At 47.2% G+C, this 72,089-nt stretch overlaps 1 protein-coding gene across 2 annotated transcripts; it reads left to right on the top strand.

The window, feature by feature from the left end:
• Window positions 1-29,582: 29,582 nt before the first annotated feature.
• LOC138488753 (zinc finger BED domain-containing protein 4-like) lies at window positions 29,583-51,876 on the top strand. Of its 2 annotated transcripts, none has more exons than XM_069616027.1 (2): window positions 29,583-30,406; window positions 49,186-51,876. In XM_069616027.1, the coding sequence occupies exons 1-2, from the start codon at window positions 29,939-29,941 to the stop codon at window positions 51,010-51,012; spliced, it is 2,295 nt and encodes a 764-aa protein (XP_069472128.1). In that variant the 5' UTR covers window positions 29,583-29,938; the 3' UTR covers window positions 51,013-51,876. The 2 variants fall into 2 exon arrangements, with proteins under 2 accessions (XP_069472128.1, XP_069472129.1); XM_069616028.1 differs by lacking the exon at window positions 29,583-30,406 and adding an exon at window positions 31,150-31,217.
• Window positions 51,877-72,089: the final 20,213 nt, after the last annotated feature.

The following is a 72,089-nucleotide window of genomic DNA, read 5'->3' as shown; positions in this document are numbered from 1 at the left end:
GACATCATCAAAGTATATGGCTTGGCAGGCTTAGCTAAGCACACCTCTAACCCACGGGATTGGTCAGTGGTGCTAGTCTCCGCCTCGCTCTCAAATGGTTGGATGGCAGATTTATGATGTGAGGTACAATGTTCAAACACCTCCCACAGTTATTTTAGCTAAAATCCGATCTTGCACAAACAGTACATTTATACAGTTGAAATCTCTTAGAAAATTACATACACAGGTTACATATTTTGTGAAGAGCATAGCACTCCAACTCTGCAATCCGTGAGACATTGTTTCACCCTTTTAATACTTTTGGGTAATTTTGAGTATGAACGATTCGGCCTAAAATTCCATATCCCATATTCCCAAGGGGTCAGTGAATTCTATCATGTCTTAAACATGTCTTAAATGAAAGCCCATCAAATCACCTTAAAACTGCAAAATGTTTACATTTTTAAAAAGTCTTGCTGCAGAGATAAAAGTCTTTACATTTGTATTCATAAATAGTCTTTGGGAGCAAATGGCAGTCCTTTGTCTGTCACTGGACCATTTTTTTCTTTCTTCAGCTGCCAACAACTGTCATTTCCTCCAGATCAAGGTGGGAGTTTCCAGCTTGATTGAAGGTTTATTGCCCCTTCCCCACTTCACACTCCCTTGTCGTGGAAATTCCATTGTCAGTGGTTTCAGCCTAGACTAGATTCTGTCCAACCTAATAATTATCACTGGGGTGTTAGTATCTGCTGAGAGAGGCCCTCCTGTTGCTAGCATCCCCCTCAAGCAGAAACATTTTTTTCTTTTGGAACTTGCAAAATCCAGCCAATATAGTTTAACAGTTTTACTTTCTTATATTTGGTGCTGAATTAGGCACTTAGCACTTTGGCACATGACACTTTTCCTGCCTATAGTACTGGTTGCTATAACATTTCCACCTAGTTTAATGGAATTAACCTCTTAATGGTTGTGCATTTTTTTCCATCAACACGGCTTTAGGAACTTATTATCTTTTAACTTCTCTTTTTATTAATAAGTTCGATACATTTTGCACTATTATCATGATTTAATGTGTTTAATGCTGATATTTTTGCGGATGTATACATATGTGTTTTTATAATGTTTTGAATAACTATTAAAATATGAAGTGAATTTTGAACATCTGACTGAACCTCTCTTCAATTTTGACCTCCTACCTGTGATATGAGCACGTAAATGATTTTAGTGCTTCTCCATGTGACCTCCTTTTGTAGTTTTTCCTGAATTAAACAAGCCAGTTGAATAAAATAACCCATGTGGATATTTTTCCCCAGCAACAAACCCCTTCACATTGCTAGATAATGGCAGGCTTTCATTCAAAAGTTTACTTTTTGAGACAGGCATTTTTCTCCTTGAGTTTTGCAAAGCCCATTTTACATGTGTGGTGAAAAGCTGGCATTTATTTTTAAATTCGGTTTTTGCATCTCCATCAGGATCCCACACTGTCTTGCAGCTATAGTTATTTCTTGTATGCAGGAGTTTTGTTTGAAGCACAGGTGCCTTGAAATTGACATGGCTCAGATAACTGGAGTTTCTTTTGAACTACTGATCTTTGATACTTTGCGAAGAAAATGAACGCGTTTTCCCATGTGGGTAAGGGTGCAGTTCCTTGTTGATTTTTCTCAAGAGTTCGTTTGACAAGGCCTGTCATTCAGAAATCATTCCTGGTTTTGCTGAAGCACAATGAGATATACTGGGCATGGCAAGGCCATATTAATCACAGAGGTTTAAGGACGAACAGATGGAAATAGCATCATAGCAGCATTTTTTTAAAGGTGAAAAAGTTTCCTTTTTAATGGGGATTTTGGGCTTGCAGCAAGGCAACGCTGCTTTTTCACTTTATTCCATTTGTATGTGTCAGAACACACTGGCACGCTCCCTCAGTGTGTCCCCTTGTTCCATCCTGCGCAATGTATGCTTGGCAAGATGGTGCAGCCATCTTTTTTGTGGTTGCAAAACACAATTTTGAGGCCATGGTGCTCACGGGAGCCAGCGCAACCATTTTGCTGTTTCTACGGCAATGCAGTTTGGTTTTGGTGAAATTCTGTTCAGTGGGTCAATGTAGCCCACACCTACACATTCAGCCACACCACCATCAGTGCTGACCTGGACCAAAAATAACAACATACCTAAATTGAGAAAACACGGATGCAGAACTCAGTAATTTGCACTTCAAAACAGCAGACTTTTCCTCATTTTCGTTTTGATGAGTAGTACACAATATAGTTGAGCGCTGTTCCATATGGCTTCATTTCCTTCTCTTTTTCGCATCCACGTTTTTGTGACAAAAGACATTTTAACACATGCAAAGCACCAGAAAATAGCAAACAACTATAGGACCGTTATACAGGACAGTGCCTTGTTAGATTTCTCTCCAGTGCTGTTTGTGGGATATATGAGGATCTATGTGGCAAAAGACAATGAAACCTCCCTATTTGCATATTTATTGATGTCAAAACTAGTGACATCACAGAAAAGGACAATAAAATACGAAATTGCCATGCACGGTTCAAAATTAAGGTTGGATGAGCAGGAGTTAAAACCAGTTCCTTGGTGTCAGGCATCACCCAGGAGGAGGTAGCTACTGCTGGGGAACCCAGCATAGAGTGAATTTAACTTCTACAGGAGATGCACGTTTTAACTTTTTGTCCATTATGTATGATTCATTATGTGTAGATGTGTCTGAATTCTTTTTTTATTAGCTGGACAAATCCTTAAATGTCACCACTTCCCTCCGTGGGGGCGCCCCTTCCCATGAAGCTAGGGAGGTTGCCCACTACCCGATAGTACCCTTGGGGGTGGTTCTCAGCAGGAGGATCTCATGGGGAGGGAACGCCATGTGGGAACAGGGGCGACTATACAAGGAGAACGCGGTATATATCACTCCAATCTCCCTCAACTACCCCACCCTTGCCTTGTGATCCCATGTACATGTGTCATATAACCAAAATCATAAATAGTGGGACGGGTAAGAATCTAGTCGACCCAAGGGAGAAGTATAGTACAAATACTTAGATGCGGAAGAGTCTAGTCCACCCAAGGGAGGAATATAGGACAGGTACTGAGATGAGTAGGCAATGCGGAAGCATGAAAAGTACTCCTGGAAAATTCTAGTGGTTCCCAAATTCCTATTGGTCAAATCACATTCAAAACAGAAGAGGGAAAAACAGGGGAGAGAGCAGCCCTCTTGAGTGGAACTGCGAGCACCTGGAACACTCGACCCATCCCCGAATCAAAGGACTTGCAGACCAGTTTACTGAGCGGGCAGAGGTGTCCTTGAATGGTCCAGTGTGGAAGGCAGGCAGGTGAAGTCGCGCATGCTGTTGGCCACCAAACACTTCAGAGTGGCCGCAGCATCCGAAAAGGCAAGGGAAGCCAGGAGTAACTCGAAAGGGAACACAGACCAGCCCAAGACCAACCGAAGAGCATCGACAAGCCCCAGACAGGTACCCGGGTTGCTGGGATGGTTGGTGGGGCTATACAAAGCAACGAAGCTCAGGTTTGGGACCCACACCCTCAAGCAGGAAAGTTAACCTGTCATCTTCATGGTCACAGTACCTGGCAGGTTAGTGAACCAGGTATGCCATACTACCGGCAGAGAATCTGGGAGCCAGGTCTATGTTGGGGAGAAGTGTACACATCATAGAAAGAGGACAGGGGAATGGAGTCATTCCCCGGAGTATTGTAAATGGTGCCAAAGCTGTAAAGAGGCCAGGGGAAGGGAGACATTCCCCCTGGTGGTGTGAACTGTGAAAGTAAAAGCCAAGTGAGTGTGAGAACAAAGCCAAGGAAGGCCGGGGGAAGGGAGTCATTCCCCTGGCATTATCGAAACGCGGAGAGCAAGATACCTGAGAAGGGAGGCATTCTCTAGGAACCCAATCGTGAAGAAAACAACTATGGGCAATAAGGAATGTTGATGTTTGAACTGAGAACTTTACTGCTTTTTAGCATTACAACCTGGAACTTCATTTTGTGCATTGGAAATGGATTCAGACCTGGGGAAAGGGAATCATTCCCTCAGGTAAAGATCCCACCTAACAACTGGAAACTGTGATCCGATGTCCACAAGAAGGGAGCCATGCTTCTGGACCAAGAAGATCCACTACCTCTTTAGTTTAGTTATAAGTATAAGGGACAGAAGTAGGTTTTTGACACAGGACGGTGGACTCTTGATTTGCACAGACATCCTGACCAAATCCTTAGATTTTTAGTTGAGGTAGGGAAACCTCTCTTAGAGTAGGGAGAAGTAAGTAGGTTTTCTCTTTATTTCTGGTGTAATTAATGTATATGCCAACAACCATGCCACCTGTGTTTCAGTTTCCTCCTTCTGCACCCTTACATATGGGGTCAGTGTGGGATCTGACCTAGTTGATACAAACTGGGGGACCCTAAGTTTCACCAAATGAAGTGACTGAGTCTGAAAACCATCTGTGGCCACTACAGAGAGAGTCTATTGAGTTTGCTCTCTCCAGTAGATGTGACATAACCATAGAGCCTGGAGAGAGACAACTCATTCCCACTGATCTATTCTTGGCAGCACCCAAGGGCACGTACATCTGATTAGTTTCCAAACATGTCAAGGGTTCAGCTAGAGCTGGTGACTGTATAAGGTGAGGCCAACTAACCCCATCTTGCCCCTTTGTCTGGGTACTTGAGACCCTCTCCTCAGCCTTTGCTACCCGCTCCATAGCCTCTTCCCCTCCCTCGCCACCACGTCGCCCAACTCCCACCCCCCTCCCTGTGATTGGCCTTTGTAGATCAGGAAGTACTGTATCTGAGTGGGTGTTCCCTGCACCTCGACTAATTTAGCTCTGTGTCGAAGGTGCAGCTACAGCTGATGACTGTACAAGGTGAGGCCCAGCAACCCCCATTTTGCCCCTTGGACACTTTTTCTGGGTACTTGAGACCCTCTCATCTGCCTTTGCTGCCCGCTCCATAGCCCCTTCCCCTTTCTCACCACTCCACCCAACTCCTGCCCTCCCTCCGCTCCCTCCCTGTGATTGGCCTTTGTAGACCATGAAACTCTTGTTAACTGGAAGAGCTAGGGTAGCCTTACTCGGGCAACAACCGGCTAAAGGCCACAAGGCAAACGGTAGCTCCCAACTAAGCGTCTTCAACCCGTGTTTGCCTGAGATGCCAGACGCAGACTACCTTCAGCGACTGATAAGGCAAGTGTGGTGGAGTACAGCCGTTACTGTACTCCAGTAAAACCCCATCACTCCTATTACCTAATTATCGTATACCTACATGCAACTAGCCTATTTACATAACTAGTATTCATTGCACTTAAAATTTGAATTGACCCAGTCTCACAGCTGGCCCAAAACCGAATGTGATTTCAACCACATTGCCAAAGTTGAAAAAGTGTGATTCGCTTTACATGGCCAAATTTAGTTCATGCTGGTTTTACCATTACCGTTTGCACTACGAAAGCTAAGCCCATGTGTTTTTCCATTGCACTGCCAAAGTTAAACCTAGGGGTTTTTCCATTAATGTGCCAAATTTGAACCGGAGTTTTTCCATTGCTTTCACAAAGTTAAATCTATGAGTTCTTGAATTACTGTGTCAAAGTTAACACTGGGTGTCTTTCCATTGCTAACCCAAAGCTGATCTAGCTGTTATCCATTGCACTACCAAAGTTGAATTTGAGCACTTTTTAACTACTGCACCAAAGTTGAATTTGGGTGTTCTTAAATCGCTGCGCCAAAGTTGAATCTTGTTGTCTTCCATTGCACTACGAAAGTTGAATCGGAGTGTTTTTCAACTGCTGAGCCAAAGTTGAATCTAGTTTTTTTCCATTGCACTGCCAAAGTTGAATCTGGGAGTTTTCAATTGATGTGCCAAAGTTGAATCTGGCTGTATTCCATTGCACTACCAATGTTGAATCTAGGTGATATCCATTATTACTGTACCAAATTTAAATATAGCTGGTTTCCACTGCTGTGCCCAAAAGGATTTTCCACTGGACTGCCCAAGTTAAACCCACTTCATTGTACTGCCAATGCTAATCACAACTCCTTGCACCTACCATGCCGACCCAGGACACACCCCACACCATTCCTCGCCCCATCCCCCCTCCATCTTCTCCCCTCCCCCTGGAAAACCCCCTGTGCACCCGGCATTTCTCACATAATAAGGCACCTACGGCAGCTCACTGGCGCACCACTCTCCAGAACTCCATCAGTACACACCAGCCCCTGGCTCAAACAACACACCCACCCATCCAAAATCACATGTGACCCTTTGCCCTCACTTCCCACACTCCTACATGAATAAGGCAGCCCGGGCAGCTCCCTGGTGAGCCACCCTACCAAACCCCAGTTTTCCACTCTAGTCTACTTCTCACACCATAGCCCACCAACCCCTGCCAAACCCACCCTCTGCCCCACCCGCAGCTATCCTGCACCGCCCAGTGACTTCCTCCTCTCTTCCCTCCACCCCACCCACTCGGACACCAAATTCCTGCTTCCCCTCCCTCAGCGCAGCACAAACCACCCTGGCCAACACAGTTCTGTCATCAAACCCTCCTACTCTCTCGCACACTCCTGTGCTCCTAAAATGCCCCACAAACCGTACTCACCGTAGACCACCACCAACACATTCCACTCTCCAGTTCATCCACTGCACCCCCTCCTTATTTTTCCCAGCCTTCCCCACCCACTCCCAACCCAGTCTCAGCCATTTTCACCTCCCCCCCCAAATCACCTTCCCAGACCATCCTCTCTACCATCCACCCTCCGTCCGAACCTCCCATCGGGCACTCCCACTACCTCAATACAACCCGCCCCTCCCAAATCTCACCTTACAGCACATTTCTCTCAAAATATCTTGCATACTCATTTACGCCAGAACAGTCACCAAAAGTAAATACAACATCGTTGACCTTGTAACCACTGAAAACCCAGACATCGTATTCATCACTGAAACCTGGTTCAACAGTGACTTTAATCCCAATTCACACAAGTGCTTCATCCTTCCCTCTCGGCTACTCCCTGCTTCTTCATAACAGGCCCAACAGAGTGGGGGGATCTAGCCATCCTCCACAAATAACACCTTTCAGTAACATCCACAGAGAATCTACCTTTTACCACTGAATGCAAATTTATTCTTGCAAAGCTCCACCTCAGCCCTTCCTTTTCTCATAGTTTTATTCTCATATATAGGCCACCTGGCTATGACCGGAACTGCTCAGACTCCCTTTGCGACTCCCTCTCAACCACACTGATCCAGCATCCCTCACTCCCTTTGCTAGGAGATTTCAACATTTGGTTTAATGTTCCTACCAGCCCCATGACCCGCTCCCTCACTGACAATTTGGAAGCACTCGGCCTAACACAACTGATTTCCCATCCTGGCCCACACTGCAGGGCACACCCTTGAAGCACTTTTCTGCACAGCAGACCTAGTCTCGTCACTCCTGCCTCGCCCCTGCATCTGGACTGACCACCACGCTATACTGTTCTCGCTTCAGCACCATTCTCCCATCCCACCTCTTCCAGCAAACATCTCAACTAACTCCACCACCCTCCATCTCTGGAATAAAATCATCATCAACCCAGACCTAGCCAATTCCCTTCCAAACAAACTCAAAAGGAATGACACCCATCCAGTGACCTCTTCGACCAATGGCTCTCCGAAGCTATGACGCCTCTCACACCAATCCGTTGCCCTTTGTAAAGAGTAAGACCACACCCAAATTGGTACACCCCTCCCCTCAAAGCTCTCAAAACCCTCAACCATAGTCTAGAGCGAACCTGGAGGACCAATCCGACTCCACAAAACAGAATGACCTTCGCAAGACTGAACAGGACATACATGGGCATAGGAAATGGGGGGACAGTGGGGATAAATCCCCCCCACAATTTTAGTAGGCAGGGGGGAATACTACATGATTTACCCTGCCCACAATCTGGAGCAAGGGGAAATAGGGGCTCTTTAATTTTTCATTTGCGGCACAGGGCATATATTTTTAGAAATGTGCCTTTCTTATTCCAAAGGCTTGAAATATATACAGACACTGCTCATCTTCCGATGAACTGCTCAGTAAGGTAATTGTATTGGAAGAATAGAAGATGGGTGGATGCACCGCTGTCACAACCCCTTCCACCTTTATACAAGAGGCTGCACGGCAAATCCCAAACATCAATGATAATCTGCAGAGCATCTTTTCAAAGACAGTGACAAGATTTGAGTGTTGAGTCCACAAAGTAACATTTACCTTGTAAAGTTCAGAGTAAAACAATTATTAATATACAAATACAATGTATGTAACTGTGTCATTTATTAAAGCCTTTGTAATAAAATATTAGTATGCAAAATGTCACCTCCTAATAAACAGGGTTTAGCAGAGAATTCAACCATTAAGGTGTCCTTCTCCCACTAGGAGAAATATAGAATCATTATTTGCTTGTGGGATAGTATAGTCAGACCTGTTATAGTCGGATCTGTAAGGTAAGGTGGGGTGGGTGAATGCGTGTAGAACCAGGAGTAACTGGAGTCTGTGCATGTGTGCTTTCTGGGTGTGCTTCGTTTTATACACTGCATGCTTATTGTTTCGGGATGGGCAGAGTCCAGTGTTTGTGCTGTTGGATGTTGGAGGCTGTTGGGGATTGTGAGTCGGTTTGAGTGATGTGTGGTTTTGGGTGTTTAGCGGGGTGGTTTGCTAGCCATCTGGCTGTGGGTGGCAAGTGTGTGGTGACGGGGTGGTAGAGAAGAGAACATGGTTGATAGGATGTTGGGTAGACTCTGGATATTGTGCAGCTATGCTATTGTTTTCTTTTTGTAGGGCATTCACCTTTGCATTGGCGTGCGGCTAGAATTGGATTGATGGGACATGACTATTAGGAAGGAAATATATTAGTATGGTAGAAATTATTGAGTAAGGGACTATTAGCTGTCACTCGGGTGGGTCATTATCTAGAAGGGCTGGGTGCTGTCCTTGAGTTATTGGGTTTCCTCGGTCCTCTTGAACCGTTATGCAAACTTGTGTGCATGTGTCCTGAAGCATCAGTGAGAGAATTGAGGAGTGTTTGGTTGTAGAGATACTTGGGGTTCTGTACCTCAGGGCGAGAGTTTCAATGCCTTTGTGGATGTGGTTTGGGTATTTTATGGGGTTGAAGGAGCCTGCCCATGGTTTGGACATTATATGGGGTGATCATTGTATAGTTGTTATTGATCTGTTTTTATCTCAGAGAGTTGAATAACCAGATTTTAAGCCATTTCCAGAAGATTAGGTGGTCTTCCATCGTCCCCATCAAGTTCCATAGTTTGGCTATGAGAATGGAGAAAGTGTCTCCGAATTTACTTACTTCACAATGTCGTGTTTCTATTTGGAGGTCGGTGCTACAACCTAAGGTTCTTCTGGTTTGGTATTGGGTGATTTTGGCTTGGGAGAATTTGGCTCCTTGTCTGTGTAGCGATCTATTGGCAAAACAGAGGGATTTGAAATGGATTTTTTCTTAAATGGTAGCCAATGTAGAGTGTAGAGGAGGTCCCAGATACGGCCTGCAATCCAGCCCCCCATTTTGAGGTGCCAGGAACATACTCGCCAAGATATGTGACGTATGAGGAACAAATAAACCAACAGAGAGCGGCACTAGGACTCTGCCCAGTGCCCATCAGAAGAGCAATACCTGTTGAAGTACCCATAACAAGACAACCATGGGCAGCACGGTACCCACTGAGACAATCGTACCAGCAGTTAACACGAAATGAAGACTACTTGCAAGCTGTCCCCAAAGAGACCCAAAGAGCCTTAATGGAAGGCGAGTGGTGATGACCCAAGGAACCGGACAGACTCACAGATGAACGAAACGACAACCAAATGATGACACTCAAAGACGAAAAGTAATGAATTGAGATGTAATGGACTTAGAAGAAGAGGCGATGTCGAAATATAAGGAAATGTATCTGTAAAACAGAATGGACGTATTCAACCAGCTAACGCCTGTAAAAAGGCTTGGAACGCAAGAAGCTAAGAAAACAGTGCAGCTTGCTATGCTTAGTAGAAGAATAGAGCGGCAAGCGCCAACTATATATCTACCTCAAAAGCACATTATACAAGTGTGACTCCATTTTACAAAAGCAGAATTAAACCTAGGCTGCATGGGGCCAACCAGGCCGAGATTCATATTCCAGCTAAAGCCAGAAGGAAAGAGCGGAATCGAAACTGAGCACAAAGCAGCTCATGCCTGGGAATTCGAGGTCAACCCGAGGAAGGGAGGAGAGCTGCAACTTCGAAGAAACGAAACTTCAGAGCATACACCCTGCCCCGTGAAGGTCGAGATAAGGAGGCCCAGGCAGGTGGCAAAGCAAAAGGAAGAATCAAATACACGAAAAGAAGGAAAATGAAGCAGATTCACAGTGAACTGACATGTGAACAGCCAGGCGCGAAGAGGTACCAACATCTGATGTCATCCAGAACCCGAGGATGCCATAACTTTTCCTGATAAGAAGCTACAGTTTCGAGGCCATCCTCAGCCAACTAATTGACACACAGCCCTAAAGTACTGATTGATGGAAGGGAGGCAGGGTGAATCTTGGGGGCACACCGCATCTTTGTGTCCATTCTGCATGCTGCTAATTAAAGTGGAGATTTATGTCTAGGGGTGTAACTTACCCAATCACAATGGACCAAATAATCTAGGGTCCTATAGCTAGTAGAACCAATGAGACTTCGTACTTGTAGCGACGTCTATCACGAGTGATGTAGAGGGATGGGCGTAGACGCCCACCCCATAAGAGTTATCAAATCCTCACGCTCTATTACCCTATACAGATATAGCAACTATACTTAAGTTACCTTTTCCGACAAACAGAATTGCATGACAAACTGAGTTTTACACGTCAAATGATGACGAATTTTGCCTATAAGAAATGCTGTTTGAATGGAGAATTGGGGAGTTGAAGCAAGACAGTCGATCACATCACTGTTGATTTCCATTTTTTTCCCCGTTTTTTGTACTCGTCATTAAACCGACTTCCCTTTGCCAAACTACTGAGTTGTCCTTATTGATTGGTGTTGGAGAAAACTCCACCCCATCCCCCTCAAGGTGCAGCTATCTCCTCTTAAAAGTACTTGAGTGCGCGCTCTGATCCCATGGGCCCGTCAGAGGTCGCTCCGCCCTCCTGTACACTTGGTAGCAGAGGATGGTTTTGACCATCGACTATTGAACATTGATAAGACACCTATTGACCGTCGACACGAAGTAACTCTAGGTCTTCGGCAATATCACAAGTCCTTCGCCATTTTGGCCGAGTAGACTGTAAAGCTTCCCATGGACAATGAAAGCTTAAACTTGCCCTACAAAACTGCAGTGGGTTTGAAGGCACCCGTTTTAAAAACAGAAACCCTTCTATTCCTACGGACAGTGGATCAGACGAAAGACCAAAAAAAGGCGCTAACGGAGGCAGTGATCCCGAGGATCCAGAGAGGAACCATGCGAGCAGTGAATGAAACAAAAAATATAATGCTTTGGCAAATGTTTTTACAGGCATTAGAACAAGTAAGGGAAAGGTAACAGAGGGAGGCGGAAAAACAAAATAGTCAGAAATAGAAATAGAAATATATATATATGGATAATGACTCTAGAATAACTGAATAAAATAGTGAATACCAGGGTGGACACCCGAGGAGAGAGAGGATACCGGGGTAGACACCCAAGAAGAGAGAGGATATGCCTTGTTCCTGCGCTTTAATATAGCAGTCAGTGAACTCGTAGTCCCGCATAATAGGGAAAGAATAGGCTACTACGCCGATTAAAGACGTTGTAAAGGGAGTTTGTTTAAACTCCATGTTGGGGTATTGATTAGAAGGCAGAGATATCTGTGTCCAGCTGGTGTCTGTCTAGTCTGTTTGATGTTTGTCATACATGTTATATTAATGTGTCACACGTAAGGAAATTTGTCTCCTTGATGTTTGAAATTGATTAGGGGTTTTTACACGATTCTATAGTTGAGAGGGAATCGGGAATCGCACCTGAATTGATGTTCTTGAGTAAATTGATGATATAATATTTTGGCGGGAAAAGACTGGATTGGAGCTTGCAGTATTTGGTGCTCGCTCATATTGTTGGGAGTGGTGAAATTGCATGAAAGTATTGTTAGTAACAGAATTCAAGCATGGAAGATATTACTCCTCTAGCACACTTATGTAAGCAACTGCCTAAACATGCACCCAAGCTTAAGAAATACATTACCGAGTGGGTTAAGGGTACCGCCCACAAGATGTTTATGCCGTGGCCACAGAACGGGTCCTTATCTAAAGCCGTTTTACAACATATGACGACTTACTTGCATGCCACATATACAGGCAAGAAATTAGAAAAATGTCTCGCTGTTCTAGAACTTTGGAAAATGTTTGAACAGTCGAAGGATGAAGAGCCACCTGCTGACTGGATATTAAACGTATGCATGGAGGGGGGTGAGACGCCTAACATTCCACAAACCCCGCCTGAGCCAGAAACCGAGCGAAGTAAGTCAGAGGGACTCTACCCATTAAGAGAGCTTAAGGCAGCCACGGGTATAGCAACCCCGTATAAGAGTCACCTACGTACAGTAGTGATGACAATAAAGGGAAGGATCAGGAAATTAATTTCACCTACGCAGTCCCGAGGAACAAGGAGAGACGCGACGATGAGATGAAGGATCAGGCACAGATTAGTGCACCTCTCGATAAAGAGAGAGAGGGGATGAAATGGAAAGGAAGTGAAGACAGAACTGATGAGATAGTGTTCGCGAAAGACGAATGGATGGGAGGACAGATATTGTTGAAACTCGATGGAAAAGGAAGTGATGATGTGAGACTGAGAGAGAAGTCTGATGAGACACAGAGAAGGGAGAAGGAGAAGGAAATAAGGGACGAGAGAATCAAAAGGAAAGCTGTATCGCGAAGAGCAAGGAAAGCCGCTCAGTCGCAAACAGAGCACAGCCTATGATCAGTATAGGCAGAACCTGCAAAGGTTGGAAGAAGAGCAAAGAGTACGTGAAAAAAAGTGTAAAGAGACGAGAAGATGAGTAAGTTAGAAGGGCAAATGAACGTAGAAATGAAAGGAGAAGAGGCCAGGAAGTGTAAAGAATTTGATGATGATATTGAAGATAAGCATAGACAGAGGGCGTGCAATCTCGAATATCTGGAGCGGGAATTTAAAAAACCCAATCCTGTTGTAGAATGGGAAGACATTGAAGAATTCTACCCTGCATACGATTCAGTACCAGGTACGAGTGGGGCAAATATTGAAGATGACTTCGACACCAGAAGCATCGGGGAAAAGATCGATGAAATGGGGTTGGAACCAATATCCCAAAGGGAAAGGGAAGACGAGCGCTTGGAAAGCACTCAGCTATATGACAGTGAGGATGTCACCCGAAGAAGTGGGAGCAGGAGACTGTCCCTGGTCAGGCTAGAAATTAGTAAGAACGATGATGGCGCGAGGAGTTGCGCAAATTGGGAACAATCAATGTCCGACTCCAGAGAGGAGACGGAGTGCGAGGCAAATGAAGAAGGGAGACGGCGTGAAAAGCGGCTCCCAAGGGACAAAGGGGTACGATGGTCAGATGCTAGCGAGTCCGCACCAAGGACATCAGAGTCTACCGCACAGTCTGACCGACACGAAGGAACATCCCAGGGTCAGCGGGTGGTGTCAGCATCTGCCTATGCAGACAGGCTGAGGACATTGCCAGGCAGACGGCGATGCGGGAATATTACCCCAGCGATAGACAGGAGATCTATGGGGAAAGAGAAGGAATACTGCCTAATTTTTTAAGAGTGTTTTAATATAGGCCAATTTCAGAGATAGGTGCATTAATAGTCAGGTGTAAAGGGCTATTGTTTTATGGGCAAGTAGCTGTTTGTAGATATCCGTTGGGCATGGGTTGCTGGGGGATCCGGTCCATTTGGTTTATTTCAGTAGGTGGCTGAAGGTTTCCTCCCTACTTGGTTTGAATTGGGTGAATGTTGCGCAAGTTATTGGGGATCTGGTTTCTGGGAGGGTGTCGTTAGTGGTCCTACTGGATGCCTCTATGGCTTGCTGGAGTGAGCATATTTTTACTCTAAATTGGTCCGCGATACTGTCACATAACATTTGCAAGGGTACTGTGTTAGAACTGCATGAGGTTGGGTTTTATATATCCTTGATAATTCTGTACATTTTTATTTGGGGGGTTTGTTGCCAGTTGGATTCTTGCGGCGTCATGTGCTATCTTGGTTTTGAAGACTAACGATCTGAATAGATAAATTTGTATTTGGTAGTTATTTTTGTCCAGTTCCTTAGTTTTTCTTTATGTCTTTTCTAGTTTACATGTTATTTTCTTGAGTTCTCAGAGTTCCTCTGTTAACCATCTGGCCACTACCTTTTTTTCGGTGTGGTGTTGATCATTTTTAAGGGTACCAATTGGTCTAATCCATCTGTAATCCAGGTGGGATGGTTCTTTGAACAGTGTCTGGAGTTGTTTCGTGTAGTTAGGAGGAATCGGATTAGGTGGTTTCTAGTAGTTGGGTTAGAGTTTCTAGATCAAGCCTTTCCAGTTCCTTTTGTTTGTCATTGGTTGTTTTATGTTTTTGGGTATTGTACGGGTTATAGTTCTAACAGTGAATGGGATTGTATGATGCTCCCTCCAGATGAATGGTGCCAGTGGGGAGGTAGTGTAGAGTCCATAACTGAAGAATATTGCATCAAGGGTGGGTCCAGCTCTATGGGTGGCCCGTCCACCATTTCTTTGAGACAGAGAATTTCCAAGAGTGTGCTGATCAAGTTTGTTTTTATTTCATTTTCTCTTTCAAACCAAACCTAGAAATCTCCCAGAATGATAATGTTGTCATAATTTATGACTAGGCTGGCAATGGCCTTTTAGTGAATTTTGCGGAAAAGTTAGGATTGTAGGTCGGCATTCTCTAGATAAGAAGGAAGAGTAGGTTGGATTGTACGCCAAGTTTCAGGTTGACTAATAGTGATTCACAGTTTCCTATGTCTGTTAAAGCTAAATATGTGGAGCTGATTTGGTTTTTGTGTGCCACAGCAATTCCTCCTCCTCATCTGCCTTCTCCGTTAGATTGTATTAGTTCATCGTTGCTGAGTATGGCTTCATGAGTGATTACTTCACAGTTGTCTGATAGCCATGTTTCTGTGAGGAAGAGGGCGTTAATGCCGCGTTCACTAACAAGGTCAAACATTTCCGTTTGGTGTTTTTCCATAGTTAGTACGTTGAGTAGGCTGCAGTGCGCCATGTGTGCTTTGAATGACACATTGTTGGATGCTTTTCCAGGCGGTCCAGTGGGGGTGCGGTGTGTGCGTTGCTTGGCTACCAGTTTGGTGGGGTTGGTTGTTTCTTGATGTTTGTCTAGATCTTCTGTGCCTTTATTGAGGAGTTCCACGGGCTATGACACATAAACTGAAAAATCACAACAGAGTGAGAAATGACGCTGTCATGACTTGCACCTCCCACCTGAGCCTTGTTCCAAAGGTGCAGGGGATGACCCTAATTTTAGGGCATCTAAATTCCCTGAAACTCACTCTTATTTGTGCAAATACGCAAGGGGGGGAATCTGAATGAGTGCATCTAGGTTGCGCTCATTCAGATGACCCTTGTGAATATGGCTTCTCCTTTTTTGGCTCAAGCGAGGAGGAGATGCGCTAGCACATCTCACTTACGCCAAAGATATTTTGAGAATCTGACCCATTGAAGTTTTCTAATGACCCACCCATGGCATCACGCCACATATACGCCAATACTGCATAGGTGGTAAGGATCTCCAGGTGAGCCTGAGGGTCGGCTAAGTGCTAGTAGGTTGTGGTAAACGGCTTAGGAAATAGGTGTGAATGAAGAGAAGGTTGGTAGGGGGGCATGGCAAGGATTGGAGTTAGGAGAGTGCAGAATGTGGAGGGGCGATCAGAGCTAGGTTTGCAGTGATGGTGCAATGTCTTTCAAGCGCAATGTTATGAAAGTGGTTGGACAGTTCATCACACAGAGCTTGTGTGTTATGGGACATGGGGGGGTAAGACAACTAGGGGAAATTAATTCCCCTAGAATTTTATGTAGTTCCCTCCATGGATTGTTGGATTTGGAGATTCTGTTTCCATAGTGTTTTATTTGGCTTTCTTGATTTCTGACAGGTATGCCCTCAGGGGCGTAGGAGGCAGATCAAATCTGGGGGGACAGGGGACACCTTTCGGACTTTGCTACAGACACAAGTTAACATATCCCAATCCAAACCACCAGAGGGCCGAGTGCCAATCCTTAAACCCCTTTAAATATATGTTATTTGTTCTTAGATTTGATAGTTTTCAAAACACAGTCACACTTGCAATACGTTGCAGATTTCTCCTCAAAAGCACAATACTTAAAGCTCATTATAAATACATTTCCAGCTAAACAGTGTTAGAAATAAAGTATTTGTGGACTATTAAAACTAAGTTTCAAACATTTGAGATCTTACAGCAGGGATTTTAACTAAACAAAGTACTATTCATTTTGTTGAAGCTCTCAGTGTAATTGTTGTAAGGGGGCTTTGATATTTTTTAATTGTTTGCATCTTTGCATCCTTTAGAATCCATAGCAAATTATTTTGCTATTGCTTGTATTTATACCACATCCATGACATCTTTATGTATATTGCAGAGCAATATGATTCAGATTTTTTGCAGTGGTCCCTACTAGGAGGACGTTACAGTAATCTAATTTGGCTCCAATGGTGGCTCTGCCGGTTTTGCTTTGAAAGGAAAGGTTTTACTTCGTTGATGAGTTTAGTGGTATGGGCAGAAGCAGAGGCAATAGCGCTGACCTGTTGCGTCGTGTATAGAGTGGAATCTAAGTGGACACCCAGTGTCTTAACTGATGAGGAGACCGGGATGAGAGAATTGTCTATGGTGAAATTGCAGTATTTTTGAATCCAGTTTGGCTAGTGTATCTTTGGGACCGATAATAATGATCTTGGTTTTGTCTCCATTTAAACATAGTCCATTTGTCGCCAGCCAGGCATGGATGGTGCTATAGATTAAATGGAGGGCTGCAGCATCTTGATCGTAGGAACCTGAGAGAGGCAGGAGTACCCAAGTATCATCGGCATAGTTTGTGTAAGCTATGCCGAAGGAGTCCAGTTTCTCAAAAAGGGGTTTGGTAAACAGATTATATAGGGTGGGGGATGTGCAAGAGCCCTGCGGAACTCCACAGTGCATAGTAGTGGATGCTGCATTTGCCTTGCTGGAGAAAACTTTCATGGCTCTTCCATTTAGGAAGGATGTGATCCATGAGGAGGCCTCATTGGAAAATTGTGCTGCGTGGATGAGATTTGATGGAAGGATCTTGTGGTCCACAAGATCAAAAGCAGCCAAGAGGTCGAGAAGTAGGAGGAGGGCAGGCTTGCCTTTGTCCACGATAGTAGTTATTTGATTTTTAAGATCAAGGAGGACGGGTTTGGTGCCATGTCCTTTGCGGAACCCTGATGGCCTCTTGCCGAGGATGGCATTGGTTTCAAGAAATTGTTGAATTTGATTGTGGGCCGCTTTGTCCAAAATTTTTAAGAGGAGTGGGACTGTGCTGATGGGTAGGTAGTTATTAGGCGATGAGCGGTCTAAAGAAGGTTCCTTTAATAGAGGGCGTACCCATGCTTCTTTAAGGCTGGCAGGGACGGTCATGGAAGTAAACGAGCCATTGATGAATGCCATGAGGAAAGGAGCAAGAGAGTTGGCGCATTCTTTTACAATATTAGGTGGGCAGATGTCTACTTTGCACATGGAAGATTTAAGGTGCTTTAGGAGGTCAAGGACATTTTGTTCCATGACATCATGGAAGGAGGAGAGCTGGTAAGTGAGGTATGTGGTGAGACGGGAGGGTCTGGTCGTGTTTGGGCAGGTCTTTAGATTGCACTTGCATTTTGTTTTGGAGCAATTCTATTTTATTGAGCAGGGCATCTTGTATAGCGGAGCACCAAGGTTCGTCTTTAACAATCTCATCAGGGCTGGTCGAGGGGGTAATGAGTTCTCTAAAAATGGAGAACAATTCCTTAGGTTGAGAGTTGGCCTTGGAGATTCGTGAGTTGAAGGAGAGAGACTTGGCATGAGTGACTGCTTTTTTATATTGTGTAGATATCCGTTTGAAGCTATCTTTGGTGGAATCACTCGGTTGGTTTGCCAAGTAGTTAGAGTGTTACGCTTGATGGGGTGTAGGGCAGATAGTTCATCCGTGAACCAGGCATTAACGTGCAATGATTTTTTCTCCTTTTTATTTTCTAAAGGTGCTATGGCCTCAATTGCATTGGTTAGCGTGTAGCATAAATGTTAGCAAGTGTGGCTGGGTCACTAGAAAAAGGGGGCTTGAGTTCAGGGATATCTAGGAATGGAAGGAGGTTGTCCTTAGTTCGTTTTTTAGAGCTTCTCACTTGGGCTGGTGGGGCACAGGTAAGAGCTTTAATAGGTTGGGCTGAGGGGATGGTGAATTGAATGCAGTTGTGGTTCGTCCATGGGAGGACAGAGGTGGAGCTGATAGAAGTGTGGCAGTTGTGGTCAGCCACATAAACGACCTTTGCAGTGCTTTGGGCTGGTGACAGTTTGGTGGAATCCCATATTGTTGAGCTCTTTTGCCGTTTTATGTTTGGGATCATTGTGGCCTAGGTTGAGGTCCCCCAAGTAGAATTGTTTTGGTTTATTTTTTTAGGTGGTCTCTTAATAGATGGAGGAGGTGTCCTTGGAACTCAGGGGCAGGGCCCGGGGCCGATAGATTTATTTATTTGCATTTTTAAAGATAGTGTGTATGATTATAGTACAGCTAGGCTATAGTGACAATTTGGCGTAGATCAGGTCAGCATTGCCTTCCCATGGGAGGATGCATTGTCTGATGGAGAGCGAGTCCTTAGTTATGAGGGCTACTCCTCCTCCTCCTCTCAGCAGTTGTCTGTCCCGACAGAGGATTGAGTAATCTGGAGGGAGGGTTAGGGAGACGGCAGGACCGGAAGCTTCATGGAGCCATGTCTCAGTAATGGCGAGTAGGTCTAGGTCGTGGATGGTAAGGAGGTTGTGGATTTCAAGAGCATGGGCAGGGAGAGAGCGTACATTAATGAGTGCACATTTTAGGTGGGGTGGGTTATTTGTTTTGTCATGGTTTGTGGACTGAAGGGTGGCATTCTCCAAAGCTGAGTGTACGCTGGTTGGCCTGGTGGTTTGATGCTTATGTGTGTGTACATGAGTGGCGAGGGTGATGGTCTAGGGTGCTTAACTACTCTGTATGATCACCAGAAGTATAACGTCTAATGTGTACATTTCACTGCTGTGTAATTTTTCATGTGCACAACCAAATAAAAAACTGTTGTTAAAAATAAAAAGATAAGCTCCATCCGTGATCTTGGTACATATAAATGCACCACTCTGATGGACATCTGCCACAGGCACGGCTATCCATCCACTCACAGTAGAATGCAGCTACGACAAATGTTCGGGCTAACTGGACACTTAATGTTTTTAAGCCTACTTACATCAGACTATGCCTCAGCACCCCTGACATCAGTATGCAGCCAAGACCTATGTCAAATTCAGGCATGTTAGACACATAGCGAGACTCTAGCACTAACGCTATCTCCTGACCCCTCAGAACCCATCCACATGCCTGATCATTGTGGGTTGCATCTACAAGAGCTTGGTCAGCCCTGCTAAGCCTTATTGTGGCCACTACTCTGATCAAAAACACTCTGGACTTCAGTCCACCAAGGGCGTTCCCACTACCAGCGCTTTCAAAATGGTAAAAGGCGCTATATAAAAGACAAGTACAATACAAATCATAGCTCGCTTGGAAAAATGGGCTAGATGTAACGGCCAGGGAGGTAGACCCAGAATATAGGGGAGATATTCAAATTCTGCTCCAGAACAACATCAAACATGCTCATCATATAAAATCCAAGGGGAAGATTGCTCAGGGAATCCTAGAGAGTGCACTATTCCCCAAACTCCTGGAAGTACCGGAGTTAGATTCCACAGAGCGAGGGGCTAAAGGCTTTTGGTAAGATGACCCAGACCCAATCCCAGAGCTACCCAAATGGAGTGTTGAAGAGGGGGAAACTGAGATAACCCCAGATATAGTTTAATTTAATTTATTATTAATGTGTTACAGCTTATTATAAGCTTTTCACATGACATAAGAAATTACATTCAGCAAAAGAAAAACAATTGATCATACAAATAAATACTAGCATATTAAATGAATAAAGAAAAGAAAATAATAACATAAGGAGCAAGATAAGCAGAATAAACAAAAAAAAGGAGAAGAAGAAAAAAGAATTGAGCATAAAAAGAGAAATGAGTTACATTCAGAGTTCAAAGTTAAAAGAATGTACGGATGTGTTCGTAATCCACCAGTGGATGAATATTAATTCTTTTACATATTAAAGACTACAAGTCCAAATAGTAATTGCTGGTGGGAAAATTATAGAGTTTTTTCCTAATAAAAACTTTCTCATAGTAAAACAGAAGGAGAGCATCCATGAGTTGACAGTTCGCTATATGTTTATGCCCAATAATTTCTCGACAGTCGTCCAAACATTATACATGGCAATGTATAATTTCATTCCGTTTCCCTTTGCGTTAACGGCTCTTTGCCAGAATTCATTACTGCCAACATGTTCCATGTTATGGACAAAATCTGTGTAAAATGATGTGTAGACCTTTATCATAGCGACACATCTGGTAAGAACATGTTTGCCCGTTTCTGATTTCATTCTGTCCTTACACAACCTGCAGAAACGTTCAGGTAAGGGGAGATTATTCTTAATCCCACTTATGGCCAGTACAGGCAACTGATCGATCCTTAACAAAAGGATAAATCGTCGTAGCCGTGGCGAAGGGTATAGATTCAGATATGGCAATGGCTTCTTGAGAGTGTAGTTCATGAATTGCACAAATTTATAGCGCTTTAAGTTTTCCAAGTGTGCAAAATTGCTGATCCAATCGTGCAATTCAGATTTCTTGGCTAACGCTCTCAACACAGGAGTGGAGACCTCTTGTTGTTTTTGGGTCCAGCCGATCTCTTCAAGATATTTGACGATGTTCTTTTTCATAAAAGGATATGAGGATGCTTTGTTAATTTCACAATGAATCGCCACTAACAATAAATTGGCTGTGTCCGGTGTTGCTTTTAGGTATAATTCGGCTCTCTTCCTGAGTACAAAAGACTTCCAGGAAGTAAGGCCGAGCTCTAATCTAAGGATGGCCATTGGGATACAGCCCGGGAGACCGAGTATTTTTTTCCAAAATTTTCCTTCAAGGATTTGAAGCCAGTCCAGTTCTATCAATTGCAATGCCTCCAGGCCATAGATTATCATTGGTGTTAAGACCTGTAGGTATAGTTGGCGTGCTGCCCAGATGGTATAGCCACAGTGAGTTGTAGAAAAACGATGAATAAGTGCTGTTGCTTGAGCAGCTCTTGTAGTTCTAATTTGTTTACAAATGGTGTAATGCCCGTTGTGCTCAACCTCGACACCCAGATATCTATAATATGGGGTATATTTGATTGCCGTCCCGTATATGTTTAGACCGGTTCTTGCTATCTTCTTGGAACTGAACATTACCATCTGTGTTTTATTTAGATTGATAGCCAACCCATTGGCTTGAGTATAGGACCATAGTGCCTCAGCTGATCTACGAATGCCGCTGATAGTGTGGTCCAAGATGACTAAATCGTCAGCATATGCTAGCACTACACAATGGGTGGATCCAATCTTGGGGGGGCAGTTGTTTTCCAATGATAGTGCTTTAGGTATATCATGGACAAACAGGTTATATAGTATTGGTGCCGTAACACATCCTTGTTTCACGCCACAGTTTTGGTTGACCTTGCTGGTCATATTCCCTTTTGCGTCCAGCTTCAGGGAAACTGTGGTATTGTAGTGCAATAACTTGAGGTAATGTAGTATTTCTTTAGGACATCCCAGTTTTTCGAGTTTGGCCCAAAGTAGTTCCCTGGGGACTAAATCAAAGGCGGACTTGAAATCTATGAACAAGGCATATAGAGGTGGGTTACCTGATGTTCTGGCCTTGTTACAGAGAATATCCATTACTACCAGGTTATGTGTAGTGGAATATCCGCTTCTAAATCCACATTGGAAACAATCAAGGATCTTTTCTCTGTCTGCCCATATTTGGAGTTCCTGAAGAAGATATGCTGCAAATAGCTTGCCCGTGCAGTCCAGCATTGAAAGTAGACGGTAGTTTCCAGGGTCTGAGCGGTCACCTCTCTTATATACAGGGATCAGGATTGCCGTCTGCCAGGATTCGGGGATTTGGCCTTCCTTCAGAATCTTTTCAAAGAGGATCTTGAGTACCTCTGCCCAATATTCAGGGTTGCTCTTTAATACTACATTTGCTAAGCCGTTGGGTCCCGGAGCTCTTGAGGATTTGAGCTTTTTTATCCTGATAATCAGAGATTCGACTGACACTTTGAAAGGGATCAGAGGTGGATCCTGGGGCATCCTCTCCTGTGGATTTACCTGGTCCGTGCCGTTCCGGGTTTTCAGGAATTCCTCCCATTGGCTGATGCCAATTGAATTGGTTAAGGGGATGCTGGTGTCACCCCGAGCCGTGCTCAGTAGTCCCCATATAGTTCGGGAGTTACCCGTGCATAACGTTTGGACTGTTGTTTGCCATTTGAGCAGTTTTATTGCATAGCGTTTCTGCTTTAGCCATGTTCTGTAGGCATTTTTTAGCTTCTTGCTAAGAGTCAGATAGTTGTTCAATGTAGTGGAAGCTTTACGTAATTTCCTCAGGTCAGCTCTTAGAGTTCGTTTGGCATCTCTGATTTCAATATCAAATATATTAGTGGTCTTGGTCTCGGGGGCCCGCATATTTGTTTTAATCGCTGCATAGGTGTTTGAGAATGCTGCGATCCATTCTTCGATCTCCTTGCTGGTCATGGCCAAGAGTTCTGTATGACACAGATTTGGATAGTTGATTGTATGGTCTATGGCTCGTTTAATATTGATGTCAGACCATCGTATCTTGGAGAGAGCATGATTCGTCTTCAACTCACCAATAGGTTTATACGATGTAAATTGTGTGATATATTTGAAAGAGAGTGTGAGAGTAGCATGGTCGCTCCAATCATTATCCTTGATCTTCATATCTGTGACCCAGGTGGTCATGGTAGGACTTACGTATATATAGTCCAATGTACTACTGGATATGAAGTTTCTCCATGTTGATTTTCCCGGATAGTCACTGATGGTTCTGCCGTTAGATTCCCCAGAGCATTCTCCAAAGCTGAGTGTACGCTGGTTGGCCTGGTGGTTTGATGCTTATGTGTGTGTACATGAGTGGCGAGGGTGATGGTCTAGGGTGCTTAACTACTCTGTATGATCACCAGAAGTATAACGTCTAATGTGTACATTTCACTGCTGTGTAATTTTTCATGTGCACAACCAAATAAAAAACTGTTGTTAAAAATAAAAAGATAAGCTCCATCCGTGATCTTGGTACATATAAATGCACCACTCTGATGGACATCTGCCACAGGCACGGCTATCCATCCACTCACAGTAGAATGCAGCTACGACAAATGTTCGGGCTAACTGGACACTTAATGTTTTTAAGCCTACTTACATCAGACTATGCCTCAGCACCCCTGACATCAGTATGCAGCCAAGACCTATGTCAAATTCAGGCATGTTAGACACATAGCGAGACTCTAGCACTAACGCTATCTCCTGACCCCTCAGAACCCATCCACATGCCTGATCATTGTGGGTTGCATCTACAAGAGCTTGGTCAGCCCTGCTAAGCCTTATTGTGGCCACTACTCTGATCAAAAACACTCTGGACTTCAGTCCACCAAGGGCGTTCCCACTACCAGCGCTTTCAAAATGGTAAAAGGCGCTATATAAAAGACAAGTACAATACAAATCATAGCTCGCTTGGAAAAATGGGCTAGATGTAACGGCCAGGGAGGTAGACCCAGAATATAGGGGAGATATTCAAATTCTGCTCCAGAACAACATCAAACATGCTCATCATATAAAATCCAAGGGGAAGATTGCTCAGGGAATCCTAGAGAGTGCACTATTCCCCAAACTCCTGGAAGTACCGGAGTTAGATTCCACAGAGCGAGGGGCTAAAGGCTTTTGGTAAGCTGACCCAGACCCAATCCCAGAGCTACCCAAATGGAGTGTTGAAGAGGGGGAAACTGAGATAACCCCAGATATAGGGCCTCATCACGAGTTTGGCAATAACCCTTAAATGCGGCGGGAACGCTATTACTGCCACATTTAAGGGTCCGCCAAATCATGGCTTGGCTGATTTCCCCCCAGCTCTGAGCTGGGGGGAAATCTGCCGAAAATTTGCCGATTTCCGGCGCTATTACCGCCAGCTGGAAATCCGCCGGTAGTAATAGTGCGAAAATTCCCCATTGGGCCGAATGGGGAATGAGGAATTCCCGAATGGGCCCAATGGGGAATGGGCACTAACCGTTCCGCCATACCCGTGATCCGGCACAAATAGCGCCGGGGGGGTTGGCGGTAGGGCTATTATTGCTGGCGGTAATACCGCTGGCGTTACCGCCCAACTTGTGATGAGGCCCAGTGTTCGCACAAGGCAATGATCCCATATTGGCTGAAGCTTTCCTCAGTCATCCTTGAAGAGGAAGGCACAAAGAAAGATGGTCCATTTTATTTCTTAAAACAAGGATTGTTATACAGAGGAGACTCCACCAATGAGGGAACCCCTCAATCCCAAATAGTAGTCACCAGAAGCCACTGCAGGGTTGTGTTAGAAATGGCCCACGCTCACCTCACCTCACAGACATTAAAATCATTGTCATGACACATTCCATGTGCCAAAAGACGGCTCCTCATAACACCCCTCCAGCACCTTTACAACAACCTCTCCCAATTATAAACGTCCCCTTCTCCCGAATAGGGATGGACATTGTGGGACCTTTAACACCATCAAAATTCAGGAACAAGTATATCCTAGTTACACTAGACTAAGCTACACATTATTCGGAGTCCTTTCAAATGTGAAGTAACAACTCACAAAACAAATTCTAAAACACCTTATTCCCTTTTTATCACGGGTTGGCTTCCCCAGGAAGATACTGACGGACCAGGGAACATCCTTCATGAGCAGAATTATGGCAGAGATCAAATGGATCCTTCAAAAGACCATGAGGATCAAAGTCTACCATCCTCAGATAGACAACCTGTTTGAGTGCTTTAATAAAATGCTCAAACGTGTTCTCAAGAAGTTAGTGGAAGCTGATGGGAAGAATTGGGATACGACGGTCCCTTGGGCCTTATTTGCCACCAGAAAGTCTCCCTGTGCTTCCCTTGGATTTTCACAGTTTAAACTCATTTATGGGCGCAATCCCAGAGATGTCCTAGACATACGAAGGGAAACCTGGAAGGAGGCTATCTTACCACTTTCCCAAACCTCACAGCGGTTTAAGGAACATATGACTGTGGTGAGGGATATAGTCCACGCTCACCTAGCTAAGGTCCAAGAACACCAGAAGGCCCAATACGACAATAGAACTGTCACACGATCTTTCTCTGTTGGACATAAGGTACTAGTGCTACTGCCCACTTCTGAACAGAAAATGCTGTCTCATTGGGACGGGCCTTATGAAATATTGGAAAAGACTGGCCCCTGTAACTATCTCGTCTCCCAATCCGATAGAAAGTTTAAGACTCAGATATACCTTATTAACTTCTTAAAAGAGCAGAAGGACCCCCCCAGTGGAATCCTCCTCTGTGGTAATGGCCTGTCTCTTATCAGAGACAGAAGAGTTCAATTTGGTACCAGTTGACCTCCTGCCATCCCAACAACAAGACATCCAAGATCTTTTAGATCAATTCCCCTATGTCTTTAGCTGTAAACCCGAGAGAGTGAAGGGGATTTTTCATCGGAAAGGTACTCCTCCAAGGAAAGTAATTAACCTTAAACCTTAGCAGATCCCCTTAGTCTGAAAAGAAATAGTCCTCCAAGAGGTGGAGAAAATGCTGGATGTGAATATCATCGAACCATCCCAGAGTCTGTGGGCCTCGCCAATAGGTCGTAGTGGCAAATCGTGGAGGTTTTGCATAGACTCAATGCTGTGTCACTGATTGACAATTACCTGATTCCTTGGATTGACAATCTCATTGATCGACTGGGCACAGTCGTCTTCCTCTCCACGATTGATCTTAGCAAGGGCTATTGGCAGGTACCGTTAAATCTGTAGGACAAAGAAAAACGGCATTCTCCACCCCTAGAGAACTATTTCAGTTTAAGCTCCTTCCATTCGGGCTGCATGGTGCTTCCGTCACTTTAAAGAGGTTAATGGACCAGATCTTGCGCCACTAGTCCAGTTTTTGCTGCGCTTATCTCGATTACATTGTCATTTATTGAAAAATCTGTGAAGAACACATGTACCATCTATACCAAGTTACCAGAGCCCTAAGATGAGCTGGCCTAACCACGAACCCCAGGAAATGCCACTTGGCCCAATTGGAATAAGTACTTGGGTTTCTTTGTGGGAAACAGACTTTCTTCGGGGGAAACATGATTGTCTTTTTTGCCACCATGCAATCCAGGGTCACATAAAAGGTTCCAGATTCAATACAGGAATTACCTCCAAATCTGATATTCGTAGGGCTAGTATCCCAGGCCACCAAAAATAGCCGCAAACTTCATGTATCAAGTCTGATTTTCATTTTATCAACTGCTCAATAGCCAAAATGTCCAAAGCAACTTTTGGTAAGCGTCTGGTGCATGAGGAACTCAAAATATAGTGCCAACCGCTAAACTGCGGTTCCAACAATCATGTTTTTCCTGAAGAAAGTTTGTGCAGTTTTAGCCAAGAACTGAAACATGTCGGGATATAGATGTTTTGAACTGTAACACCTGGAGAGTGTACTGGGTGTCAAAGGCATTTGTGTTTTCAATTGTTAAATGTGGTTAAGTGTATGTTACGTTAGTGAATAGGTTCATTTTATATCCACCATGTGGGTTTTATTTTGGGTCATGTTCATTTAGAACATTTTTATGAGTTTTTTATCTATTGTAAACTTATTAAAATTTCTAGAATTGTGTATGAGCTGTGTAGCTTGTCTATTCTTTCAGGATTATAAGGTACAGGAGGGTATACATCACCTTATCAATATAGATCAGTTAATCTGCTGTGAAATTCAATTGTTGTCACCTTCTCCTTTGTATATGAATATTTATGGTCTGCCTCTGATTGTGTAAGGTAATATCCAAGGGGGTATTTAGCCTTTAGTAAGACTGGTAAAGGAATTACTGCCACGTTTTTCCTGCACTGCCAAACTTGTAATGAGGTACAAAGTCAGGACGTTTCAACCTTCCGACAGGTTTTATGTCAGATGCAGGTAATTTCCCAGGAAATCAGGACAGTTCTGAGAAATACAGGATGGTTTGCCAGCCTCGGTTGAATTAGGCTAATTTAGAGGTTGGACGGATGAGTGCTACTGAAGAAGACCATCTGATGTCAGTTACTAAAGATATGGGCCGAACAGAGCTAACGAAAAGGTGAGTGTAGTGTGGATGGGAACAATTAAGCAGGGAGTCAGATAGGGGGCTAATATATAGGGTGTTGGATGAGGGGGTGATGAAGCAGGGGTTTTGGATGGGGCTAATGGCTCAGAGGTTTCGATAAGGGCTAATGAAGACGGTGATCAGATAGGGCTAGTTTAGATAGGAGCTAAGAAAGAGGGGGATTTGTTTGGGTGGTAATGAGGTAGTGGGTCGCCTGGGGGTGTGACCACCCACAGAGGCCATTTTCTGGCCTCAAGCATCAGTGGGTGGTGCCAGGTCTGCTTTATCAGTACCATCCTATGGGTCTTCCTGCGACTCCTCCATGGAAGGGTGGGCTGGCGGAGGAGATCTGTTTTTAGAAAGAGCTCACGCCACAGGAACTTAAGAGGGGGAATTTTAGGTGTTAGAACTATAGAAATGTTTAAGTGGTTTCTTTTTTTTTATTATTAAAGAGGGGTCCCTTCGGCTGGAGCCCTATAAATCCTCCTTGGTGTCGAATGAAGATGTATGGTAAGAACTAAGGGCGTAGCCCATCTCCTGTTTAATATAGATTTTATTTTGCTGGGGCAGCACCCCTCATCCAGCTGGCCTGGGGGCTGGTGATTCCCATGCGGACCCCCCTGGCCTGGGAAAGGGATGTGCACACCCTTGCCCTAGCTTGGAAATCGGTGCTACAATACACTTTAAGGAGGCGCTCTGAAAGCTCTCACACACTCGTGCAGCGGCTGTGGATGTACTCTTCCCAGGCAAAGATACAGGGCACCCAATAGGGATAGGAGGCCATCGAGTGGAAAATCCAGTGACAGGCCAACTACACCTGGAGGGGTCAAGATAAAGGCTTCCTCCATTCCCACAGGAGCAGTGAGAAATAATGAAGAATAGAGTAAAATCAGTAGCCAGTAAACGAACAGCTACACACTCTGCAAAAACTGGTAAGATTAAGAGAAGTCATCAAGGGATACCATGGCCAGACAACACCGGAGATTCTGTTGAAGAGATTTGCAGAGGGCTTCAGCGTCCCTTATAGGGGACCGGTGGAAGAAATGGGGCAAATCTCAAAGTCAGCAAGGGGAGGTCAGCTATGGGAGAGAGGGCCATGCTGGCTAAGGCAGACATCAAACGTGCATTCAGGCTCCTGCCGGTACATCCATATACCTAACAGAGGGGTTTTCACTAGCAGGACAATAGAACTATGATAGGTGCTTGCCAAAGTTCAGTTCTGGAATGTGTGGAGCGATGGGTAAGGAGGCTGACAAGATGGTACCATTTTGGCTATAGACTTATTCAGAGAAAAGAACCTGTTTCTCCCTATTCCTAGAGGGGTTTTCCCTACCTCAACACAGAATAACTTGGGTGATTGTCAGGGTCTAAATCTAAGAAACCAATATACTGTCCTCGTCCAAACCAACTAATATATCTCTAGCACTAACAAATAAACCAAGAGTGTAACCACTTCTATTCCCATCCTCCCTGACCCCAGTTCTCCTCCACATAGCTGCCAAGTTCCTCCACATAATGCTCAACCCCTTAAACCAGACCTGGCTTTGCACGCTTCAATCCCAGTTATAAATAGAAAATCTAAACTGTACGGTACAATATGATAATTCAGGACTGCACGGAGGTGTCACGTAGCAAACGGGACAGTTTGCATCCAAGGCTCCACTCACCTTGTGCTCATGTTATATTGGACACTAGTTGCGTGCAGCACAAAACAATAATTACAAAATATGTGCAAGACGATTTCTGGCAAAGAAGAAAGACCAGTAGTCTAACAGGTACACACGAGAACCATGGTGGGACATATGGGGCAGGTGCAGTATGAGAGCGGTCACTGGGAGAGGATTGCTATGGGCACATTAAAAGAACCCTCCGGGGCAAAAATGTAACCGACAGAAGCAGATAGGGAGCACTTGGATGGGTTAATTGCACGATACTGAGAGTACAGACAGGGCCTTCCTTTGGCCGTGTTGGGACTAATCCCCTCCCTGGGGGTGGAGGGCGAGGTTGGGCGGGAGAAGGAGGGGGATCCGTTAATCTGTAACGGCTTCTGCAGGGGGAGGGGTGGAGGAGGAATCAGTAACGTGTAATCCGGGGAGGAACCGAGAGGGGAGGGAGATAGCGAGCGCGCGGCCTCTGCAGCCTGGGGATCGTGTCCTGTCCCGGTTTTCTGAAGAGAAAGAGAGAAGCCCGGGGATAGGTCGGGCTGAGTCCCGGTGAGACAGGCGATAGGGGGGGCCCTACCCGAAAGGTGGACCTTTAAGGGCCCTGCTCGAAGAGGCCTTTCGGAACGGAAGGGGATACAGGGTCCTGCCTAGACAGTGGGGCCGGGGCAGGGACCGGAGACGAAAGCGAGATACCAACAGAGGACCGCACGAAAATACAGCGGCCAAGGCCGGTGTTTCGGCGCCCTCCCGGCGTGAATGGAAGAGAAGCGCGGGGCAGTATGGCGCCTGCCTGGTGGAAGCGAGGCCAGGAACAGGTCGGAGACTTGCCAGGGATTGGGTGAGCCCCGTAGACCGCGTCCAGCCAACTCGAGAGGTAGCAGGTACCCCCCTCCCGGTGCTACTTCCGTAGCGCAGGAGCTGCAGGTTATGGAGACGGCAAGGAGGCCGCGAACTGGACCCCACAGCGCTCAGTCTCACGGTGCTGCGGCGCCTCCCCAGGGTACATCCTCTACGCAAGTCTCGGGGCCTAACGCGGCTTCGCCCGGTACTTCCGATAACCGGGGTTCGGCCTCCGCCTTCCAGCGCTGGAAATTCCGCAGCGCCTTCAGCTTCTGGGAGGAAAAGGGCAAGAACATCACGGTACAGTGCGATCTATGCAGGCCCAAGGTCAAGCTGCTGTCCACGGCGCGCAGTTCCACCAGCAACCTGAAGAAACACCTCCAAGTGAGTAAGGGGATCGGGCACATTTTGGGGGTTGAGAAACGATACAAACCGGAGAAGCTGCAGCAATAACCTAAACCAGGGCAAGGGGGCGCATGGAGTACGTGAGAGCGTGTATGGGGCATACCAGTGAGAGGGACTGGAGCCTTCAGTGGGAGAACTGCTCGCAGGCAGTACTGAAGGAGCCGCAGAATGTGATTTTTCGCAATCATGGGAGGGGCAAGAACTGGTGGGAGGAAGGCCCGAGTAAAAGGGGGCGCAGAGACTAATGGGGATTTGGGAACAGGTAAAGTCCCGGGGAAAAGGTTGCGCGTGAAAGAATGAAGACGAAACGCCACAGATCTGCTAAAAAAAAAAGGGAGGACAGGGACTGTGTAATAACGAGCACAGAAATTAATGGGCGGGGATTTTGGAGGATAGGGGCGGGGCTACAAAGAACGAGACTTGAAAGACAAAAAACGCCACAGATATGCAAAAAGGGGAAAACAGGAACTGCACAGAAATTAAGGGGCGGGGATTTGGGGGGAAAGGGCGGGGCTACAAAGAACGAGAACTGACAGGCTAAAAACTCCACAGATCTGCAAAAAGGGAGGACACGAACTGCACAGAAATCAAGGGGCGGGGCTACAAAGAACGAGAACTGACAAAAACAATAGTTTTTGCTTTCGAATGTTGTAAAAGCAGTTAACTGTTCTCGGGGGCCGGGGGCGGGGGGCGGGTGTAGTTGTTTTAAAGGGCACGAGGTAAGACTGCAGGAGTTCCGAATAGCTGAAAGAACGCGAGAATTGGCGGATGGATGAACGAGAATTTGAAGGTGAACGTGACAGGAGAGAGAGAGAGAGAGAGAGGATGAATGGACCGGTGAAAGAATTGGTGGTCGTGTTTAAATATTACATGTGTGGGTACGGTTGGACAGAAGAATGGGAGTATGAGGATGGATGGATGTTTGGATTTACGATAGTGTTAAAATGGGTGAGGGCGAACGAGTGTTAGGATGAAAGTCTACCCCTAGAATGCTTGCCCTTTACCCAATAGTAAAATATTGAACAGAACGATTGAAAAAACATAATTATGGTAAATGTTTGATTTTTGTTTAATACAATAGCAGGATTTTTGTTCCCTTTTCACGCCCACAGCTGCTCCTTCTACCAAGCAAGGCTGTGCTCGGGGATGTACTGCACAGTATAAGGCATATATGGACAGGGCACACCATCAAGAATTGCCAACTACTTGACGGATGGGTTGTTTGGGTACAGGGTTAGACCCCCCCCACCACCTTTTGGCCCTTTGTAGTAAAACATGCACATTCCAAAATATGCAATCGTAACCCTACAGAGGGTAGCAGAGCACATTCATTTTGCTATGTCACGTCTGGAAATTACAACTTTTTAAAATTAATTGCCATCCTGGTTGAAGGGGTGGACATTTTCTGTTTGTTTAGAGTGAGTGAGTGGTGCATCCTCTCAACTTGTGGGGGCCTACCGGTGGACAGTGGAATACTAGCGCCAAGATACCCTCGGGTCTATGTTGCACTTAAGTAAGTTTACTTAACATAACCTTCCTGTGGGGCATCAGGTTTCAATCCATTTAGAGCTGTATTTTTGAGAATAGGTTCCAGGAAATAGGGAACATAGGAAATCCCATGCCGAGATCAGGATTTTTCTCACGTCGTACAGTGTGCGGAAATAAAGGTAATGGGGTAGAAGGCGCGGAGTGAGTCCCACATGAAGGACAAAAGGAGAGGGGGAGAAAAAACTACTCCAATTTGGAGGAAACGTTTAGGAGAGAGGGGCCCACTAAAACCACTTTGTACCACTGCAGTCCAGAAGGAAAATGCAAAAACTGGTCACTAAGTACCCTTCTTGTCATTGCACTGTGCCTGTACTAATTGCACCACCCACTGTGCCTGTTTAAAAACATAAGCTGAGGAATGCTTTGGGTTTATGGCCGATCCTTTTTCAGAATAGGGGATGTGTATTTGAACACCCACAAGGCTCAGTGCTTTAAGCCCACTACGGTGGTAATGTGTGCAGTATAAAACACCAGTAACATAATATGACATAACAAGTCACCCTGCTACCCCTGGATCCATGGTGGCACACAGGGAGTATGTTAATCTTTGAGTAGTGTGTATCATTGTTATGTTTTTAAGTGTTTTACAGTTTACAAGAAACGTATACACTTAAGTAAATTAGAACAAATAAAAATGAAATAATACAACCAAATATACACAGTTTCATCGACTTGGTTAAAATATGTAATGTAGTTAACCAAATGTCTTTGAAATGAATGTAGTCATTAGGCCTGCGATTAATCCCATATTTCCCTCCAAGCTGCTTCCCCGTAGGCCATTGTGCTCTTCAAACCCGGGAGAATTTGAGTGTTGCCAAAGATAAGCATTCGCCTTACCCATTGGTTTTTGGTCAAGACCAGGGCTGTTGAATGTAAGAAGCCCCCCAAATGACTAATTCTCTGGACCAGAAAGAAGGGGCATGCTAATACCAGATAGAACAATGATTTGAGTGAGACTAAGCCGCACATCAGGCACCCACGCATATCTATGGGTATACCCAGCTTCGCCCGTGCATGCATCTCCCCTTCACTTGCGAAAATAATGTTTTGGGTATAAAAAAAACAACCGTTTGTGGAATTCGAATGTTCCCATTATTTCCCTCTTCCTAGCGTGCAGTATTTGTGCATGCAGATTTGTTTTATTTTAGTCCCAAATGGTAATTGTGAATATAGGTAGAATCGAGCAAAGATGCAATATACTTGACACAGTCCCCTACCGCTACAGGAAGAGGTCCTAGGAAAATTAAGAACAGGGAACACACACCCTGCAGGTTTTTGGTACAGTTTGGGTACATTTTGAGGGTGTGCCGGGCAGCCAAGATGTGATCAATGAATCAACACTACTGCTGGTAAGTGTAAGGATATTGCATGAGGACCACCAACTACATGTAGGACTGCCTGCTCATTTGCCTTTTTAGTATGGCATCTGGTATGTCGCACACAGGCTGATGGTTTTGTCAGGACATGGTTAGGGTGAAATGGGGACATGGGATGTGGACAACAACAACCTTTCCTGACATGGCAAAATGAGCCACTAGCCACTTCCAGGATTACTAGGGTGTCCTTTTAAAGGTGAGAGTGGAGAAACAGACACTATGGGGGCACATGCATGAAGTGTGACCGCTATGGCCAAAGGCTGGGTTTGAAGACTGGTGGCATGGTGATGGCTGAGAGGCCCAGGCTGGGTGCTGTATTATCCATCGCAGCACATGAAGCCGACATCTGCACTCTTTTATAGAGGACTTTTACATCAGAATCAAAGTGTAAGCACAGATATGAATATGTAAATTGTCACGTCGGAATGTCTGTTTTTAAAATCATGATTGTGAAGGCTGAGAATCATGTGATTATCTAAAGCTTGTTAGCCAAGCCCAGGTTTCTCTCACAAATGTTCATCAATCACAGACATGTTAGTCCCTATTTCAGCTTGTCAACGTTATGCACTAGATTTGCTTGTAGAGCATTGACATTTGCGAAGGGGGGATGGGAAATAGCCCTTTCTGCCAGTGCCTACACTTGGGTAAAACATTTAGTTTAGTGCTGCAGAGAGTTCTGTGGTGAGCCGGTTTTCATAGGGTTCATTCCTACTGACCAGCATATTGGATATTTTACTGACAATTTTTCCCCACATTCAGATATGAGCTTGTGTGGTGAACCAATTTTTGTGAGACATCGTAAAGTGGTTGGATATTCTTTACAGATTAAAGGCATTTGGATCTGCCCGGCTTTTTCTTTCAGATTAGCGCTCCCTTTTTCAAGACAGTAAAACCTAGAATAACAGATGAGCAAGTATCCGGTACAGGGATATATTCCACCTACAGGTTTAGTGTGACAGCTGATAGACGGCGAGCGAGAAGCTTGAGCTGGCTATGATGTTGCTTGGAACCCAATGGTGAAATGCACACCATAGTTTAAAGCTTCCAATCTATAATATATCGCCCCAGCCCCCTTTTCCAGCCCTTGTGCTGCTCCCATGGACCGGCTTGCAGGGGGTATAGAGTGGAGATAGGAGGGACTGTATACAACATAACACATCTAAAAATGGCTGTAAAATCGCAGCAATTTGATTACTGTCACTTTACCACTAGTTTCCTGGCCTGCAAAATTACGAGTTTGGGGGGAAGGAAATACCTCTAGTACTTGTCAGTTTTCCTCCACTTCACCTCCCAAAAAATCGAGTATTTACAGTGGGCAGAGTTACTCCTAGTGTTTAAGCCTACGAATCCCTTATGGAGTCTTGTGGAATGGGGATCAACCCTGCCAATTGCCGCAGGTTGATTTACTCTGATTGTGAGTGGCAGAAATGATAATCATGTTTGGCTGAATTTCCACAGGATATACTACCAAACTCGTAACAATGCCTCAAGTTCCGTCTCTCCCACAGAACCCTACAAAGGAAGCAAAATGCTGTGTCCACCTGCTATGGCACCATAGCGATTGATTATGACTAAGGCTTCCAGTTTTCCGTTTTTACTAATTTTTACGCATAGATATGGAAATCAATCAGTTTTCTGTCTATTGATACAAGTGGAAAAAACGGAAAAACAGGTCTTTCTGCCTGGTTTTCTTTGATGTCACTCATACATCGCAGGCCAATCACGTTGCAGATTTAGTTGTATAAAAAATAGCATTAACGTTCTTTAAATTGCCCACAGCATATATCTTATGGCAGCAGCAGTTACAGGAGAAACCATTTGTTATGGAAAACATGGAGCTAGCATTTATTTCCTATATGGCTGCATGTGTGCTTTAATGCATTTTTTATTAGAATGAAAGCAGAAAAATACTGGCTGTGGATTATCTTTTCCTATGACAAAAATAAATGTGTATAAATACAGACGGAAATGGCAGAAAAATATACCAAATACTGGAAGCCTTAATTATGACTTTCATAATCGTCAGATGTGACACACAGAAGGAAGAAACAGCTTTTGGAAATGGAGATAGTTGCTAATGGCTTCCCCTACAAACCATAGAGGACAGCTCGGTTTTAACTCTTCACTGTTTGATCCTGTACATGTCTCACACCAGTAGCCCCCCCCCCCCTTTGATTTTGTGCATGTACTTCAAACGGGGATGGGTGGCAACATGAAGCATTAAAAAACGCCCCTTTCACAACTGATTTGAAGAAAAAAAAACTTTGGCTGAAGCAGAAACTTAAACGCACACTTCCTTGCCATGCTTCGGAGCACTGAATTTGTATGCTTAAACACTTTTTTCTTTCCAGAAGAAAAGGGAATTGCCCCACCTCTCCCCAGACCTCTCCCCAGACTTCTTTCCAGCCACTGTGTAGGGATTTCCCTACACAGTTAACACCCGAAGACCATTCGGGTGTTAACTGTGTAGGGAAATCCAATTCGTGTTAAGGGATGGGGCGATCAAATGAATGAATGAGTGTAGGTTTTGCTAGCAGACAGCAACTGCGAGGTTTGGGTGCAGGGCTGAAACGTAGGATTATGCGGTGTAGCCGTGATTTAATTTCTAGGAGATTGCAGTTGAGTAACACAGCATTTCTGACGGGAAGTGAGGACAGTAGGTTTTGTGATTCCAGCTACCTCTGATGCTGTCCTCTGGATTAGTTAATATTTTTTTGGGATTTATTATTGTGATTTGATAAAAGGGCGTGAGAGGCAACATGTGCAAAATGCTTCATAGTACTATGGGCCTCATTACGAGTCCGGCGGTAACCGTGCAGGAAATTCCGGCAGCTTACCGCTGGACTGATATTACCATTCAACCTCAGATTGCCGGAATCACCGGGGCATTATAACCCCGGTGACCCGGTTATTCCGGAGGCGGAAATCAGTAAATCCCCATTCCCATGGAGGGGGATGGGGACCATGGAAACACTGGCTCCGTCTATGACAGAGCCAGTGTGTTTCCATGTCCGCCTGCAGGCGGGCGGTGTTAAATCCGCCAGGTCAGGCCTGGCGGGAGTGACACCTCCCGACTGCAGGACTCTTAATCAGCCAGTCCGGAAAGAAAGGTGGTGGGGGATTTACCACAACCATTCTTTCCGGACCGGCAGGGTCGTATAACTTGAAATATAGTAGCCTCGAAGATAACGGTCAATAGTCGGGCTCCCAAATTACGAGTAAGTTTAAGTGTGTGGAATAAAATCTTGGCAGAGTGGCAAAAGGCTGAATGAAGGCTTTCATTTGATATTCGAAGGTTTGAATGTGCTATTGGAATTGTATTTTGAGTAGAGAAATGACTGCACTCCATCCATCCTAAGGGGAGGATAATCAAGTGTATATATGTTTGACATCGAAACAATGACGATAAATATTATCTAAAGCTACTGAACAGAGTTGCATAGCTGATAACCCACATAAAGATTTTTAGCTTTTAAGAAGCGTGAGATTCTACCTCGAGACTACGGACAAGTAAGTCCTGTGTACCATTTATAGAGGATATGCACACAGTGCTCTAAATATTATTAGCACATGAGGATAGTTATTGACCTCCTCTAAGCCAATCAGAACCTTCGGAGTGCAACTACTGATATTGCCTGCATTCTGAATATTTTGCTTTCAAAAGCAAACATTGAAACAATAATGCAATTCACAGGCAATATTTTTTTTCAACAACGCACTTTCTCTAGAGGGACTTTTTCTTTCGCTGCAACATTCTTTTTAACACCAAAGAGAAAGCTAAAAACATAGGAAAATTATTTCAGTTTCTTATAGAACTGTTTTCTTTTACATGGCACTTAATGCATGCTCATGTTAAACACGCTCCCGTTGAACCCAGTTTCCAATAAAACCTTATGTTAAGTACCAGAAAATTAAAAACACTAAACTAACTCGGTTTGCCTATTTACTTTACTCAATATTAAAGTAACTTTTTACTTCACCAGTAAAACTCCAAAACATGTATTGCTATTACCACCATGTGCTTATATACCTTGTGAGGGATAATTATTGCTTGGGACGATGACCCTTCTCCAGCTTATGGCCCTTTGTGAAGGGCACCATAACCTGGTGGTGTGTCATTATTCTACGATAACGACCCCTCCTTCGATCGATAAGGCTATATTTTGTAGATGGAATATAGCCACCTGGTCGAATGTATTGTAGTGGCTCCACAAGAATATAGCAAGACTTTATGAAATGTTTTTTGCTCATCATTGCAAACTAATAAAGTCTGATATAAATATTCAACTGTCAGAAATAGTGGTACTTTGGAGTTGCAAATAGAGAGCGGTGGCCTCATAAGACTAGAGATACAAATATGGAAATAATGTTTCGATTCTGGCATTCCTACGGTAAAAGTATTTTTTCATCAAGTTTAAAAACGCGATGTGCCAGTGCACCAACAATACCAATTCGATTTTAGCAGCAGTTTAAACGTCGACCGAAATGTCACAATCTTTCGAAAAGAGTACTGTGCTCAAGGCTTCCTCGTCTTTCCTGAGTAGCGTGCGCCTCCCAGTGGTCTGAGTGTGCAAGAAAAGGAACTTCAAGTAGGCAGCACGATTCTCGGTACTATTGTGAGATGTTCTGCTACACTTTTGCTTTAAAAACAGGTGCAGTATATTATTTCATGCGACAATTTTTCTTAAGAAATGTCACTGTTAAATAACATTTAACCAGGCCAAGCCTTGCTGTCACTACAGGGTACAGTGTAAATGTTACAGGGTACTGTTGCATGGCAGGCTAAAAACGATGGTCTGGAGGGTTGCCCTTGTTGTGTGCCGGTGCTCCGGAGGACCCCCGCACGTGGGGCTGGCACCGGTCCAGGAGGCCGCACGGCCTGGGGCACGGCATCAGTCGGCGCGCGGACAAAAGACACCCACACGCTGTGCTGGGTTTGCCCGGAACTGCCTCCCACTGCCGGGGCGGGGCTTTTATTAAACGGCCCTACGTCACCGCGCTGCGGGACGTAGGGCGAATATAACATTCCTCCTTTATTTCAAATAAACTTAACATCAACACAATCAGCATACTCAACTTCAACCTCCTGACATAGTTCTCTCTTCACACTGTAACAGCTCCCCCTTGTGTGGGATGCCTGGCGACGGTGTCCTGCTCAGCATACATAGTCATTCAGCCTCGCGGGCGGCCTCGTGTTGGTTCTCAGACCATACCGCTTCCCCTGGGGGCTGTCCCCGCTCGGCTCGTGAATCTGCTCACCTTCACTGCATATGTCCCCACTGCCGGGCAGGCTCTCTGGTTGCCAGCTGCGGTCCCATGTGGCTTCATCCTCTGGGTCTTGCGCCAGCTCTTCGCTGTCTTGTTGTAAGTTGTCTTCGTCTTGAGGCCCCTCGCAATCCGACCAGAGAGTGCAGGGCACGGGCTTGAACCAGGAGGCATTCCTTGTCACTTTCCGATGTCCTCGGGTCACAGTTATCATGGTCCCGCGCCAGTGGCTGACAGTCCGTGGCAGTTCCTCGTACCTGGTGTCTAGCTTGGACTTCGTGGGGTTTTGCAACATGATGACTTGGTCACCCACTCGATGGTCGGACGGCCTTGCTCTTCTTTTGGCACTCATGTGAGCATTGGCACGTGTTCTCCTCATTTCCATGCGTGCATTATCAACATCATCGGGGGTCCTGCTTGGGTGATGGGGAATCGACGATTTGATGATGGTTCCAAACATGAGGTCAGCAGGTGGTATGCCTGTGGTGCTGTGTGGGGTGACCCAATAGTTCCGCAGGAACCGGTATAGGTCGATCTTCCACCGGCTGGCGTTTGCCCTTGATACTCTGAGCACCTTATTGATGGTCCTCATAAACCGCTCGACGTCCCCATTGGCTTGTGGCCACCTCGGCATGATGTGGTGGTATTTGATGCCAAGTTCCTGTAGATATTGCTTGAACTCTTCCCCTGTGAACGGGGGTCCATTGTCACTCTTGATGGTCGTGGGCAGACCATGAGTGGCAAACATCTTTTCTATCACCGGGATGACCACTTCCGCGGCGGTGGACTCCAGTATCTCGACCTCTGGATAGCGTGAGTGATCATCGATTGCCACCAGTAGATGTAGACCCTCTCTGATTTTGCAAAAATCAATACTGATCGCTTCCCATCGTGCCCGGCTGCGCTCGGCCGACAGAATCGGTTCTGGATCTGGGGGCCCACTCGTTATTTGGCAGGGCAAACATGTGTTCACTAAGCCTTCGACTCGATCGTCGATGTGAGGGAACCACACCCTGTGTCTGACCCGGGCCTTTGTTCTTGCGAGACCTTGGTGTCCTTCATGCGCTCGGGCTACTATCCTGTCTTGCAAACTTGGGGGTATGATGATGCGATCTCCCCTTAGCAGGAGCCCTCCTTCGGTGATTGAGAGGTCTTGTTGAACCGTGAACATGCCGGATAGGAGCTCCCCAGCCCCCTCGGTTCTGTTGCGGGTGTGCGTCATGAATTCCTTCCAGTTGCCTGACATGATGGCATCTTTTACCAGGTCGCAACAGGGGTCATTCTGGGTTTCTGTTGCAATGTCCTCAATGTTTACCGCTTTGGGCCTCATGGTGCGAACCACTTGACAAATGTGTTCCTCCGTTTCTTCGGCGATCAGAACTTCCTGCTGAGTGGCTGGTCATGGGTGTCTCGAAAGGAAGTCCGCCGGGTTGCCACTGCCCGGCTGATAGATGAGTTCGAAATCATATTGCTGGAGGTGTAGCAGCCACTTGGTGATTCTGGCTGGTGGGTGCGCCGATGACCCGATGAAGATTGGTAGTAGGGGCTTGTGGTCAGTGATTGCCGTGAACTTGCGCCCATACAGGTAGATGTGGAAGTGTCGACACCCCCATAGTACGGCAATGGCCTCCTTCTCTATGTGGGAGTACCTTTGTTCCGTTGCTGTGAGTGCCCTGGATGCATATGCGATCGGTCTTTTTTCGCCCTCTTTTGTGACCTGCATCAGGATTGCTCCAAGTCCTACTGGGCTGGCATCCACAAATAGTTCTGTCGGGAGGTCCCTGTCGTAGTAGGCCATCTTGGTATCAGTCGACAGGGAGTCTTTAATGCTCTCAAAGGCTTCCTGGCATTCCTGCCCCCAGTCCCACTTGGTGCTGACCTTTGTTAGTTCCCGTAGCGGTTCAGATAGGGTTGCTAGGTTTCGAATGAATCTGCCACAGTAGGTGGCCATTCCCAGAAAACTGCGTACTTCGGTGGGGGTCGCTGGGGGACTAGCAGCTTGGATGTCCGCCACTTTTTGGGGATCAGGTGAGATGCCGGTGCGGTCAAACTTGTACCCGAAGAAGGTTATTTCCGATTTTAGGAACTCGCACTTCTCTCGATGGATTGTGAGTCCGGCTTCTTCCAGCCTGCCCAGGAGTGTCTTGAGTCTCGTGATGTGTTCCTTGGTGTCAGGTGCATGTATTAGGATATCATCGCTCACGTTCAATACCCCTGGTATGCCTCTGATGACCTCCTGGATGGTCTGTTGAAAGACTTCCGCGGCCGATGAGTTGCCGAAGCTCAGGCGCTTGTACCTCCTCAGACCTAGGTGGGTTGAGAAAGTGGTAATGTAGCGTGACTCTCTGTGGAGCTTGAGTTGGTGGTACCCCGCCTTAAGGTCTACCTTTGAGAACACACATGACCCAGTGAGGTTGGTGATGATTTCATCGATTGTTGGTGTTATGTGTCGTTCCCTTTTTATGGCCGCATTGGGCAGGCGCATGTCAATACAGATCCTGACTTTTCCGGGCTGTTTGGGCTTCCTGGTGACCACCATCGGGGAGACCCACGGCGTTGGTCCCGTGACCTCTTCAATGATGCCGGCAGCTTCCAGTGACCTTAACTCTTTCTCTACCTGTTCCCTCATGTGGAACGGTGTCCTCCGGTGTCTCACCGCACATGGTTGCACTGATTGATCAATGTGTAGTTTGATAGTCTTTCCCTTGAGACAGCCTATCCCCTTCTGTAGCTTGGGGTGTTGCCTGAGAAAGTTCTCGACTTCGGCTGCGTTGTCAATGTGGCAGATGAATTTGACCACGCCCAAGTCTTCAGCCGCATCTCCGCTCAGTAGGCTTTCGATTCCCGCCTTCAAGACATATATCTTTGACCACACCTTTTGTTCGCCATGTTCAAAAGTGGTGCGGAACCTCCCGATGACTGGCAGGGGTCTCCGGCTGCCGTAGGCAAACAGCCGAGTGTCTGTGGATTTGAGCTCAGGTGGTGGTGTAAGGGTTTGGAACACACTGGTTGGCATGACGTTTACCGAGGCTCCCGTATCAATGGTCATCTGTACGTACTGGCCTTGGATGGTGACTGTGCATTTTCGTCGCCTGGCGGTTCTTTGCGGTGGTGCTGGCCCCTGGTTCAGTGTAGATACCAGATATACCTTTCGGCCCTTTCCTTCGCTCTCCGTGCCTGCCGTTTGCCGTAGGGCCGAGAGATCATCCCCTTCCTCTTCCGTCGAGGAGTTGACTACTGCAACCCTCCTTGCGCTGGCTTGCTTCTTTTTTTTCGGTGACCTCTTTTCCTGAGAGCCTTGTGGGGGCTGCAGTGGCGTGTTCGCTGATCTACACACTTTCGCGTAGTGATCCTTCCTGCCGCACGCTCCGCACGTGGTGCCTTGCGCCGGGCAGTTTCGCCTTCTGTGTCTTTGACCACCACACCACCCACATTCTGTGGGTCCTGGTACTCGAGGTTGCCACCTGTTCTGGGTGTGGCTGCCGCCACTTTCACCTCTCGTAAATTGTCTGTCGGAGATCTGGGCGACCATCGCTGTGGAGAGGGACGGCTGAAGTTTCTGTAGTGTTGCTTCCATGTTGGCGGCCCTGGAGTGGGCAAGCTCCCTCTGTCGACCCAGTTCCAGAATGCGTTGTAGAGGGATGCCTTTCTCGCTGAGTACGAGTCGCCTCAGCTTCTCCGAATGTACGCCATTTATGATTTGTCTTCTGATCTCCCTCTCAGTGTTCGTGAACTCACACGACATGGCCAGTTTCCTCAGCCTCGTGTGGTAGGCGTCTAGAGTCTCATCAGTGGCCTGGATGGTCGTGCAAAAAATGAAAGTGTCATAGTCTGGATTTAGTTGCGGGAGAAAATGTGCCGTTAAAGCGTCCTTTGCACTCAGGTATGCGTCTTGGCCATCATTCAGGGAGTTGAAGATGCGTAGCACCTCGTCGCCCACACTGAGGAGTAGATGAGCTTTCATCTTTCTGGATGACGTGATGTCCTTGCATTCCATGGCCATCTCGAACTTTTGTAGCCATAACTGCCATCTGGGTCGACTGGACGATGGGTCGGTGAATGGGTCGAAGGGTTGGACCAGCGTTGATGAACTGCCCTGCGTGCGGGGTGGTGGCGACGCCATCGACAGGTTTGCCGCGATCCTGGACGGCGTGGAGGGTCCAGGAGTTGATGACCCAGTCGCCATGGTGTCACGTACCCTCGGTTTGTTGTTTGTGCTGTCGAGCTGGTCTGATGTTGTCCTGCCTTATGGGTTCGTCTGCACTTTGCATTGAGGAATGTTCTTTCGTGGTGAACGTGCCCCCTGGCACTTGTGCGCCGACCGATGGGCGCCTTGTAGCATGTGCGCCATGCGGGAGAAATAGCGAAGAAGAGAAAAAAATTCCCGACCCCCTTAGGATAGGGTGTGAGAGAGACATTTTTTTTTTTTTTGGGGTGGGGGTCACGTGGTCTCGGTGGCCCCCATCGGGTGTCCAAAAATTTGTACGGGACGTCCGTGGGGCACCCGCGTGTGAATTGTTCTTGAGCGCGTGGTTGCTCGCTCACTTCCTCGTCGCCATTGTTGTGTGGCGGTGCTCCGGAGGACCCCGCACGTGGGGCTGGCACCGGTCCAGGAGGCCGCGCGGCCTGGGGCGCGGCATCAGTCGGAGCGCGGACAAAAGACACCCACACGCTGTGCTGGGGTTGCCCGGAACTGCCTCCCACTGCCGGGGGCGGGGCTTTTATTAAACGGCCCTACGTCACCGCGCTGCGGGACGTAGGGCGGATATAACAGCCCTCAGCTATGCCGCGGTTAAGATTAATTCTAAACCTTTAAGCCATCAATTTGTCGGTCTTGCTGTAGTCGTTTCACACTGCTATCATGAACTTTGCAGTAACAATCGAAATTCAACGTGTTTAGGCAATTGAACTATCTATCCAGCCATATAATAAATATATATATATATATATATATATATATATATATATATATATATATATATATATTCAGGACACTGCCCTGGCGTCCTGTTTTGTTTTGTTGTGTGTTTTGCCTACCCCTTTTTTTAACCATTTATTAAACTTGTGTGTTCATTTGACTCGAGTTTCTTTGTTTCTTTTTTTCTTTTCTGGGACTCTTAGACCTCACGCTTGGAGTGCGGTTTCTTTCCTCCATGTCTTAACGATATATATATATATATATATATATATATATATATATATATATATATTCAAAAAACACATGCTGTAGTGAAGTTGTAACACTGCAAAAAAAAACACATAGCATGTATACAAAAGAATCCCAAGCACACACGACCTGCTACTGTCAAAACATATTCTTTATTTTACATAGGTACAGTGCATCATAACAAAAATGAACTTGGTAACATGTTCATCTAAATGGCGACCAAATGGTAAAGACACACTCACCCATGAGGGTGGACAAGCCATGCGTTCCGCCTGAATGCTCAGGCTTCCTCAAGCTAGTAAAATCCAATCGTGCCGAATGCACTAACAAGTGTTAAAAGGCATGGCTAGAGCAGTCTGTTCCTCCCCCTCATCACGTGCACAGCGGTCATGTGATCGCAACTAGGAGAGCAATAGTATCGAGAAAAGAGCCTCCATATTGGAAATGCTCTAGGTAGCAATGCTAACATGCAATTCAAAGTAAAATACTTTATTTAGACATTAATATGTCTGTTGATTAACCTTTACGTGATGGAGCCAAGAGGTTTAAACCGCTCCGACATTTCATTTAGCCCCACCTACAAATATGACTATACCTCCACCAGAGTGGATTTATTTAAATTTACTAGAAAACTGAAGTTAATAAAATTTCACGCTACTAAGATTAAATATGGAGAAAGAAAATCTAAGGAAAAGAATGAAGAAATCTCTCTGTTAACTGAGAAAGATCTAACTAGCCTCATTTGCCTCGCGAATATAGAGGAGATTGGCGAAACCATTGTGGATGACAACACTGGAATAGACAGCATTATGTTGAAAGAGCAGTTTGGAATATCCACAACAACTATAAAGGCATTTTTTTGGAGACCAAATGTCAATATCACACCATGTTAAAAAACGAGTGATTTGGAACCTATTGATAAGGATGAGTATTTTTTTCTTAAAACATCACATCCTATTACTCCTCATTTATTTCAGTCCTAAAATTCAAAAAAGTTTAATTGATCCCCCTGGTCATCCGATAGTATTGTCTATGGGCAGCCTATTAGAAAATGCATCTAAATATCTAGATCACTTCTTTCAACCTTTTGTATCGAGTCTCAGTTCGTATATTCGAGATACTTCTGATTTATTAATTAAATTAGACAAATCAATTGGGAACTGAATTTGTGGTCGACTGCCAATAAATAAGTGCAATCCTGTAATGGCACCGGTCGGGGGCACCAAATCAACTTCTGGGAGCAGGCAGAGGCTGAAGGCGATTGGGGTGGGATGCCAGAACACATAAGGGCTCTGGTCACCAATCTCAGCCACTGTGGGTTTAGTAAAGTGGGGAGGGTGGGAAGGAGGAGGTGGAAAGCAATGTCTTGAGGAGCTTACGGAATTTGAGGCGATCCGGCTCAAGAAGAGGAAGGAGGATGCTGTTCCATAGCCATTTCCATGTATACAGTAAAAATTAAATGACCATTGGCAAACAATTCGGTATGAAAGCTCATTCATGTGCTCAGTCTATTTTAATAATCACATGTGCATTCATCAAGTATGACTGACATGAATGGCACAACACTAAGGTGGATGTCTACTCGTACGTGTTTGCTAGTATCTACCACTATGCATGCCTTAATTTCTGCTCCTAAAAAGCGCAGAATTGACACCTATGGGCCAAAACCTTAAAAGTAAATATACAGGTGTAAATGTCTGAAATTTAAAAACCATAAAAGCCTGAGTCTTATTCATAAGCCTAACTCCTTATTCTCTTTTAGTATTTCTTACTGGTGAGTACATTTTCAGTTGTATTCCTGAAACCCACCACCCTCTTACCCAATGTGGGTAAGCCTCTGCCCAGTTTATCCGTTTTATCTGTTTTAACATCCTATGTTGATAGTTATCTGGCACTTGTGAACATGAGTAATGCACCAGACCCTCGCCAAAAGACCACGCCCGGTATTGAGGAAGATGATTAACCATTCCCAGCGGATGGTCCCCCTTAGGCCAGTGAACACATCACCTAGCTACAAATGGGGCTTTTACTGAGAAATCAGACAGTCTAGCGAATGCCGAAGAACTTTAGGAATCATGACTGCTGAGGTGACAATTCAAGGTAAAACCCAGAAAGGTCAACTGGTGGGGAGACAAAGAACATGACTGCCACTGGCAGGTAGATGAATTTCAAGGGTAGGAAATGTTACGCACTTGGATGGATGTCAGGGTTAGGGAATCTGGCGCACTTAGGTAGATTTCAGGGATGGGAAATGTGATGCACTTAGATGGATTTTCAGAGGGGTGGGGGTGTGACACACAGATAGATTCCTGGGATGAGTGATGTGATGCACTGGGATGGATTTTCAGGCGGTGGGGGGGGGTTTACACACTTTGAATTGATTCCTGGGCTGGGGGAGTGGAGCATGTGGGTAGATTTTCGAGTGGGGGTTGCATCTGATGGATTCATGGGGTGGTAGATGTGATGCACTGGGGAGGATTTCAGGGGTTGGCGGGTGGAGTACTTGGATAGATTTCCAGGACTCTTGCCAATAATCCCTATTAATAAACTGTCATTCAGGTGGCCAGGACACGGACAACGCTATTGAATCCAGTTCCTGGGGATGGACCAGTGCGAGAGATTCACCTGGGTGAGGGGTCTTCTGGGAGTGGAAGTGGGACAACGAAGGGTGAGGCGCGGTACCCCCTTCCTTATGACACCATTTCCCCATCCTACCCCATAGGATAGCTAGGATGGGCAGAGCTCTCAAGTTTTCTATGGCCATGCATGAGAAGGGCATCCAGTCTTGTTTTTTTCTCTTTGGATTCTGGAACTTGTAGTTCCCCCTTCTGAAATTCAGGAAAACTGCTCGCCCCAAAATGCCAATCATACACAGGACGGGATGACCTTCCCACACATGGCCACTGGAAACCTGAGAGCTCTGGAGTAGGAATGGTTTGGACCAAGACAAAGTTGATCTTTAAAGTAGGGAAATGAAAAATAATTCGGGCAGGATCCAGGCTAGAAATTCAGGAGGCAGCCTTTAAGACTGGAACAGAAAAATGGCTGGTTGGTGATAAAAAGCAAAAAATGCAACAGGATTAAAGTTCTCCTTATTGTCAAAAGTATCAACTGAAGCAGGCTGAATCACTGAATCCCAACAAAGCAGCTGCCAGACTGGTAACGCGCAGGCCAAATAACGGCACAAATGATGCAGGCTGAGATTAGGGGTGCCCAACAACATTGCATAAGTATGATGGGCCGTGTCTGGTCCCTCCCCCAGGTTTCCACAGTACCTTACTGGCATTGAGAATATGGACCGAAACATTTATAGCAAATATTCCCTTTGCAGGTACACAAAACATAGATGAGTTTTTATACTGCACCAGCACCAAGGGTTATCCAGAAAGTGGCATATGGTGTGCCCAGGCCAGGGTACCCAGATCTTAGTGCGCCATGGAATGAAAAATGGCATCAAAGTGGAGGTTGGGGAGGGGCAGACTAGTTTGTGACATATTAAAGATTTGTGGAGGGAAGAGAGGGGACAGAAGGTAGGGCTGTAGCTCGTGCTAGCATCAGCGAACACTGATCAGAGCATACGGATCAGGAACACAGAGAATGCATGCTGCTCGTGAGCATAACCCCACGAGGGCAGTTTCTGAAGTGCTGACGTTAGTGATTTTAGTGCTTGCGTGGTGGGCTGAGTAGCCTTGAAGTATGAATGCTTGTTATAGTCTTGCTGCCACGCTACACCAGACCCCAGATGGAAACATCGGGCATTACCTAGCCAGCCGCGAAAGGTGCCGCAGCACAGAGTTGGCTGTGTGCAAGGTAATGGAATGGACACAAAAGAGGAAAAATAATAGCTAGCGTGGGCTGCTTTCATGGGTGCTGATGTCTGGGTGTCATTGGGATGGAATGGCGAAATTTAAGATGAAACAAAAGGCCAAAACTCTCACTGCTCCATGAAATTCCAAACCAATCCCATTATAGACGCATACAATGAGAAGCTTATTGGGGCTGTATTAGCCAGCAAGTATGAGTGGAGAGAATTATTTTTTACTGCAAGAGAATACACTGAAAAGTGAGGGTGTGGAATAATGGATGGTAGGGTACCTGAATCAATGGTAATATTCTGTTAATGGCACTGTCCTGCCAGTGTAGCTGTGCAGTACAAAAGCCGATGGGGTAGCTCTGCCCAGAGTTTGATAAAAGTAATATCCTGCTTACTGATCACTTTGCAGATGATTATCGGTACGGGGAAAAGAGAACAATGCTGAATGTGTTGGGACAAAGTTCCTCTCTTTGGTAGAGGGCCAGTGTTTATTATAAACGCATATGAACATACATATTTTACTGTCTATTTAATTCTACTGAGAGGAGGTGTTGCAATAAATGCTAAGTCTAGATCAGTAACATAAGTACAATTAAATGCATGACATTTAATTAGGAAAAAAACAGAGCGGTAGAGTACTTAGCACACCTGCGTTTACACATGATTAGCCAAGGTGATGCAGAAAATCCGTAACTAGTGACAACATCACGGGTTCCTGAAGTCACAGCAAGGGTTGTTCCCGTGCAAAGTATTTGGATAGAAATCAGAAAATTGGAAGTCAGGGGTGGGCCTTAAATACTAAGGGGATCGGTGTCTGAGAGAACAAGTTTAAATGGATAATAGCTAGGTAATAGCCAGAGCAACTAAGGACATGTGCAGGCATGAACTCTGCGGGTGTAATCAGGAAAGAACCAGGAGACATGCCTTCTCCGTCTACACCCCAGACTCTGAAACCTCTCCTCCGTGAACACCACACTTGCCCCCTCGCTTCTACATTTCAGGAAGAAGCTTAAGACCCACCTCTTCAAGGAATGACTCCTCCGTAACATTTGGGTCCACACACCCTCCACTCCTTTTTTCTTCCCCAGGTTGCTTGTAGATCCATTTCTGCCAAATTGCCCACCCACCCCTGTTAGGTTCATGTTCCTTTGTATCTCGTATTCCCTCGCTGTGCGTTCCCCATGACTTATAAAGTGCTCCGTTGCTTTCCAAAGCTAGGTCCACGCTCCATAAACACCCTAATAATAGCTATGGTAAACAATGAGGTTTGATGTTATGGGCAGCTGGGGTATACCACAGCTGCCCATAACAGGGTTGTGGTATACCCCAATCTGGCATCGCCCCAGAATGCCGGCTGACTGCTAGTAACTAATGCAGTAAAACAAGTGATGAAGGGGACTGGTAATTTAGTTGATCATTTGGAGAATTTTAAATGGTGATGGTATGAATGCCAGGAAAAAGGACAACACCCATTGCTCAGTGTAATTTTTCACCATTTCCGTATGTGGTGTTCAAAAGGTGGGCTGGTACTAAATGTGGGAGATCCCATAGGAGGCGAAAATAAATAACTTTCTTTTTCTCTTTGCAGAGGACCCATCCAGAGTTATTCCAAGATGTACCTTTTCCTGGCCAGAAACACAATGCTACATGGGATCACAGCGCAGATGAGGACATGTTTGGAAGCCCAGTTGTCCCATTTAAGAAGATTGTGCTGTCACCGTCAATTCCGACACCACCAATGCTGATAAAATCTCTGCTGCAGCCGAACCCTGAACGAGTGAGCTTGACACCCATTCAGAAGCTGGTGAACCGGCTAGTGGTTCATTTTGTGGTTCAGGACGTGCAGAGGTTCAGCGTGGTGGAGCAGCCCTCTTTCATCGCCCTTGTAAAGGGTCTGGCACCATCCTGCGAGGTCCTAAGTCCCCAGGCTCTTGCGGAACACGTGGACGGCACCTATGAGCGGATGAAGGCACACATAAGAGCCAGGTTAAAGGACATCGCCACAGTGTGCACTACTGCAGATATCTGGAGCTGCCATGGGCGCAGCTTCCTCGGCATGACTGTTCATTGGATCGATAGCTCTTCGCTCAAGCGCCAGTCTGCCGCTCTTGCCTGCTGCCGCCTGGAAAACCAATACACCTATAGCCAGATTGCATCCACAATGGTTGAGGTTCATGCTGCATTCGGTATAGAGGGAAAGGTGTGTGGCATTGTGACAGACAATGGCTACAACTTCATGAAGGCCTACCAGGGCTTCCCTTCTTTGGGAGAAGGTACAGTTAATATTTCCTCCAATGTGAAACAGGAGAAGAAGGACTTGCCTGAATTGACGCAGGAAGAAGAGGAGGATTTGCCTGAATTTTTGGACCTCCACAAGTTTCTCACTGAAGGGCAATCTGACCCTACTGTCCCATCCATCCTCCTTCCCCCTCACCACCAATGTGCAGCCCATGCCTTAAACCTTGTGGCTTCTAAAGATGCACATTCCTTCCTGATACATGGGCCACAACCTTTGAAGGAGCTCTTTCAGTCCACGATCGCCAAGTGTGTCGCCCTGTGGAACAAGAGCAACCAGTCCATTCAGGTGCCAGAGGTTTCTCTGCAGGACGACTGTGTCACCGGGTGGAATTCCTTTTACCAAGTATGCAGTCGAATGAGGGGCGTCCCTGAAGAAATCCTGCATGACATTTGTGACCACCTTCAGTTGGAGCACCTCCATGGGGCCGAGCTCAAATTCCTGGACGAGTACTGTCGCATCATGGAGCCTGTGGCATGCGCCCTTGACATTTTGCAGGCTGAAACAAAATGCCTAATAGGCTTCCTCCTCCCCACAATTGCTGCCCTGAGGAAGAAGCTTGAGGCACTGAGAGTTGACTTGACCCTCACGACTTCGCTGGCAGATGGATTACTCGAGGCTCTTAAGCGCAGGTTCAGCAGTTGCTTCACGGACCGTCATTTGGTCATTGCCAGTGCAAGCATTCCTCAATTCCGCTTGCGATGGATGGAAGACAAGACTGCAGAACAGGCGGCGGGCTACCTTCGGGAGGAGGTGGCCTCTATTAAGCAATCGGAGGAGCACCAGCCCTTGCCACAGGTTGTAGATGAGGACGATGATGATGATGATGATGACTTTTTTGAATTTCATGCAAGTCGACCCGCCGTGGGTAAGGAGGAAGTCCTCGAATTTTTGACTGACTGTGATAAAAGCCTGTCTTGTCTGCTCAAGTACCCTTTGGTCAAACAGGTTTTTATTACCCACAACACCCCTTTGCCTTCAAGTGCTCCTGTGGAACGCCTCTTTAGCCTGGGGGGCAGAGTCCTGACCCCCTCCAAGCAAGGACTCGGCGATTCCAGCTTTGAGAAGCTGGTGTTGCTGCGTTTCAATAGTTTTGTAAAAGTTGCACAGCGACCGTGAACCTTTACAGGGAAGTTAACTGTGGTGTAGCGATGGCAGCCATTTGAAAAACATGAAATGCAGGCAGATTAATTCCAGACGCATGTGTTCTTCATCGCAAGGTCTAATGGTGAGCACTTGCAAACTCGCCACACCAAGGAACTCGGACAACATATGCATCTTCACTCTCATTGTGAATCTACTAATTCTGTTTGCTTTACCCTCTTGTTAGCTTCACCCTTCTTAAAGATATGCCCCTACAGTGAACCAGCTTCTGTTCTCCTTAAAGCTGAGGGTGCATCTAGCCAGAGATGCCAAACCACCCTCGCTGTCACTGCCATTTTACACAATTTCCCAAAATGCTCACAGGTAGGTCTGCCCCTGAGGCTACTGTAAGGGCAACCAGAAGGGAGTGCAAAATGTACTTTGTCTATTTGTGTACTATTCCCTGAGGAATAAAGACGGTTGCCAATGAAATCTTCCTCAAGGGCCAGCCTGCTCCATTGGTCTGGTCCGAGACCTACGCCATTTTCTTGCCCCCCTGACATCTTTAGGTCCCCTCCAATCCCTAACATAGTCACTAGAACTGGAATCCATCTTTGTTTCTAAGAAAAATACTAGCTGCAGTCTTTTATGGCGACCGTTACATGGTGGCCTGGTCTGAGGTCATGAGTTAGAATGCGAGCAACGGGTGTAAAATGTGCTCAGGGGATTTTCACTTTGCTTCCATTGTCGTGGCAGCTTATACCGTATAGAATGTAGTTGGCGGCGCTAGGCAAGCTAACGGATGGTTAGAAATGCAACCCATGGGCTCACTATGTTCTGTTTGCTGCTTTAAACCTGCAAAAGCGGATAACAAATAAACTTTAGAGAGATGGAATTGAATTGACGTATTCTCTTTTCGTTAATGTGGAGCTGCGTCTCATTTGATAATGTTAGTGTCTTTGATATCAAATTATTATTGATTATTCACAGCATATGTGAATCAGTGTTTGCCACAATCCGAAAAGTTGCCCAGATAAAAAATATTTTGGAGCTTGCCAAGAAGGTGTTAGAAATGATTATAGTTATTTCTTGTAGTCGCCAACGAATGAGGCTTGAAGATGGAGGGTGAGGACTTTGGAAAATGTCTGTCTCTAGAATCCTGTTAAGTGCTATGGAGAGTTGCCACTTTTTTCCCCCGCCCAATTCAGTCCCACTGACTAGAAATCCAGCAAAATCTGTCTGCATTGTACATGCACAGCAGACTTGTTCAGAAAAAAAGCTGGCTGCTCTATGTATACTCGAAAATAGCCAGGTACTGTCATAATGGTGGTACCTGGCCATAACATGGCAATAGCTGGGTAATGGTGTCAGTACCTGTGTTGGTACTCGTCGCCCTCAGAAGGATGAAAGGCTGAGATGACCTTGCTGGGGATTCGAAGCTGCAACCTGCAGGACACACACACATCGCAGCAGCGAGCGCTCAACCGACTGAGCTATCATATCGGCTATAGTAAAATGAGTAATTATTCTGTAGTGGATACCATTAAACTACTAACTGAGATTTAACAGCAGACCAGTTAGAGTTCATCTGCAGGTCTGGTGCAAAGTTGGCACATGCCAAGCCTGCATGCTTGTACTTTCAGGCTTCAGAGGTTGGCAAAATAGGGAAAGCAGCGCACTCACGTGACATCCCATACTCTGAGCACTACCGCATACATGCAAAGAAATCTCCTGCTCCAATCCACTAAGCGTGTCCGCCCTGGAGGGCTTGTCTGGAAGATGGGGCCTTCCCCAGCTGTGTGTTAACTGCGAACACACGCACTACTGTGCACCCGAACACCGCCCTATACTGCCCCTACACACACGTACATATGTACCACCCTGCATACCCTATATGTAGTCTCTTGGCACACACTACAACACAATTGGACAATTTATAACAATGTTGACTAGAAAGTGCCGTATTGTAGACCAGTCTACTGTAACTGGGGCATAATGAGCTAAATTCACTCTCAAGGAATACATGACTTGTAGTGTCCAACACATAGCTTCTACTGTTAATAACCCCAAAGTCAACATACTGGTATAAACATAACCTATCGTAGCTGTTTCATACCAAGATTCCCCATTGGGAGTCATACACCCTACAGTGTGATACACTATTCACCATAGCATAACATAATAAAAGCCAACACGCGTGCCTGCAGCATATAGCATGTATGTAACATTGCATTGCGTCCATTTCCCAACAGTTAGTGGGCAGCTCGTTGCCAGAGGTTATTGCCACAGGGTGTTCCCTCACCTGCATTGCCCGGAATGCCCCTGAGGATGCCTGTCAGGCTGGGCAGAGGCCTCCGCCGCCTCCGGCTCTCCTGGTGCCGCCGCAGCACGTCTGTGTACTTGGTCTGCAGTCTGCCCCCCAGTACCAAGTCACGGGTGTCTGGCGGTGCCGTGAGGAATGCCAGAGGCATCTCCTCTGTAGATACCGTGGGCTACCTCCTAAGCTTACCGGCAATAGACGAGATAATGCACTTTGGGCCTAGCAACGATCTATATAGGATGGAGCGCATCCCCTTGGCGTGAACACTGGCCACTAAATATAGTTCTGCCTGCCAGCTCGGGGAACGGTGAGTGGCATACGCACTGTTTCCTTTGCTCGGACAAAGCGGAGGCACGTAACACGTCTGGAAAAAAACATCTCCTCTACAGCTGGCTGTTCAGGTCATTAGGTCATTCGTGTGACTATTGGCGAATGGGGTGATAACATGCACGTTCTGAGTCCTACGTTACCCGAGCTACCTTAAATGAGAGAGAGCGCCACGCTTACTATTAATGAACATTCTAGCATTACATCATGAGGTAACTGACCTTTACCCTTGTTAGAGGGGTACACATGTGGCTAAGAAGTCTACCTTGGGCGTTGGTTAATAATGGTGCCCAATAGAATATTCATGAATTTAATATAGCGTGCAGGGCCTGATATAAACGCGCCATGTTGTCTGTCTTGAAATGCAGGCACAGCTGTTAAGAGCAAACTAGACGCCTGCAAAAGGAGAACTGTTCTTTCAAGCGTCGCAATCCCAGAGAAAGATCTAGGAATCATGGACAGAAAGAAGTGAAATGAAAACCAGAATTTCGCACAACATTTCTGTCAGTATTATTGCAGCCAGCTATGAACGCAACTGGCACAACATCTCAGTTCTGTACTGTACTCACTAAAGGCACTGGCGATTACTAATCGAATTTATTGATGTATGTGTGTGCCTTGCACCAACATGGTGTATCATGGACACTTCACAGAGCTTTCACAAATTGAAAGTATAGGTTCAAAACGCTGTATAAAACAGACGTGCATCGTGACCTCTCATGTGTCGGCAATACCCATGTTCAGGGGATGTTGAAAATATCGGTGCCAGGCCATTTTTTCATAACTGTTTGCATGCTCTATGTATTTGCAAGGCGTTCTGAGGGTGGTGATGTGGGTTAGCGAGAAGAGCAGGGGAAGTGCTTTGCTGCTGAGGTGGCGTGTGCAGAGCAGAAGGGCACTCGGCCTGCCTGCAGGTTTCTAGGTGAGGGGCTTAGTGGGCAATTTATAGCATCCTCCCAGTGCAACAATAAAGACGTCTCTGTACAGTGGGGCAAATGGGGGCAACCCCAGTGGGCAGAATCACAGTGGGGCAGCTGGGACATCCGGTAGAAAGTAAATGATGCCAATACCCAAGCCACATATTGCAAGGCATGATAATGTCCTGGGGGTGTGCCAGATGTTTTGTTTGCCCTGGGTCTTCAGAGAGCCTTACCTGCAACCAGGGCTTCCGTCGTAGCCATGTGCATGAGTGTGTTGTCACTGGCCACTGCTCCAGGGACAAGGCCAGGTTCTCCAGCCCTCCCAGCTCCTTCAGCTCTCTGTGAATCTGCACACCTGAGCTGCAGATTTCCCAGCTGAAGTTCCTGTATGTGAGCGCGTCCCCCATGCCGGTCAGCAGCAGGGCGGGCTTGAACTTCTTCATGGTGCCCAGGGGCAGGGGGGGTTTGTGGCCGCTTCCCGCTCTCTTTTAATATCAGGCCTTTGTCTTTGAGCCGCGGTTGGGTCCCCAGCAAGCTTTTATACCACCTGTGGCTCTCAGTGCGGGGCTCGCTGTGCAAGGCCTGTCACGCCTTTTTGGGTTCTGCAGATTCCTCCCCTTGTCTCAAACAGTCTAAATTTAGCCACCGTCCCCTATTCTCAGTCCTTAATCCTGCCGGCGGTGTCCGTTTCCTCAGCGGAACATTTTTCATGGGCCCCGTCAAAAAGTGCACCTTCTTTGAAAACGGCAGCAACATATTTCGACATTACATTATGATGTGGGTCTACATCTATCAAAATAACCCCGCTTAATTGTGTTAAAACAGTTGCCATTTCCGGCAGCCCCACTGGAGCTCACGCAACTTACAGACAGTCTGTAATACAAATCACTGGAGTGAGCAGGCCGGGCTGAGGCAGCCCCGCCCAGCCCTGCCGTTCCCTCCCAGTGTTTTGTAACACTGACTGCTGGCCTGGTGCCATAGTGTCGCGGCCTGCCGCATTCATCAAAAAAAGGTAACACGTCAGAGTTACCTTTTTTTGATGAATGCAGCGTGCAGGTGCCGGCGGGGGCCACAAGGATCTGTAAGTTACATATCCTTTGCAACTTAGGCGTCCGGCGAGGCCCTGGGGGCCGGTTCCTGAAGCCCATGTCTGGGTGGGCTTCAGGAACCGGCCCCCAGGGCCTCGTCATCATGATTTCAGCCCCGCCACTAGTGTTCCGGTGCCGAAAAAACAGTGCCGGTGTTGGGGACCGGCAAACACCGGCACAAATTCCCACAGGGACGTCCATTCACCAAAATGCAATGGGTAGTGAAAGTGACATCACGCAATGATGACCTCACATAACGTGGCATCACACAACCTGTTCTCCTGATGATATCAAAGGAAGTAATACAAGATGGCCTTTGCCCCTAATGACATCACAGAAAGTTACATCTAAGATGCAAAAGAACACACATAAAATGGTTATGAATCCAATAACAAAACACCTACAGAAGCTGACAAGACTTTAGTTACCAACCATATTTGAACTAGAGGGCTGCCTTTAGTAATTTGTATTTATTTATAATGCGCCTATACACAAGTGTTTCGAGGCACAACTGATATGCCATCGATGGGGTAATTATATGCCAGGGGTACACGCAGCTCAAGCCTGCTGCACTTCCTTCATATGCCAGTACCTCCATAAATGGCACATTACTCCGATATTCTGTCCATTATTGACTCCCACATCATGTATAGTCCTATGCTAAATTGAGCACCACATTTCCAATTGATGCCTTACTATGCTGAGTGTAGCGTCTTGTATGTAGACACTGCTGCCTAATGGCCAGAGGTCGTAGAGAGTGGGGGCCGTTGGTAGCGGTGCTTCTCTACTTTTTGAAATTCAGTTTTATTGTTCCTATACTTTTATTTTAAAAAGAAACTTAAACCACAGGTGCATGTGTTTGGGGGTTTGTATTGTTTGTGGGAGGGGGCGTGGCAAAGGGGTTTGTGGGGAGTGGGTGCAGGCCAGCTGGGAACATAGTTCTACTATTTTCGTAAGCTTCGCCCACTGGTGTTAGCAGATATAGCCTCACATACCAGACGCAGTCTTAATATGCCCCACATGTCCAGGTTATACCATAACATGTCCAGTGCATTCTTCAATCGTACATGAGCTACTGCTTCCATTTTATTAATGCGGCGCTGCTATTAGGCGGCGCTGAGAATATTGTCATGGAAAGTGCAGATAGTGATCAGATGTGAGGAGGGATACACTACCGCCTGTCGCTGTTGTTTGTTTATAAAGCCACCAATGTACTGCCCATAGCCATTTTGGGCCCCCCATGGCAATTCCCAAAGATTACCTTCCTCTTGCTCAAAACTCAGCCCCCTGGGATCTCTGCCTACGCAGAAACCAAAACTGTTGGCTTTGCCAGTGCTTGTTATTGGTAGCATGCTGCCCAACGCTCCCATGCCATTTTGCAGATTCCCATTAAGTCCTTTTTTGTTTCACATTCAGAGAATTGCAGATTTGCTTTTCCCATTATTATTATTCCAGGGCTAGAAAACAATGGCAATGCAAAGAAAAAACAGGAATGGGTGAGGATCTCTTGAATTAACAAGGTGTTTGTAGGCATCAATGCAGTAGCAAATATTTACCAATGCAAACAACGTTCGTGTTCGCAGTCGGGTCTTGGTGCTTCATCCAGTAAAGCTACCCTCCTCCTTCTGCCCACCAAATACAAACTACTCCTGTTTAAAAAAAAAAAAAGCAGCCAATTTTTAAATATGACCTTGAAGATCTTCGTAAATTCTGTCTTGCAATGCTTCAGGAAAATCTGTGCTGCCATTGCATAAATGCGACAGAGCAAGATGAAAGCTATTAGTGGGCCTTTCAAAGATGACTGTGTGATCTTGGGGATATAAAGTAGCAGATTCATCTAACATTTCCTTATATACTTGGGGAGTGTCGAGCCAGCATCACTTTAGCGAAACTATTAGTGATAAAAAGTTACAAGAAGCAAATGCTAATTTTTTACCATATGCAAATATACAATGTCAGTACTACATTATCAACCCAGCCTATAATTTAACTATTCAAAAACGCACTCGACTCTAACCCATGGCTGCACCCTAATCCTCTTTAGGCCAATACCTCGTTTCCGAGTGTACACATGGATCTCTAAGCAGTGTTTTGCTGTCTCTCAATGGCTCTGCTTTGGTGGCCTCGGTCTGATCCAATGGTCGCATGAACAGAGCCAGGGGTGCAAAGGGGAAGCCTCGGATAGCAGCTGCAACCCCAGGCAACTCCAAATGACGTCCATGGTTTGCTGTCAGTTCTCTTGCCCGTGGGAAATCTCGGCACTTTCTCTGAAGGTTTCATTGCGCCTTACCTGGGTCTAACCATAGAATCGTTTGTCTGGATTTCAGTCCCTCTGCTCCTATAAGCTTCCTGACGTGCGCGGTAACCCAGTGGCCGCATTACCTGCGGAAAGCTTAGCCAGTAAAATTGGAAATGGAGGCACCCGCTCAACCGGAGCTCTGCGGCCATATTTCCTATCTGGGGATCGTGGAAGGGTCACAATCCAGGAAGTGCCACCCAGCCACTGGGAAATAATGAGGAAGAAGGGGGTGCTGCACAGGAGAAGCCCCTTGTAGGAAGGAGGGGTTTATGGCAATTGGGACTGCATTATTTTATTTGTGGGCTGAGGGGAGCCCACATAAGTGGCGCCAGGGGCGTTGCTAGGGGGGGGCTAAGGGGGCTATAGCCCCTGATCTTTTGGTTGTAGCCCCGGATAGAATCTCAGGAGCTACAGCCAAAAGACTAGCTAGCCCCCAGTCCCAACAGTTCCGACATCAGCCTAGCCCCGGGTCTTTTCCAGACCTAGCAACTCCCCTGAGTGGCGCCAACCCTTCTGCTGAGGCATGCACCCAATAAAAAAAGAAACGGGTACGCAGGTGTCTGCCCCTGGTTGACGCAGGTACAGGTGCATTGTGTTCAACCCACAGGCATCACTAGCCCATGCCACACAGGGGAGTGCTGCCTTATTGAATCTAAATAGGGAATAAAGGACAACACCACATTTGAAAGTACATTATCATTTTACTTGACATAAGAACTAGCTTTTTACTTTTACTTCCTCCAAAAGTAGAGGAGTAAAATATTCCCAACTCAAAAGCTGGAGCCATGACTTGCACGGATCCAGAATATTTCTTGCCCCTCGGGAATTTATTTTAAGGCACAAAAGCTCTCTATCTTCATGCGGCTACTGCTTCCAGTGCTTTATTCCTTGTTTTTCCTAGTGTCAGGTGTTCATGGGTAGCGTACGCTTTGTAGTTAATTACCCTCTGCTTTTGACGCTGGTATATAGGTCTTGTCCTTGTAGCCTCCGAAGCTGAAGGTGAATCTGGACTTTACCATTTTAAAAGAATAAAAGTGGCCTAAAGTCATTATTGCTGTGTGTGCTAGCCCCCCAGGCGACTGATCTGTTCTTCCCTGCACAGCTCACCCTGATAATCGGAGGACACTGAGAATTGGTTTGGTCTGTGCTGGATTCGGTGCAACAGGAGCTCCCAGTTGGGTGCCAGGACTAGTTAGCTTTTTTTTGTATAAACATAATAAAGCACTTGATATGATATGATATTTTATTTGTATCGCGCTCGTACACAAGTGTTTCAGAGCGTGACTAGGCAAGGGAGGGGAACAAGGGAGAACACAGCACAACATAAACACGATTTTACTAGGCCCAGTGACATTGAGCACGCGCAAGTGCATGGGAAAGGGAAAAGGGAAAAAGTGCATGGAAGGGGGAGAGTGGAAAGTGCAGAAGCCGAGGAGCGCAGATAAATAAAATAAATAGAAAATGGAGGCAAACTGTGGTAGTGCAGCCAGCAAGTGGCAAGTGCTGTGTTTAAGGCAGCAGACTGGGTAAGTCTGAATAAGTGCAGAAAAAGAAGAAAAATGGGGGGGGCTGCATGGGTACAGATACAGTCTCCAGTGCAAGGGGTGGCCAGGAGGCAGTGCAGGAAGGTGGCAGGGTGAGAAGGTACCTGGGCCCAGGGGATAGAGGGTGGCCAGGTGCACAGTGCCAAGAGAGCAGATCAGCAGGGGAGAAGGGGAGCGAAGGCAGAAGCAAAGAGGAAGGTTTTGAGGTGCCTCCGGAACCGGAGATGGTTCTCCTCAAGTTTTAGAGTGGCAGGGAGGCTGTTCCAGAGGGAGGCCCCAGCCGAAGATGGTGATCTACCCCCAGCTCGTTTCTTTCAAAAACGATTGACCCTGAGGGAGTTAGAGGTAGAGGAGCGAAAAGCTTGAGAGGGGAAGTATTTGTGGAGGGATAGCTGAAGGTATTTTGGATCCAGGCCCCAGAAAGCCGTGTGGACAATGCAGAGGGTTTTGAATTTAATCCTTTCATCCACTTAGAGCCAATGGAGAGATTTCAAAGCTGGAGAGATACGATCCCAGGGCTTGAGGCCAAGGACAAGTCTCACAGTCCTGTTCTGGATAAGTTGTAGAGGGCGGAGAGTAAAGGCAGGTCGATTTAGAAAGAGGCTGTTACAGTAATCCAAGCTAGAGAGAACCAGAGCTTGGGATACCATGAGCTTCTGGGGGAAAAAGAGGAAAGGCAGAATACCTCTGAGGAGGTGCAGTCGGAAGTTTGACTTTTTAGAGACATCAGAGATATGGGCTGAGAAGGAAAGTGTGGAGTCAAAGATGACGACAAGGTTCTTAGCCTCGCAGGTAGAGGTAGGAGGAGGGCCAAGGGAGGCCGGCCAGAGAGTGAGGGAAATTGATGCCGATGAGGAGGATCTCTGTGTTGCTGGCATTCAGACAGAGATCATTGGCGGCACACCAATTTTGAATGGCAATTAGGCAGTCAGAGATGAGAGAGGGAGAGGAGGTGGCCGAGGGCAGCCAGAAAGTGAGTTGAGTGTCATCAGCGTAGCACTGGAAATTTGAGCAGAAAATGGCAATGCAGTGTGCGAGAGTTGCCAGGCATTGGTTGAAAAGCCAGGGTGAGAGGTTAGACCCCTGGGGAACCCCACAGGTGGAGAAGAAGATAGATGATGGGAAAGACCCCAGTTGGACCTGGGAGGGTAGATCAGAGAGGAAAGGGGTCAGCCAGGCCAGAGCCTGATCAGTGATACCGAAATTATCACGGAGACGGTTGAGCAGGATGGTGTGGTTGACCGTGTCTAAGGCAGAAGAGAGATCAAGAAGGATGAGGACAGAGGGAATGTTAGAATCAAGGTTGGAGAGCAGATCTTCACGGATATTGAGGAGAGCAGTTTCTGTGCTTCTGGCCGCTCTGAAGCCAGACTGGTGGTCATGGAGACAACCAACAGAATCTGAATGAAGGTTAAGCTGAGAGATGGCCAGCTTTTCCAGGAGTTTGCCCAGAAAGGGGGTAATGGAAATTGGGCGATAGTTTGCCGGACAGGAAGGATCAGCTGTGGGTTTCTTGAGAAGAGGATGCACAAGGGAGTGCTTCACAGGGGAGGAGAAGGATCCTGAGGCAAACGACTGGTTGCAAAAATCAGCAAGGGCAGGAGCGAGGGTGCCAATGTGGTCCTTGATGGTTTTGGAGGAACAGGGATGAACCTGTTTTGACGAGGCTTTCATAGATCGGACTTGTCTAGCGACCTCGTCAGGGGATAAAATAGGAAAGGAAGAGAAGGATGGTGGTGGGGTGCTTAAAGGGGGGGTCTCCAAGCACAGACTGAGGAAATAGGAGGGGCAGGGGAGGCGAGGGTGGACAGGATGTCCTGGGTTTTACAGATAAAGTGCGAGGCAAGGGCATTGCAGAGAGCCTGTGAGGCAAGAGGAGGGAAGGAGACTGCTGCAGGGTTGGCAAGCTCCTTGCAGATTTTATAGAGTTTGGCCGAGTTGTTGGATGCCGCAGAGACACAGGCTTGAATGTGGGCTCTCTTCTTAGTGCGGACAGAGAGTCGGTATTGTCTTTGGAGCAGGCGACAGGCCAGTTTGTCAGAGGATGAGCAAGAAGACCTCCATTTCCTCTCAGCCGCCCTACACTTGCGTTTAAGTGTAGCTAGGTCGGAATCATACCAGGAATTGCACTTGGCTTTGGACTTCAAGCGGATCCTCATGACAGGAGCAAGAGCATCAAGAGTATCAGAGATGGAAGAGTAGAGAAGGGACAGGTTTTGTGTCGGGGTGTGAGTCAGCCAGGGGAGGAGGAGGGGGAGAGAAGGTGGCAGTGAAAGCCTCAGCTGACTCACGCTTCATAGGTCGGATGTCCGAGAAGGTAAGTGGAAGTGTTGGGGTGTGGTTGGCTTGGGGAGAAGAGAGTGAGAGATGGGAGGAGAGGAGGCAGTGGTCACTCCAGGAGAGAAGAGTGGTCAGAGGAATAGAGAGGGGGAGGCCAGGGGAGATCAAGACATCAAGTGTGTCCTGCAGAGTGCGTCGGGCCAGAGGGGAGGATAGAGAGGGAGAGGGTATCGCAGAGGTTGTGAAAGAGCAGCGATGAGGGACAGTGAGAATCGAGGTGAATGTTGAGTGGTTGAGGCCAGAAGGGAGGAGGAGAGGTCGGCCCACTCAGAGAGAAAAGAGGTGATTTGGCCAGGGGGCCGGTAGAGAGTAGCAACAGTAAGAGAGTGGCTAGGAGAGAGTGAGAGCTTGCAGACAAGGCATTCAAAAGAGGAGTAAATCTGAATGGGAATGATAGTGGCAGGAATCCACTCAGGAAAGATCAGGGCTATGCCCCCTCCAGGTCGAGTGGATCTGGGTGCGGAGAGGATCTTGTAGCCCTCAGGGAGTAGAGTGTCAAAGCTTGTGACAGAGCTAGCCGTGAACCATGTCTCCGTAAGACCGAGGACATCAAGGTCCAGTTCTTCAAGGAGGTGGCAGATGTCAGAGGCGTGTTTGACAGCAGAGTGAGAGTTGAGAGTGGCAAGATGAAGAAGGTTGCCGGCCTTAAAGACCTTCCGGGGAGGGGTACAAATCAGAGGTACTCCCTGCGGAGTTGTGGAGGTAGCCTGAAGAGTGGCAGAGGAGGAGGAAAAAGTGGGTAAGGTAGCCAGGGAGTGAGAGGAGGGGACAGCTGGAGATGAGAGGAAGTTGATGAGGCGAGGGAAACGCCTATCGAAGAGGAGGAGATTGGCCTGAGGACCTTGGACCATGACAGTGCCATTTAGGTAGACATTAAGGATGACTCTGGAGGAGTCGAAAGAAGCCATGAGGACATCCCAGCGAGTGCCACCATTAATGGGAGTGGATGAGACAGGCCAAAGCACAGAGATCATATGGGGGGTCCATAGATCTGGCGAAGGAACAACAAAGAGGATGTCGGTGAGGGTCTGTCTGGAAGAGGCGGTGCTATAGGTATCAGCGATGGGGAGTCCAGGGTTGGAGGCCAAGATATCCTTTTTAAATTTCTTTTTTCCAGACTTGGTGAGAAGGGAAGGGAAGTTGATAGAGAAGCAGTTGGAATAGATGGGAGAAACAGAAAGCGCCATGAGTGGAAATGAGAAGAGGCAGAGGGAGGAGTAAGCAAGTAAAGCAGTATTGAGCAGTCACTGGGCTAGCATTTTACAATCAATGGCCAAAAGTTAAATGCAGAAATACACTGAAGTTGAACTTTCAAGTAAATGCAAAAATACACCCAAGTTTGACTTTCAAATAAATGCAAGAATACACCCAAGTTTGACTTGGGTGTATTCAGTCTCCAGCAAGTTGGACTTGCTGGAGACACACTCCAATTTAATTATTGCAGTAGACACACACAGCAATAACTTTCCAGGTGTGAAAGTAATGCAAGAAGGCACATTTTCCATCAGCGCAGCCTAATTCCAGCGGTATCCCTACAAAATATCCCCACCAAAAATATTGCCATACATTTTTTTTTTTTTTTTTAACTTCTTTTTATTGGTTTTACAACATAAAAGGAATGGGAGAGAACAGACAAAACAGAAACAAAAATCACCCTCCCATTTTCCTTTCCCCCTTCCTCCCCCCCTCCCTCTCCCCAAAGGCTGCCGCAGTATGTTCGTGGTCCGTTGCCGCCTCGGGGCCGGCGCCGGCCGTTGTCAAGTTCGTAGCGGAGGGGCCGGTCTCCCGGTGGCCTCCCTCCTTTCCCTGGGAGTTTCCCTTGGTCCTGTCCTTGCATGTGTTTGCTGGTCTTTCCCAGTTGGATTTGCACTGTTCAGAGTCCGCGCTGGTCATGACCTCGTCTCTTTCTTCCCGTTAGTTCTCTTCCTCTGAATTATGTAGTGCCTCCCGACGTGGGCGGTTCAATTTCATCGTTTCCTGAGTCGCCTGGATCGCTATTGTCAGTCGTATCATCCTCGCCTCCGCTGCCAAACAGGTCTTGCACCAGGGAGTTCCATGCTTGTAGTCTGGCTCCGCTGTCGCTCTCTCCCCTTTGTGTAGCTCTCGCCCAGACTGCCGTCTCTGCTATTGCCCATTTTTGTAGGTCGGCCCACGATCCTTCCTTCGAGGGGCCTTCGCTCTTGTTCCATGCCATCGCTATGCGGCGTTTCGCTAGTATTGTCATTAAATCCTTCATTTTTGCCACGTGTGTCATCTGCCGGTGCCCCCTTGGGAACAGGCCCAATAGGTATGTTGCTGGCGTTCTTGCTGGCATCCGTATGTCTGCTGTCAACGCCTTTTCTCTCACCGTGTTCCAGAAGTCTGCTATTTGCGGGCACGACCAGAACATGTGCACCATGTCGGCCTGTTCGTCTCCGCACCGCGGGCAGCTCCGGGTTTGTCCTTCTCCCATCTTTGACATTCTCTTGGGAGTTAGATATGCTCTATGTACTATGTATATCTGCAGTTGTCTGAACCTGGCGTTTCTGGACACCTTTTTTGTGTACATGAGGACTTTGTTCCATTCCTCGTCTTCGAAGGGTTGTTGCAGTTCCTCTTCCCACTTCATCCGTGCTGTTAGTGTCTTTTTGTTGGTGTGTCCCAGTATTTGCTCATAGAGTCTGGACACCGTATGACCTCCTTCGGATATATCGTACCATGCCTCTAGTACCCCTTCGGTGTCCTCAGGCTCTGGCATAGTGCTCCACCTCTTCTTTATTGTCCGAACTAGGCTATTGTGCAGGATGAATTGGCCCCTGTGTACATCTTGTTCGTCCATCAGGGTCTGGAATTCAGCCCACTGTCCGTCACGCCACAGGTCCCCAATTTGGGCCACACCTTTGTCTTCCCATTGTGCCCTGTACGTGGTCAGGCTGGCCACTCGGGTGTCCACCAGCCCCGCCAGTGGGATATGTCTTGAGCAGGGGTCTCGTATGCCCTGTGTCTTCCAGGCTCTTTTCCATAGTGTTCGGCCTAGTTGGGCTATTTTGGGTAGGTCTTTGGCTTGGGCGGCATTGACCCATAATAATTCTCTCAGGTAATACCTCCGGAGTGTTGGCCCAATAATTATTGCATCTATTGAGGTCTCCTCGCCCAGCCATCGCACCACAAATTGGAGTTGTGCTGCCAAATAGTAATATTCAAAATCTGGGAGTTTGATGCCCCCCCACTCATAGCTTCTCTGTAGTGTGCTTAGTGCCACCCTGTTTCGCCCCCCTCCCCATAGGAAGGTTCTCGCCATAGTGTGTAGGCGCTTGAAGAAGGGCCTTGGTATGTTGTATGGGATGTTCGTGAAGTAATATAAGAGTCGGGGTAGGACTGTCATTTTTAGTAGTGCCGCCCGGCCTATCATGCCCAACGGTAGCGTCTGCCAGAATTTCATAGCCTTTTCAATTTTGTCTAAAGCTACTTGTGTGTTACCTGCGTGTGTTTCCATGGTGTCGTGATAGATGTCCACTCCCAGGTATTTGAAGGTGTTCGGGGCCCATGTGATGCCCAGAGGCGGTAATTGATCTGACGGCACTGCGCGTCAAAACAGCAAGGATTTTTCTCTGTTGACCACTATTCCAGATAACCTACCAAACGCGCGCAGCGCCTCTAGTAAGTCCTGCAGGTGGGTGCGTGGGTTCTGTATGTAAAGGAGTATATCGTCTGCGTATATGGATATCTGGTGTGTTTCCCCGTCTATCTCTATGCCCGTGTCTTTGTAATCCGTTCTTAGGAATACTGCGAACGGCTCCAGGGCCAGGATATATAACATTGGGGACAGGGGGCATCCCTGTTTTGTGCCTCGCTCTATGCCCCATTCCCTAGAAACTTGTCTACCCGTCTTGACTCTCGCTCTCGGGTCTTTGTATAGTAGTTCTATCCATCTTGTAAACCCTTGTCCAATCCCATAGTGGGTGAGCGTTCCCAGGAGCCAGTCCCATCCCACCGAATCGAATGCTTTGATTGCATCCAGTGAGGCTACAGCACACTCCCCTCCCTCCTGGTTTGTCCTTTCTATAACATAGTGGAGTCTGCGCAGGTTCCAGGACGTGTTCCGTTCTGGCACGTACCCTGTCTGGTCCGTGTGGATCAGGGTGGGTAGCACTCTTTTCAGGCGGTTGGCTAGTGCCGCCGTCAGGATCTTGGAGTCCTGGTTTATTAGGGAAATCGGTCTGTAGGAACCGCATTCAAGGGGGGGCTTGTCTGGTTTAGGGATCGGGATTATTATAGATTCTGACATACTACTCGGGAGTCTTCCTTTCTCGTATGCTTCTTCTAGTGTTTCTAGCAGTCTCGGGACTATGTCATTTTTATATTGTTTGTAAAATTCCCCCGGGAGCCCATCTGGCCCCGGAGATTTCCCTGTCGGGAGCTGGGCGATTACCTCCGTTAGTTCCTCTACAGTGAGAGGGGCGTCTAATATTTGGGCCTGCTCCCCCGTCAATTGTGGGAGTCTAATTTCCGCGAGGGCTTCCTTCAGGTCCCCCTCCTCTGCCTCCTGGACCCTGGAGTATAAGTCCTCGTAAAACTGCGAGAACACCTCGTTTATTCCCTCTTGGGATCTTATCACCTCTCCCTTTCTGTTCTGAATTTCATTAATTGGCTCCCGCTTAGTCTCCTGCTTGGTTAGCCAGGCCAGGAGTCTGCTAGGCTTGTCCCCCTCAGCATGTAGTTTCTGTATATATTTCCCATAGTCTAGCCGTCCCAATCTTTCCCAGGTCTCCACGCACTGTTGTCGCAGGGTGGTGAGGTTCTCTTGTTCCGCCCCCTTCTCCCCCGCTTGTCTCTCAGCCTTCTCGATTCTCCTTTCTAACTCATCTAGTTGTGCTAGGGTTTCTCCTCTGAGACCTCCCATTTTCCCCATCGCCTCCCCTCTGACTACCACCTTGAAGGCCTCCCAGACCGTTCCTGTGCTTTCCACACTACCCTCATTATGTTCAAAATAATCTTCTATTACGCTTTGGATGTGTTCCTGGAAGCCCTCGTCCAATAATGCCTCTGCCCTCAATCTCCATGTTGGTATAGGGGCTCTCCTGTGTGTGTGCGCCCATGTGATCGTCTGGGGGGCGTGGTCAGATAGGGTTCGCGCGTGTATGTGTGCCTCAGTGAATTCCCCCAGTGTCTCCTTGCCCGTAAACAGGTAGTCTATCCGTGTGAATGTCTTGTGTGGGGCACTATAATGCGTGTATCCCCTCTCTTCCCCATGTACCTTCCTCCAGACGTCCCCGAGCCCGAGCCGGTCCAGTATCTGTTGTAGTGCTCTCGCTGGCGGCGCCGCTCTCTTGTGCTTATTGTCCGACCTGTCCAGCCGGGGGTCCAGTGTGCAATTATGGTCGCCTGCCCAAATCATCGTTGCATTCCTGTACGGGGCCAGCCGGGGCGGGAGCGTCCCGAAGAAGGCTGTAGCGTCGTGGTTAGGGGCATAGGTGTTCACGAGGCATATCTCCCGATTTTCTAGCATCCCATGGACTACCAGGATTCTCCCTTCCGCGTCTTTCTCTTGGTTGATGAGCTGGAATGGGACGCCCGGGGCGACCCAGGTTATGACTCCTCTAGCGTAGTTGGAGTATGTTGCACTATACATCTGGCCTCCCCATTTTTTCTTTATTTTGGCCTGTTTTTCCGCCGTCAGGTGCGTCTCTTGCAACAGTGCAATGTGGGTCCTTGTTTTGTTCAACCAGGTATAAATCCTTAGCCTCTTGACATATGCGTTCATCCCCCTGACATTCCACGTGACAATTCTTAAGACATCTTGGTCCTTGTGGGGACTAGCGCTTGCGGCCTGTTCTTTCCCATGGGCTCGCTCAGTGTCTTATTCTCTCGGTGTATTCCTGCCGGGGATCTGTGTCCCTTCTTCTGGCTGTTGAGTTTTGAATCGTCCGTTCGTTTTCTCTCTCGGGTCGTTTCTCTCTCTGTTGGCCGCTCTTTGTTGTGGGCGGTCTTGCCTCGTGCTTTCCGCCAGCTTTTTGTTTGTGGGTACTGTCCCCTGAATTTGTTTTCCTTGCCGATTCTTTGTGTGTGACAACTGTTAGTTCCTCTTCCGCTCTCCTCCTTTCTTTGCGGGCTTTGCCTTAACTTCCCAACTGTTATAACTGTTAACCCAAATAACGTCAACAAACGCCCAGCCTCCCCTCCTCTGCTCGGGCTCCACCGCTTTCCAGGTGCCGCTTTTTCCTCCTCGGCCTTGCCTGTCGCGGCGTAGTGTCTTGAAACTGACACTATAAACATTGTTTTTACTGGGGCTTCTCTGTGGGTCTTGGCGGTTCCCCTTCCCCGAGTCTTGTGCTCCCTTTGTAAGTCTCTTTACTGTGGGCTTTTCAACTTGGAGGCTGTCGGTTGCTCCTTTTCGTTACTTCCCGGTAGGGCATCTCTACCGTCTTGTTCTTGCTCCTGTAGCGTTGGGTGTACTTGTCGTGCCCGGTTCTAGTCTCTATTTTGCCGGGGGTGGTTTCTGTTTCGCTCGTTCCTCTCTGCCGACTGTGGAATCCCACGCTGGTCCATCCACTCCTGGGCGTCGGTCGTTGTCTCGAAGATCTGTGTTTTTCCGTCATGCAGTATTTTTAGTTTGGCTGGATACAGCAGCATGAATTTCACCCCTGCCGCTCGAAGGCGCTCTTTGGTCTGCCAGAACTGGGCTCTCTGCTTTTGCACAAGTACCGTATAGTCTGGATATATCGTTATCCTGGCCCCGTTCCTTGTGATGTTCCCTCCTTCTCTCGAGAAAGTCAGGATTTTTTCCCTGTCCTTAAAGTTCATAATTTTTGCGATCATTGGTCTTGGTGGTGCTCCTGGGCGCGGTCTTCTAGTCAGCGCCCGGTGTGCCCTTTCTACCACGAAGCCTTGGGATAGGGTCTCTGCTCCCACTTCTTGGATCAGGAGGTTCTCTATGTAGTTCGTGGGGTCCCTTCCTTCCTCCCCCTCTGGCAGCCCCACTATTCGTACGTTGTTGCGCCGGGCCCTGCCTTCTGCGTCTTCAGCTCTGCGTTCTAGTATATTAATTCTCTCCAGTGCTTCCGACATTTGTGTTCGCGAGGCGGACACTTCCACTGAGTTGCTCTGTGCTTGTTGTTCCACTGTTGTCATCCTTTCCGCCAGGTTTCTCGTATCTTGTCTAAGGAGTCCCACATCTACCATCACTGCGTCCAACTTGCCTTCTATCGACGTCTTTAACGCCCCTATGGCTTCCAGTATGCTGCTTTCCACTTGCCTGATCTCTCCTTGCGTGGCGTATGACTCCGGCGTGTCTTTCTCCCCAGCCTCTGGCTGCTGGTCGTCGTTCTTCCGGGTGAATGTCTCCATGACTGTCTCCCTCTGCCGCTTTTAGGCTTGTCTGGCATGTTAGTACCCACTGCTCTTGGCCTGTAGTTGGGCCCTGTTCAGTCAGGTTTCGTTTGTGCTTCAGTGGGTCCTTGCTCAATTCTCACACTCGCTTCCACTCTTTCCTGCGTGTGTTGCCTTTTTAATAAGCGATTTCTCTCTGTTTCTTTACCCTCGTTGTCCGTTTGCCGTGTCTCTCTCCGGTGTTCTCTTCCCTCTCGCTTTTGGGTGGTTGGAGTCTGTGCCTTGCGTGAGGCGGCTCATCCCCCAGTTTCTGCCTGTGTGGGGGGGGTCTGTTTGTGCTGGATGGATTTGTGGTTCGTAGTGACTGTTACGTTCTCTCCCCCGCTTGCTGGTTATCTGTGAGGCAGCTGGTTGGGGTGTATGTGTAATTCTTTTGCTCTCCTCGTTACGACGGCGGCTACCTTCTTCTCTTATGTCGTCTCTGTTAGGTCTCGGCTCTCCTGACCTGCCCCGCGGTCTGTCTCTTGTTCCCTGGGCCTGGTTCCTGTGTCTCGGCGTTACCTCCCTTCTCGGGATCTCCCGCTGCTTTGCCGGCTCTTCGCTGCTGCTAGTCACCTCTGCGTCGGCAGGGAAGGGCTCTTCTTCGGTCCGATCTGTGGGCCGCTTCCTGTCCGTGGGTCTCGATGCCTTCTTCCTTCCCAGTTTGGTGTCGCGCTGTTTCTGTAGTGCTGTCTCGGGCTTCTCTTCCTGTTGCTGCCGTCGGTGCCTTGTCTCGCTGCCGGTCGGGTGATGCTCCGATCCTGCTTGGGCTGGGCGTTGATCTGCTGTCTCCCTCGGTTCCGCTCCGGACTGGCAGGTAAGGGCTCTTCTTCAGCGATCCGGTCTGTGGGCCGCCTCGTATTCTTCACTGCTTCTCCTATCGGGTTCCGCTGCTGCTACGCACCTCCGCGTTGGCAGGGGAGGGTTCTTCTGGGTCTAGTCCGTGGGCCGCCTCTCGTTCTCCGCTGTCTCTCCTCTCGAGGTCCCTCGTTGCACTGCTGGGTCTCCGTCGTTGCTGCTCACTTCCGTGTCGGCCAGGAGAGGCTCTTCTGTGGTCCGGCCTATGGATCGCTCTTCGTTCTCCGTTTCCTCTCGTTGTGGGATCCCTCGTTGCTCTGCTGCTGCTCACCTCCGCTTCGGCGTGAGGGAATCTGCCTCGGTTCGGTCTGTGGGCCGCTTTCGATCCGTTCTGCCTCGCCTTCCGGGTTCTCCGGTTATTCTGCTGGGCCTCCGCTGCTTCTACACTCCTCCGCGTCAGGGGAGGGCTCTCTTGGTCCGGTCCACGGGTCGTCTCCCAGTCTCCGCCGCCTCGTCTTTCGGGGTCCCACGTCGCTCCGTTGGCTCTCCGCCGTTGACGCTCACCTCCGCTCTTCTGAGGCTCGGTCTATGGGTCGCCCCTCGCTTCCGCTGCCTCACCGCTCAGGTTCTTTCGTTGTTCCGCTAGGCCTCCGCTGCTGCTGCTCGTCTCCGCATCGGCTGGGGAAAGCTGTTCTCCAGCCCCGGTCCGTGGGCCGCTTCCTGTTCTTGAGCCGCGCCGTCTTCACCTTCTCTGGGTCGGTGTCGCGCGGCTATCTCCGCAGTTGGCGTCTCGGATTTCTGCCACTCTAGTGGTACTTCGGTCCTGCCTGCGCTGGATGTTGATCGGCTATCTCGCCCGGTTCTACTCCTTCCCTTCGGCCTTCTTCGTGTGTTGAGACGCGGGTCTCTTTTTCAGCGTTGCGCGCCCGCCATTTTGTTGGTGTTGCCGCGTGTCCCTCCCTCTTCTCGTTTTCGCTCTTCTGGCCTCCGTTTTTCCTCGGGTCTTCTCCCGTGTGTGCCTTGGGTCTTCCGACGCCTTTTCCTGGCGTTTGTTCGGGTTTTTTTGTCCTAATATACGCCTTTCTCAGGATCTTTGGTCGGATCTGGTGGGAGCCTCTCGGAGTCTGCTCACTCTCGCATGGCCGCCAAGCCACGCCCCCCAATATTGACATACATATGGCCGTTTGTCTCACCATAGGCGATATTTTTGGGGGCATAATTTGTGGGAGCGGGGGTTACGGGGGTGTCCATTTTAAAATGTTGCGGGGTGTCCCCCGCAGGGTCGATGGGTCAATATTGGCACACAAATATGGTGATATTTTTGTATTGCGATATTTTTGCGGGGATATTAACACATGGAACCATTCCAGCGTGTTGCCCCAGATGCAGTGTGGTGAAAAGCAATAGTGCAACATTAGAGTGATGGTTGGAATGTTTGAATGGATAAAAACCAACTGGCAAAGCACTGGGAAACCCTCTAGACTGACAAGTAATTACAGAAGAGTAAAGATCAAATGCAAATCTGGCTTGGTGCCTCCCCAAAAGCTGCAGTCCAGCACAAACTGCAAGGTCATATGTCTCCTCTGCATGAGACCACAAGCAAACTTAGATTAGTTTCAGACTCTTTTAGCCAGGTAATTGAGATGTGGCTTGGGTCTCTAAGCATGGCAAGCTTGGGACCCATGTCTGGATGTTCCAGGCCCACTTGGGAGTTCTAATGCAACACAAACTAGTCATGTGGGACGGGTTTGAATTAATGAAAAAACACTCTCTGGGCTCTCCCCAGACGATGTTTTTTCAGGCTGCCATGACTGAAGGTAGAAGTCTGTATGCAAATCAGGTCTGGCCCAACCCCAATAGGGCATTGTACCACGGGTTTTGTAGAAGGTACTTGGGCTCGCAAGCCAGCCACCCACAGTTTAGCAGCTTGGCCCCCAGAAAATATAGCTATGACATAGTGCACCAACAATACAATATGGGCTAGCTCTATTCGGAAGTCGCTTTGTGTCTCAATATAATATTCACGCTGAACTAAGTCTCTGGGCCTCATTACGAGTCTGCTGAAATAAGGGTGCCGGCAGCAACGTAAGGGCAACCTTTCCGGGTCGGCAGACTACAACTCTGCATACC

This window comes from Ambystoma mexicanum, chromosome 9 (genome assembly GCF_040938575.1).
Source record: "Ambystoma mexicanum isolate Mex_15411 chromosome 9, UKY_AmexF1_1, whole genome shotgun sequence".
In the NCBI taxonomy this organism is placed as follows: Eukaryota; Metazoa; Chordata; class Amphibia; order Caudata; family Ambystomatidae; genus Ambystoma; species Ambystoma mexicanum.
The sequence above is the reverse complement of the archived record's forward strand: the minus strand, read 5'-3'. Positions and strand labels throughout refer to the sequence as shown.

Excerpts from the sequence above, each read along its gene's own strand:
- LOC138488753 (XM_069616027.1), top strand. The coding sequence starts at position 29,939 with ATGGAAGAGAAGCGCGGGGCAGTATGGCGCCTGCCTGGTGGAAGCGAG. Across the intron at positions 30,407-49,185 it reads ACCTGAAGAAACACCTCCAA|AGGACCCATCCAGAGTTATT; the intron begins GTGAGTAAGGGG and ends TTCTCTTTGCAG.